The 70,348-nt window shown below is 46.3% G+C and overlaps 1 protein-coding gene, 12 non-coding genes and 1 pseudogene across 15 annotated transcripts; all 14 read left to right on the top strand.

Annotated features, from left to right (window-relative positions):
- Window positions 1–35,823: 35,823 nt before the first annotated feature.
- LOC147747900 (uncharacterized) lies at window positions 35,824–59,729 on the top strand. 3 transcript variants are annotated; one of them, XM_086956697.1, is made up of 20 exons: window positions 35,824–35,908; window positions 36,953–37,070; window positions 37,537–37,563; window positions 41,206–41,261; window positions 41,477–41,516; window positions 42,010–42,056; window positions 43,112–43,139; window positions 43,473–43,525; window positions 45,952–46,020; window positions 48,426–48,502; window positions 48,995–49,021; window positions 49,470–49,495; window positions 51,095–51,136; window positions 52,026–52,081; window positions 52,557–52,584; window positions 52,907–52,960; window positions 53,344–53,380; window positions 54,515–54,553; window positions 59,284–59,353; window positions 59,534–59,729. In XM_086956697.1, the coding sequence occupies exons 2-10, from the start codon at window positions 37,027–37,029 to the stop codon at window positions 48,467–48,469; spliced, it is 408 nt and encodes a 135-aa protein (XP_086812823.1). In that variant the 5' UTR covers window positions 35,824–35,908; window positions 36,953–37,026; the 3' UTR covers window positions 48,470–48,502; window positions 48,995–49,021; window positions 49,470–49,495; window positions 51,095–51,136; window positions 52,026–52,081; window positions 52,557–52,584; window positions 52,907–52,960; window positions 53,344–53,380; window positions 54,515–54,553; window positions 59,284–59,353; window positions 59,534–59,729. The 3 variants fall into 3 exon arrangements, 2 of the variants coding, with proteins under 2 accessions (XP_086812823.1, XP_086812812.1); XM_086956686.1 differs by having other exon boundaries at window positions 52,557–52,595; XR_015308456.1 differs by lacking the exons at window positions 35,824–35,908; window positions 36,953–37,070; window positions 37,537–37,563; ... (6 more) ...; window positions 48,426–48,502; window positions 48,995–49,021 and having other exon boundaries at window positions 49,171–49,495.
- Window positions 36,805–36,880, top strand: LOC147747913 (small nucleolar RNA SNORD79). Its single transcript, XR_015300104.1, has one exon. It is a non-coding gene; the product is annotated as a small nucleolar RNA SNORD79 (small nucleolar RNA).
- Window positions 37,378–37,462, top strand: LOC147747912 (small nucleolar RNA snR60/Z15/Z230/Z193/J17). Its single transcript, XR_015300174.1, has one exon. It is a non-coding gene; the product is annotated as a small nucleolar RNA snR60/Z15/Z230/Z193/J17 (small nucleolar RNA).
- LOC147747911 (small nucleolar RNA SNORD78) lies at window positions 40,107–40,169 on the top strand. Its single transcript, XR_015300325.1, has one exon. It is a non-coding gene; the product is annotated as a small nucleolar RNA SNORD78 (small nucleolar RNA).
- On the top strand, window positions 41,326–41,401 carry LOC147747910 (small nucleolar RNA SNORD47). Its single transcript, XR_015300379.1, has one exon. It is a non-coding gene; the product is annotated as a small nucleolar RNA SNORD47 (small nucleolar RNA).
- LOC147747909 (small nucleolar RNA SNORD74) lies at window positions 41,681–41,758 on the top strand. The gene has a single exon (XR_015300171.1). It is a non-coding gene; the product is annotated as a small nucleolar RNA SNORD74 (small nucleolar RNA).
- LOC147747908 (small nucleolar RNA SNORD75) lies at window positions 42,969–43,036 on the top strand. Its single transcript, XR_015300315.1, has one exon. It is a non-coding gene; the product is annotated as a small nucleolar RNA SNORD75 (small nucleolar RNA).
- Window positions 45,683–45,755, top strand: LOC147747907 (small nucleolar RNA SNORD47). Its single transcript, XR_015300328.1, has one exon. It is a non-coding gene; the product is annotated as a small nucleolar RNA SNORD47 (small nucleolar RNA).
- Window positions 48,274–48,349, top strand: LOC147747906 (small nucleolar RNA SNORD79). Its single transcript, XR_015300493.1, has one exon. It is a non-coding gene; the product is annotated as a small nucleolar RNA SNORD79 (small nucleolar RNA).
- Window positions 48,841–48,924, top strand: LOC147747905 (small nucleolar RNA snR60/Z15/Z230/Z193/J17). The gene has a single exon (XR_015300178.1). It is a non-coding gene; the product is annotated as a small nucleolar RNA snR60/Z15/Z230/Z193/J17 (small nucleolar RNA).
- On the top strand, window positions 50,946–51,021 carry LOC147747904 (small nucleolar RNA SNORD47). The gene has a single exon (XR_015300349.1). It is a non-coding gene; the product is annotated as a small nucleolar RNA SNORD47 (small nucleolar RNA).
- Window positions 51,279–51,359, top strand: LOC147747903 (small nucleolar RNA SNORD74). Its single transcript, XR_015300169.1, has one exon. It is a non-coding gene; the product is annotated as a small nucleolar RNA SNORD74 (small nucleolar RNA).
- LOC147747902 (small nucleolar RNA SNORD75) lies at window positions 52,413–52,480 on the top strand. Its single transcript, XR_015300314.1, has one exon. It is a non-coding gene; the product is annotated as a small nucleolar RNA SNORD75 (small nucleolar RNA).
- LOC147747901 (small nucleolar RNA snR60/Z15/Z230/Z193/J17) lies at window positions 53,012–53,087 on the top strand (annotated as a pseudogene).
- Window positions 59,730–70,348: the final 10,619 nt, after the last annotated feature.

The following is a 70,348-nucleotide window of genomic DNA, read 5'->3' as shown; positions in this document are numbered from 1 at the left end:
CAGCTCAGCCAGAGCTACAGCTACAGGTAAGAAGCATGCGCATCATGACACACCCTACCAGACACCTCCCCATTAGACACAATGCATAGGCAAACCCCAGCACAGTACTGTAACCAACATACAAGAGACAAGCATCATGGTACATGTAGTCAGCAGAAGTTAGCAAACTATGGCAGTGCAGAATCACAAGACAGGAAACAGTGGAACACAGTCTAAGGAGATGCAAGGACATGTGGAATGCTTTAATTGTACTGACTGTAATACATCAGCACTCAATTTACAAATGCTTCTTTGTACCTAGGGGCACCATCAGGCGGACAAACTATGTCAACAGAGGCAGCAGCACCATCTGACACTGCACTCGCAGGGCCGAGCACCAGCCAGGCTGCCGAGGAGGAGGAGGACGTAAACACCCTAGGGCTTGGTATGGAGGGAGACCTGGTGATAGACTTTGAAGCACTGCACTCCCCACAAATGCACAGCACACCCCCCTTGCAGTTCTCCCCAGAGAACTCCCCGACAAGGGACCCCCTTCCACCTACACCAGCTCCTGCCACAACCATGGCTTTGGCACCAGTACAACCTGTCCTGGGAGCAGGGGCTCAGGGCCCGGCCAGCACCACACCCCCACCAGTGGCACCCCAGCCCACTCAGCAGGCCGGCAGCAGCAGTACCCGGCGCCGTGCCATCACCACCACTGCTGCACCAGCACGGGAGGGCAGTGTCTTCCTGGGCCTCGAGGGAAAGATGGTCAAGATACAAAGGCAGCAGGCAAAATCCATGATGGCCTGCCAACGCCAGCTCCTGCAGCACAACCTGCAGGTGGGAGAAATGGTAAAGGGATTTCAGGCCTTCGTGGAATCAAACAAGGAGGTGGCAGCAGGTTTAGGCAGGCTAACCACTGCCATAACCCAGTTGTGTGGCAGAATGGAGGAGCAGGAGCTGGTGCGCAGGCGGGATGCCCGGGTGCAGAACCGCTGCATGAGCCGCCTTGCTGCGGCAACGGCACAACTCTGCCAGCGCAGCGCAAACATGGAGTCTAGCCTCAGTCAAAATACGGCAGAGCTCACAAGGGGAATGGCCCGCATCACGACTGCAATGGAGGCCATGATCATCTCGAACACTGCCACAAATCCTGCCCTGGACCTGGGGGATGCTGGGGACAGCAGCAGCCGCAGCAGCCCGGCCAGCGCTGCGTCTGAGCCACGCAGGAGCACCAGGCGCTCCGCAGATGCCGCTGGTCATTCAGAGGGGGCTGAGGGACACCCCAGTGGGGCTGCCAAGCGGTCAAAGAAATAGCCTTGCAAGGGCGGGTGAGGCAACCTGGACCTTGGACTTTTGTTTTCTTTTCCATTACACCATTTTTTTGTTGCACATCAGTGCAGTAACTGTGTTGCAACAGTATTAAAAATTGTTTTGTCACAACAACCATTTAGCTGTCTTTGCATCTGTACTCACTCAGAAATAGTTTTCAGTAATCTCCTCACGTCTGTATCTGCCATCACTTGGCGTACACACCCCAGCTGGCTGTGTCAGTGGCACAGCTTCGTCGTCGTCATGGTCCTCGTAGTCAGACAACTCCACCTCAGTGCCCTTCTTCACCGCAAGGTTGTGTAACATTGCACATACAGCTATGATCTTGCAGCAGGTGATGGGGGTATACTGCCTTGCACCTCCACTCTTGTGCAGGCATCTGAATCTACTTTTCCAGATGCCAAAGGTCCGTTCGACAACATTCCTTGTGCGTATGTGGGCCCGGTTATACCTCCTTTGGCTGGGTGTGGAGGGGTTGAGGTAGGGGGTGAGTATGAATGAGCGGAGGGCATATGCACTGTCGCCTGGAAGAGAAAGGGGTAACATTATACACATGCATACATGTATTCCACCTACCTACTATGTGTTATGGGGGTCTGATGATGTGTCTCACCTAGGAGGTATCCTTCACCAAATTCGCCAGCCATCAGCCGTGCATAGATGCCGCTCTGTTGGAAAATATAGGAGTCATGGGTACTCCCTGGAAATTTTGCTACCAGGTCTGTGATGGTGCACTTTGCATTGCAGATCACCTGCACGTTGATGGTGTGTGTAGACTTCCGATTGCGGTATATGTATTCTGTGTCCGCTGGTGGGCAAATCGGAATGTGCGTGCCATCTATGCAACCAATGATTTGGGGAAATTGTGCCATCTGGTAGAAGTCAGCTTTAGTTTGTAGCAGTTCTGCGTGGGTTGCAGGGAAAGAGATGTATTGGTCCATCCTGTGTATCATGGCGTCAAGGAATGTGTGGAAGAACCTTGACAGGCTGCTCTGGCTCACCCCTCCTGCCGCTGCAACTCCACTTTGATAGCTGACAGACGCTAGCAGGTGTAGGCTGCATAGCACCTGGATGTGCGCAGGGATGGCGTGTGCCCTTGGGGTGTGGTGGTCCAAGAATGGTTTGAGATCCCTGATGAGCTCAAGTATGGTGTCAGAGTCCAGCCTGTATCTCTGTAGGATCTCTGCCTCTGTGAGCATGAACAGGGTTATCCTCTGTCTGTAGACCTGTTCATTTCTTAGCCATTCCCTCTGTCCTTCCTGCTGTAGCCGTAGCAGCCTCGCAATGACATAAAAAGCTGCCATCCTGCAAGTTGCAATGCATTTTGGGGCTGTTTATATGGGTTGGAGTTGGTTACCACCTGATTGTAATCCATGGTAAATACCGAGTGAATTCTACCGATTCTGAGCCGATTTCGGTGTTTCTGTGCCTCCCTACATCTCCCCATCTGTCGGAATCGGGGAATTTCCCGATCGGTGATTCATACGAATCGGTATGTTTTCCGATTCGGCTCATGTCCGATTCGGTCTATCTACCGATTCGGTACATGGACCGAATCGGCTTCATTCCGAATCGGTGTGTCTACCGAATCGGTACATGGGCCGAATCGGATAATTTCCGAATCGGTGTCACTACCGATTCGGTACATGGACCGAATCGGTTATTTTCCGATTCGGTGTCACTACCGATTCGGTACATGGACCGAATCGGGTTTTTTCCGATTCGGTGTCACTACCGATTCGGTACATTGACCGAATCGGTGTTTGCATCCGATTCGGTGTTACCGATTCGTTACATATCCGATTTTCGGTATGTACGTATCGGATTCTTTCCCATTCGGTACTCATTCCGAATCGGTTTTCACTCCGATTATTAATTTTTTTGGTTCCCTACATCTCGATGGCTGTTTACCGATCGGTAAGGGCCAAAAATCGGTATTTTCGGCCGTTACCGATCGGTAACGGCCTACCTACATCGGGCCCTTAATTCCCCATGACTCATAACAGTCACATGATAACCATAGATACCTAGCCCTATATAATCCTGGAATAGAGTACTTTGGGCCCCTTTTAAACTGACAGTAGGAGTGTCTTATAATCACAGATAATCTGCACTCACATATATTCTGTGTGACTAATGTATGAAAAGAAGAAAGGGGAATACTAGATGTTTAAGTACTCTCATGATTAACGCAAACCTTATGTGTACTTTAGCGATGCAACTGAAAGGTCTGCCTTAACACTTTGTGAAGAGATAACAGACTAAATGTGTTTTGTTAATTTTGTTTAACATTTCAACACTAAGGGGGTCATCATGATTGCGGAATTCCCGCATCCTCCGGGCCGGCGGAAGCCACCGCCGGCCCGGAGGATGCGGGAAAACCGCAGCGGAGCCTCCACAGACCCACCGCCAAATTAGGATGGCTGGTGGGTCTGACAATCTGTCCGCAGCTTTTCCGCCGCGGTCGGAAGGCGACCGCAGCGGAAAAGCACTAACATGTCTGGCGGTGTCTATCAGACACCGCCAGGCATATTAGGATGTCTGCAGTTCTATGCTTTTCCACAGCGACTTTTCCGCCGTGAAAAAGCATACGGACCTTCACTTCAGGGGCCCGTTGCGGGCCCCCTGGGTGAAGGGGTGGTGGGGGGTGCACATGGGGGGTGCCTATGGTACCCCCCTGCATTTGCATGCACAATGCAGCAGGCACCGCGCAGTGCCTGCCGCTTTGTGCACGCAAATGCTGTGCATGCATTTGTTACATTGCGGCGGGTGCAGCTTGAAGCTGCACCCTCCGCAATGTTAGAGATAGAGGATGTGACCGGCACCCTGGCGGTCACATCCTAATCTGATCGGAGGGAACGCCTGCTGTCCCTGCGGACGTTCCCTCCTCCTCAGGGGTCGCGGACGGACTCAAGTCCGTCCGCGATCCTAATCGACCCCTAAGTGTAATAGTGTCATGAGTAAAATGTGAAACAAAATTAGCAAAACACATTTAGTCTGTTATCTCTTCACAAAGTGTTAAGGAAGACCTATCAGTTACATATCTAGAGTACACATAAGGTTTGTGGTAACAACATACGGTTTACATTATGGGTGCCCTTCTACAAGAAAATACATTCTAACAATTAATTCATGACACTATTATATTTAATGTTCCGTGAGGGCAGCACTGTCGAGGACTTTCTGACTAAATGGCTACTGGACTGGCTCCTGCCTGATACGGTCTCCTCCTGCTTTATAATCGAGAGCACACATCGGGCGCTATTGCAGAAGCCGCCGCGTGGTGCATGTCCCGATTGATTATCGCACAGCTTCTTAATTATAAAGACCGAAATACTATACCGCGACAGGCTCACTTAAAGAAGACTCTTGTGTTCTCTTCTCAGCGGATCATGATTTTCCCAGATTATACCAGAATGAGGCAGCAGCAGGCGGTCATTCACCGAGGCAAAAGTGCATCTTTGCAGGCTTGAGATCCAGTACTCTCTGCTCTTTCCTGCTCGCCTTAGAGAAATCTACTAGTCATGAACACATTTCTTTGAAACACCTGAAAAGGTATTCCGCTTGACCGACAAGACTGTCAAACCCAAGTCACACACTCCGCCTAGGTTTGACTCTGACTCTTCCTCCGGGGGCTTTGGGTGAGATTCTTTGGGGGCCGTTGAAAAGCAGCACCGCCGTTCACGCTCCAAGAAGCGCTCCAAGACTTGTAGCAAGTCTTGCCGGCGCCTGACAGAAGACCAACCGAATCCTGACTTATGCCTTGGTGTGCTCTGTCTGCAAACTGAACTCATTTTGGGATGTCACTACCAATTGGGTTACCACCTTCACGTTCACCTCTGCCATATGACACTGATATGAACAGGGGACTGTTACAGGGGATCCATTGGCTGCATGTTGCTACCACCCCCCATTGGGGGTCATCCCACTGCATGCCACAATAGATACTTCTCTGTTTATGCGGTATTGGGGTGGGGGGAGGATGGGTGGGTGGTTTCTTGGGAAGTTCATGCAGTTATTACTTTTGGTTAGTGCCTTCTTTTTTTTCTACACTCTCCACTCCCCCCTTGCCCAATTCGCCCCAGACGAGGCCCGATTATATATGACCTATGCAGTATCTTCAGTTGCACAAGTCGGAGCCGCATCTGAATCACCACTACCTTCGGGGAGGAAACAGCCTCCACCCAATCTTCGTCAACCAATTCCAAACCATCTGCACTCCACTGGGCTCTAAGTTGCCCCAGCGGGCTCTCCATATCATTTACCTGTTTCATATTTCCTATTTATCAAAGATATAGTTTTCTCTGGAATGTGCCCATCCAGCACCCAGTCAAGAGGCGACGCCTCCGGGAGCCCCGTTGTAGTAAATTGACAGCGATTGGATTAAGCATTAGCAGAAGACATCTTAGTTCTAGCCGTTAACTTGACATTTAGCTGACTCCATTTTGCATTCATGGCAGCCATTTTATCTGCTGCATGCTGCCTCGTGTCAACCATGTGCTTTGTCCTATCTTGCTCTCCACGGCGCTTGAAAATCTGCCCGGCAACAAGTTATATTTAGCATCCCTCACTTTCGCGCATTTCAAGTAGGGTCCACATCTGTTAGTGATTAGTTCCAGATAGCAATGTGTTTGCCGACCCCCAAAACTGTTAGCTCCTCCCACTGATTGATTGTGCCTCTCGATATTACCTTATATTTACATAAACTACGCTCTTGTGTTTGTACCTCCTTCTTTTGAGCCCCTGTGCGGGTATAAATAAACCATGCTTTCTTAGCTCGGTGTGCTACTTCTTGCAATGCCGAAGGGTACTGTTTGAACCGTAGCACCACCTCATGAGGTGTAATAAACGTTACTTTTTCTATTCCAGTTTCTGTGCCAACTTCTTCCTATTGGTCTGAGGACTTTGTGCAGAGAAGGGCGAACCCCTTGCACTGGTGGGTCTGGCTGAGGCCTGCTCCTACAAATTGGCGCCCGACACGTGGAGCTCATCGGCGACTCGGATGCCCGAAGGAGTGGTCGCGACGAAGGATTGGGATCTCGCCGCGGACGATCATTGCCCGAGGAGACCCAAGTCTTGGTAAACCAAGGCGTTTTTCCAATCTGACCATCCAGGTGGCGCCGGTCTTCGACTGAGATCTCTTCTGTCGATTCGCTGTGCAGTGGTCGTTTGGTCGAATTTAGAACTTGGCAGTTGGAACCTGGACACCCTATGATTGGTAAGGGCCATTTTTCGGCACGTACTATGGGTTTGGATGCCCTTGTATGGTAAGGTAGTTTTAGGAACACTTACCGTGGCATATTTGGTATTTGGTAAAGACTAGTCTTATTTGTATGAGTATTTGTATGATTTGATATATGAGTTGCAACACACATAGGCAGGCAATGTGGAGATTTTTCTTCAGTGAGTCAAATTTGACCGGCGCAACGTACTAGAAGTACCTTAAGTGCCACTTGGTGTATAATACTGCATATTTTGCATTATTTTTGGCATGCCTGTTTTCAGCGCACTTCGAAGGATGCGCTGCTTTTGTAATGGGGTCCGACTTAAAGACTTGCAACCGGCTCCCCCAGAGGGGACGCCTAATAGGGATATGTATATTAAATATGGTATTGCTTCGATAATGTACAGCACGTTGTTGAATAAATATACCAAAAAGAATCCTGAGTTATGTTGGCCTACGCATGGGTCATTTGATATACGAAAGATTGAGTATGTGGAGCGATGTGTGTTTGAGCGGACGTCTAGATGTGATATGTTTGAATGTCTGAGTATGTGGGAGAAAGAAGTGCGTGAACGAGCGAAGTGTGAGCAAGCCTTGATTGAGAAAGAGCAGCGGAAGAATGTGTATGAGAAAGCGCTGGAGTTGAGAAAGAAAGAAGTGAAAGAGTTGAAAGAGAGAGAGGAAAAAGAACACAGATTGCAGGTATCTGGCCAATACCCTGTCCGACAGCCTCTCTATCCTGTCCTTAATAATCTACAAGATGATTTTCCGTTACTAGATCAACCTCCACCTCCGTATGCCGTTCCGACCCCTCAGTTAAAAGGTGGTGAGGATTCCGACTCAGATCAACGAAAGGCGCGGGACGCCCGTTCTATGCTGTCTGTACACCGTGCAGCCGAGATCAGACAGGCTGCTCGTAAAACATTACGTAGCACTGATCCTGCTTCCGATCTTTTAGCTAGTATACAGGGGTGGACGGAAAGGGAGCAGTTGTATTTTACTGAAAGATTTGCTGCAGAAGTCGCTGAAACATTTAGAAAATTCTCTCCAGATTTAGAACCTGATGATGTAGCAAATGATTGTAAAAATATGCGTGACAGTCTTTTTGTTTTCTCTCAGGTGGCTAACACGATTAGACGGTTGGTCAAATTACAAACTGATGTGGTTCACTTGAAGGAGAAGAAAAAGCTCGCGGACCAAGCTGCGCGGAAATCTCAGACCGGAGAGTCGCAGTCGCCTATCTTCGGAACAGATAAGCAATGGCGGTCTATATGAAGCCCATGTGGGAAGCCGCGCCCTTGTCTGTTCCTCCTAAAGGAACAGGCGACAATGACGATAAAGATTCTGCTGATGCTGAGGGTTATTTTATTTATAATTGGGTGTATACTCCTTGGAATAGGGCAGATGTAATGGCGTTTAAATCAGCATTGCCCGATCCACGTAAAAAAATCCAGCCGCTTTCTATGAGGAAGTTGAAGGCGCTATAAATTCCTGTACTTTGACTTTGTGTGACATTGATTTATTTTTCGGGTTAATATTACCACCGGATATGTGGAGGACCGTTCGTAGAATTGATGATCGTGCCATTTTTGGCGCAGAATGGAAAGAGCTAGAACAATTGGATGTGGGGAGGGAACCCGCTCAAAAGCCGCATAAGTTAATCTTAGAGCTCCCTGCAGCCATATTAACTAAACTTAAAACAGTTATCCCCCTAAAAAGATTGACTGGACTGTCTTATCATCGTGCAAAGAAAAGGTAGATGAATCGGTTTCTGATTTCTTTACACGTTTCGAAGAAGCTTTTCATGATTTTAGCGGTCAGTCTTTGACCGATGATACAGGCAGACATCTGTTTGTCGACAAATATGTTACGAATTTGTTACCAGGGATAGCTAGCCATTTAAAAGCCAGTGAAAGTTCTTGGACTACATCTTCTCCAGCATCTGTTTTAACGATGGCTCAATATTACGAGCGTCAAGAACTAGAAGCGAAAGGTAATGAAGATAAGAAATCTAAAGATTTAAAAACAAAGGTTATGTTAGCTCAAGTTTATGGTCCGCCGTCTAGAGGCTATGATCGAGGCGGACGTGGTTCTTTTAATCCCCCTCATTCTTGTGCGAATTTGTCTATCAATCAATATGCGTATTGTAAGCAATTTGGCCACTGGATGGCCGATTGTCGAGTGTTGCGTGCTCAACAGGGCTCGCGAGGCCGGGGACAAATGAGGAATCGTTTTGGCTACTCAGGGCCTAAAGGGAACACAAATGATCGTGCTTGATTTGACACTAATGTACGAACACAGGATAGGTCTAACACTTTTGATAGACAAAACCAGTATCAAATGTCTGATTATGTGCAACCGGACCTTTAAGATTCAGTTCATGCATAGGATTGCCTAGGATGGGGTAAGAAATCAGTTGAAGTTCCAGTAGATCAGACGGGTCCCTATGTTACAGCACATGTTTTGGGATCTACTGATCGGTTTCTGGTTGATACAGGAGCTATTCGTAGCGCTTTGTCTAAACAATTGGTTCCAAGGGCTCCCCTGTCTGGCGTAACTATTACTTCGATAGGTTTCGATGGAACACTTTCCCTTAGCCCATTGTCACAACCACTTGCATTTCATGTTGATAAATGTAGTGCTCTATGTCCGTTTTTGCTTTCTCCAAACACACCAGACAATATTGTGGGTCTTGATTTGCTCAAGTATTTCAGAGCCAAAATACGATGCTCTCCTGAAGGAGTGCGTGTCATTTTGAATGACAATTACCTGAAAGAGCTTGTCTTGTTAAAGAGGATATTGCATTAGCTTCACTCCCTGAAACCTTGTGGGCTACCTCGGACACTGATGTGGGCCAAATGGTTATCCCACTGGTACACATTATTGTCAAGGAGGGAGCTGTGTTACCATGATTGCCTCAATACAGAATTTCACAAGAGGGTGAGGAAGCGCTCATACGAATTGTGCATGATCTCATTCAAGTTGGAGTTGTTGAGGAAGTTCCATTTAATGTCTGTAACAGCCCGATTCTCCCGAAACTGAAAAAGGACACTGATACAAGAGTTTACAGGTTCATCATAGACCTTAGAGAGGTGAACAAGATCGTAGTACCACATTACCCTGTGGTTTCTGATATTACAACACTTCTTACTTTGGTTCCTCCAACAGCGACTCTGTTTTCTGTTATAGACTTGAAGAACGTTTTCTTTTCGATCCCTATTCATCCTGATAGCCGATATTTGTTCGGTTTCACTTTGAATAATCGATCGTATAGATTTTGTAGAGTTCCTCAAGGCTATACCGAGAGTCCGAGTATTTACAGTCAAGCATTGAAAAGAGAGCTTGATTCCTTTGCTTTGCCTGAAGGCATGGCTCTCATACAATATGTCGATGACATCTTGTTGGCAGCCGATACTCCTGAACAATGTGAAAAATGCACTCTGTCTTTGCTTTCTTTTCTTGCTTCACATCATCACAAAGTGTCACGAAAGAAATTGCAATATTGTAGACCAAAGGTAACCTACTTAGGTGACCTTTTGTCTAAGGAGGGACGTGCATTGACATCAGACCGCATACAAGCAATTTTAGATACTCCAGTACCTACCACATAGAAAGGAGTGCGTGCATTTCTTGGTCTTACTTCCTTTGTAGACAATGGATTTTGGGATTTTTGTACATTGTTAAACCTTTGTTAGCACTTTTGACAAAAGACACTCCAATACCTCTTCCTTGGTCCGATGAATGTGAATCTGCTTTTCAGCAGTTACGACAAGCCCTTTGTTCAGCACCAGTGTTAGGTACACCAGACTACACAAAGCCTTTTACAATTTACGTGCATCGAAAGATGGATGCGCATTGTCAGTTTTAGTCCAGTTACATGGCGATAAGCAACGTCCCTGTGCTTATTTTTCAGCAGTCCTTGATCCTGTTGCCCGAGCGTTGCCTGGGTGTTTTAGCTTAGTAGCAGCAACAGCTGTGTCAATACGACAGAGTGAAGGGATAGTTTTGCCGCATAAGCGTTAGTGTTGGTACCTCATGCTGTTGATGCCCTTTTAAACCAGACAAAGACGCAGAACTTAACTAGTGCCAGTCTGACAGGATATGAACTGACATTGCTAGCTCCTCATATTACATTGAAGAGATGTGCAACCTTAAACCCAGCTACTTTGTTACCGTGTCCGGCAACTCAGCCTCAGTCACAAGAAACACATGATTGCATATTCCTGACTGAGGAACAGACTGAGGAACAGACAAAGGGTCGCATTGATTTGCAGGATACGCCCCATCCAGATGTGGATGGTGAATTGTGGGTTGATGGGTCCTGTTTGAAATTACCGGATGGCACGACCTCAGCCGCATATGCAATCACCACGCTTGAAACAATAGCGGAGACTGCTCGCATACCACAGAATTCGGCCCAAGCAGCTGAATTGATAGCCTTGACACGAGCATGTGAGCTTAGTAAAGATTTGTGTGTGAACATCTATACAGATAGCCACTATGCTTTTGGAGTGGCGCACAATTTTGGCCTACTCTGGAATGAAAGAGGCTTTCTTACATCTCACGGAATGCAGATAATGCACGGAGATTTAGTACATAATCTTTTGACTGCATTGACATACCCAAAGAAAATAGCTATTGTAAAGTGTAGGGCGCATAAGGAAGAGACAGACAGGATTGGACAAGGTAATGCCTTTGCAGATCAGGTGGCACGCGAAACTGCGACACAGAGAAGCACTACTTCTATGTATGTAGTGAAGTCGCAGGCTGAGCGTTGGCATGATGCTAGGCAGGAAGTACGAGAGATACAGAAATCTGCTTCTGTAAAGGAATGTTAACAAACATGGTCAGAAGAAGGAGAGTTGGATGACGAGGGTTGTTGGCGGAACAAGCAGATGGATGGGTGGAAGCTGCCTTTAGCCTTTGTACCAGCTATGGTTCAGATGGCACATGCGCTAGCACATGTTGAAGCTTCAGCAATAACGAAATTGCTTACGCAAGTTTGGGAGCATCCAGAAATTGCTAGCACAGCTAAGAGAGTAGTGCAGTCTTCTTTGATCTGTTTGCAATATAATGCTGGAAAATGGACGCGAACTCCAGCTGGAGGATTCGCTACACCAACTGCACCTTTCGAAGTCTTGCAAATGGATTATAACCAACTTGAGCATTGTAATAATTTGAAGTACGTCCTAGTGGTGGTTTGTGCTTTCAGTAAATGGATTGAAGCGTACCCCACGAAGGATAATACTGCTATTACTACGGCGAAAGTGTTGCTGAAGGAATTCTTTCCTAGATTTTGTGTTTGCAAACTCCTATGGAATGATAACGGACCTCATTTTGTTGGGGAAGTTATCAAGGATGTCCTGAAAGGATTAGGAATTAAACAGAAGTTCCATGCAGTGGTCCACCCACAATCAGCAGGATTGGTGGAAAGGTATAATGCTACTCTGAAGCTGAAAATAGCGAAGATACAGGCTTCCACATCTTTGACTTGGCCGGATGCATTGCCTCTGGCATTGTTGTCTATTAGATTAGTGCCACACTCTCGAACAGGCCTCACCCCTATGAGGTGGTGTTTGGAAGGGCAATGAATATCTTTGGAGTTCCGAAACCGAGTTCTGTGTATGATGTACCTTGTGTCTTAATGAATGACTATTTGGCAGAATTAACTGACAGCTTGGTTTCTATTCATCAACAGGTTTGAGAAGCACTTCCCGACAGATCTGCAGGTGATGGCCACAAGCTCCGACCTGGTGACCACATAATGGTCAATGTTTTTGAGAGGTCAAGCAGCTTGGAGCCGAGGTGGCGCGGACCAGAGCAAGTGCTCCTGGCTACGAGAACAGCGGTCCGAGTTACCAACAAGAAAAATTGGGTGCATAGTACTCATTGTCGCAAGGTATTGTCGACCTTGGTGGAACCTGCTGAGCTGACCGATCATCAAGAGATCCTGCCTACGGAGAAAGGCCAAGCTTTGTCACCTAATGAATCTGCTGAGTTCTTCCCGGACCAGACGACCCCTGGAGCATCGCGATACAACTTGAGGCCAAGGAAAGAAACTACAGTTTTTTCAGAGACAGGTTGAGCAACCGCCCTGGGTAGTGGAAACGGAATGCCGATATGACAAGGGGGGGATCAGCCCTGCGTAGTGTAGTGACACCCGTCTTGATCTTCGGTGAAGAAACCAACGTCTACCCACGGGAGAAGAGCTCCTACGATTATTTTTGTTTTTTGATTTTGTATTTTCTTTAGAAAGAGTTGATTTTGTTGTTAAAATGAACAAGAAGCACAGTTTTGGTGTTATAGGGTTCTTTGCTACTTTGAAAATTATAGCAGTGATCACTTGCTCTGTTGAAGTGATGATCCCTGCTTGTGAGTTGTTAGTTGTTACTACTCCAGTCCCAGAGGAGCACCAGCATTTCACTCTTACATATATTTTTTTTTATAATACGTTTGTTCAGATGTTGCACCACACACATAGTGCTACCAACACCACTATTTGTTGGATATGTGGCATGATTCCAGCACATCAAAAGAAAGGAGGAACCCCTTTTATCCCACTTCCTTTCTCGCATAATGGCTCTTGTCGAGCCTGGTACACTCTTCTATTTTTGACTAGGAAACCTACAGTAGGTGGACTTCTTTTCCGTTTGAAGAAAGAGTGTTATCAGGACAAAGATGGGTATCCTCAAGCCAATGGAACTATATGGGAATGGGAGGAAGACCGACCGGACAATTTCTCTACGCCATGTGTTTTCACCCACACAAGAGACTTTGCCAAAAATTAACCATTTGTGATTACTGTTACAAAGACTAAAGCTGACTTATGTCTACAAAGTACTGGACGAATTCCAGTTGGAGTGAGTGAATGTCTTACAGTGTTGAATATAGATGGTATAAATAATAGTTCATTTTTAGCTTCACATAACACATATCTAGTATGTGGTAGTAATGGATACCATCAATTACCAATTGGGTGGTCAGGTGTATGTTATGTATCTTTTCTATTACCACCTGTTTTCCTGGCACCTGCATCGTATCATCGAGATTTTAAACTATATCAAAATGTTTCATTGAATAGGAACAAAAGGACAATAAGCACTGATGAAGTGGATCAAACAGACACTAGTCTACAGCAATATTTTGATTTTAATTTGGGATTGTTTTCTTTTGTGGGCGCTGCAATGAATAGCAGAAAAGTAAGGCGGTTAACCAGAGTTGTGGAAGCTGTCACTAATCAGACTGCTATAGCGCTAGGAAATATCACTGAAGAACTGCAAGTTGCTAGAATTGTAGCGCTCCAGAATAGGATGGTCTTAGATGTGATGCTAGCAGATCGAGGAGGAGCATGTAAAATTATCGGTAGTACTTGTTGCGTGTATATCCCAGACAACTCGCCGTCAGTGTATGATGCAATTTTTAAACTACATAAGATAGCTACAGATATTCACACAAAGAATGGCACTTGGTCTTTTGCAGTATGGTTGGAGGCTCTAGTCACTGCTTGGGATTGGAAACTACTGACTGTTGTATTCATTGTGGCACCAATGTTATGCTCCATGTGTATTACTACCTGTATGCCAACTAAGGAGAATATTGTGAAAATGAAAGCACAACACAGTAGCTGATGTGATGCGAATAGATATACATGATGAGTATTTAGATTATCCAAGGAAAGCAAATGTCTTCAGCTAATGCTGAAAGGGTTGTCTGTAGTAAATTGACAGCGATTGGATTAAGCATTAGCAGAAGACATCTTAGTTCTAGCCGTTAACTTGACATTTAGCGGACCCCATTTTGTATTCATGGCAGCCATTTTGTCTGCTGCATGCCGCCTCGTGTCGACCATGTGCATTGTCCTATCTTGCTCTCCACAGCGCTTGAAAATCTGCCCGGCAACAAGTTATATTTAGCATCCCTCACTTTCGCGCATGTCAAGTAGTCAAGTCAAGTCAAGTCAGAGAATTTATATAGCGCACTACATACCCAGAGGGTCTCAAGGCGCTTAGGGAGGGGAGGAGGATTACTTGTCAAATATCCACGTTTTAAGTTGCTTTCTAAAAGCTAGGTGGTTCTGGGTAAGGCGAAGGTAGGTGGGGAGTGAGTTCCATGTTTTAGCTGCCAGGTATGAGAAGGATCTGCCTCCCATGGTGGTCTTGTTGATGCGGGGTACAGTGGCGAGGGCTTGGCTGGAAGAACGTAGTTGGCGGGAGGGGGTGTAGAAGGACAGTCGTGAGTTGAGGCATTCTGATCCGATGTCGAAGAGTGATTTGTGTGCGTGGGTTAGCAGTCGGAAAGTGATCCTCTTATTGACGGGTAGCCAGTGGAGGTCTTTCAGGTGGCCAGAGATGTGTTCGTTCCGCGGGATGTCTAAAATGATCCTGGCTGAGGCATTTTGGATTCGTTGGAGTTTCTTCTGAAGTTTAGCGGTAGTACCTGCGTAGAGGGTGTTTCCGTAGTCCAGTCGGCTCGTGACCAGAGCATGGGTGACTGTTTTTCTGGTTTCGGTGGGGATCCAGCGAAATGTTTTTTTGAGCATGCGAAGAATGTTGAAGCAGGATGAGGATACGGCGTTGACTTGTCTGTTCATTGAGAGTGAAGAGTCCAGGATAACGCCTAGGTTCCGTGCGTGGTCTGTCGGGATGGGTGCTTTTCCAAGGGCTTCCAGCCACCAAGAGTCGTCCCATGCAGAGGGGGATGTACCTAAGATGAGGACTTCTGTTTTATCTGAGTTCAGTTTCAGACGGCTTTGTTTCATCCATTCGGCGACTTCTTTCATTCCTTCGTGTAGGTTTGATTTGGCGGTGCTGGGGTCATTGGTGAGAGAAAGGATCAGTTGAGTGTCATCCGCGTAGGAGATGATGTTGAGGTTGTGTTGGCGAGCGATGGCCGCAAGGGGGCTCATGTATACGTTGAAGAGGGTGGGACTGAGTGAGGATCCTTGTGGTACGCCACAGATGACTTCAGTGGCCTCGGATTTGAATGGTGGAAGGCGGACTCTCTGGGTTCTTCCGGTGAGGAACGAGGTGATCCATTCAAGTGCTTTTCCTTGTATTCCGATGTTTCTGAGGCGTTGTAAAAGGGTGCTGTGGCAGACTGTGTCGAAGGCTGCAGAGAGGTCGAGGAGGATGAGGGCGACTGTGTCTCCATTGTCCAGTAGAGTTCGAATGTCGTCTGTTGCTGCGATGAGGGCGGTCTCAGTGCTGTGTTTTGCTCGGAAGCCAGATTGTGAGGAGTCGAGGGATTTGAATGTGTTTGTCGACCCCCAAAACTGTTAGCTCCTCCCACTGATCGATTGTGCCTCTCGATATTACCTTATATGTACATAAACTGCGCTCTTGTGTTTGTACCGCCTTCTTTTGAGCCCCTGTGCGGGTATAAAGAAACCATGCTTTCTTAGCTCGGTGTGCTACTTCTTGCAATGCCGAAGGGTACTGTTTGAACCGTTGCACCACCTCATGAGGTGTAATAAATGTTACTTTTTCTATTCCAGTTTCTGTGCCAACTTCTTCCTATTGGTCTGAGGACTTTGTGCAGAGAAGGGCGAACCCCTTGCACTGGTGGGTCTGGCTGAGGCCTGCTCCTACACCGTGCCCCTGGGTATGTGGGCGAGGAGGGCATGTCTCACTTGCCGGTATCGATAGTGTTCATTATCGTGTAAACTATACTGTTTTTTGAGACACTCAAATGTATGTACCATATCTTTCCCCAAACATCCTTTATCAGGGTGATTCCAATAAGATCCCACTTATCAAACCCCTTAGTTTTCCACAGGCTCCCCAACTTCTCCGAATTCAACAGGGGAGTGGCCAACGTCAACTTGCCTTCCCAACCAAGATATCTATTAGCAGCGTGCCACACCCGTACCACATACGCGGTTGGGCCAAAAAGTGCAAACTTCCCTGGTTTGGCATATAGAGCTCTATCTATCATTCCACCCGGAGCCAACCCACGGTCCATGGTGTAACCCGGATCTCCCCGAGGTCCGTAGACGATATGGTTCACAGCAGCCAGCTGCGAAGCCCAATAGTACTTCCTTAAATCCGGGAGTCCGATCCCGCCATCATACCACGGGAGAGTTAATTTAATGAACGCTATTCTGGGTGTACCGTCCCCAGGTGCTGCATCTGGAGAGTCTCAATTTCCCTGAAATAGGAGGCCGGTACGGGGTCCATCGAATTCTGCAGGGTATAGAGGAACCGGGGCAAAGCCATCATCTTAGAGAGAGCGGCACTTCCAAGTAAGGACAGTGGAAGAGCTCTCCAGCTTTCCACATCTTTCTTACATCTATTCAATGGGGAAGCCAAATTATTGGCATACCGTAACTTTGAATCAAGCGTTATATATATATGCCTAAATACTTTAATCCAACCGTCTCAACCTGAATTGGGCACGATTGCAGGATCCTCGGCGGGTCGCCCACAAGGACAAAAAGCACCGACTTTGACCAGTTTATGGCAAATCCTGAGTGCCTACCAAAAATGGCTAATACATCCAGAAAATTGCCCAAGGATTCTCTGGGATTAGAGAGGTAGAGCAAAACATCATCTGCATATAGCAAGATCTTATCTTCCCATTCATGTGTCCATCTCAAGCCTCGTATCGATCTATCCCATCTGACCCAGGCCGCCAATGGTTCCATTGCGAGTGCAAAGAGCAGCGGGGACAGCGGGCATCCCTGCCTCGTGCCCCTCTCCCACAAAAAATCATTTGATCTACAGTTATTATCAACCACCCTGGCGAAGGGGTTTGCATACAATAGTCGCACCCATCCAATAAACTCACTTCCAAAACCTAGCTTTGCCAACACTGCAAACAGATAGGTCCATTCAACCCTATCAAACGCCATGGTAGCGTCTAGGGACACCAAGACCGTCGGTTCATGTATCTTCGAAGAGCCCCCCAGGATACCATGCAATCTCCGCAAATTCAGTACCGTGTTACGACGTGCCATGAAGCCAGATTGATCCGGATGGATCAAAGTCGTCATTACCTTTATCAGCCGAGTGGCGAGCAGTTTGGCCAGAATTTTAGGCTCTGCATTAAAGAGCGAAATAGGCCTATATGAGGAACATTGAGTCTTGGGCTTACCCACTTTATGTATGACCACCATGTTCCCCACTCGCTGGTCATATGGAATCTGACCCTTCTCCTTACTCTCCAAGAACATGGCACGGACATGCGGGGCGAGTCTGTTGGCATTTAATTTGTAGAGCTCAATCAGTATACCATTAGGGCCAGTCGCCTTACCGGATTTTATCTGCCTTATGGCTTGCGCAACCTCATCTTCAGAGAAAGGAGAGTCCAGATAGTAACTATCTTCCTCAGACAACCCCGGCATAATAATATCCCCGATCATTTAGCTATTCTCAGCCTCGGTAAACCCACCACCGGCGGTATAAACCTTCCTGTAGTACTCCGAAAGTGCGTCAGCTACAGCCTGTGGATCTGTAATGTTATCTGACCCCGACCCTTCTAACTCAGGTACCAACCTAGACGCCCATTCCCCATGCTCAAGCCACGCGATCAATTTACCTGCCTTATCACCATATTCATATATCCAGCTCTGTACAGCATTGTTTTGAGTAATCGCTCTATCTCTCGCTAGGTCTTTGTACTCCTCCTGCCGGAGTCTCAGTAGGTGGAGGTCCGTCGGCGCATGTGACCTAGCCACTCTCTCCTCCAAAATTATAACTTCTGCCTCTTTCTGATTTACCTCCGCCTGACTTTTCTTCTTTCCCCCGCTACCAGAGATAGGACCTCCCCTCTTGCTAACGTTTTGTAAGCTTTCCAAAAGGGACTGCGCTAAGTCGACTATCCCTACGTTTTCCTGGAAGTAACGTTCCGACATCCGGAGTACCTCTTTTTTAATAGCCGGGTCCTTTAACTGCCAAGCACTAATAGGAGCTATCCTACCAGCTGCCGGACGTCCGAGCGTGAGTTGTAACCACAGTGGAGAATGATCAGAAATACCTCTGCCAAGATACCGCACCTCTTGGATCGGTGCCCAGACATAATATCGAGTCCAAAATATCGATTGGACATAATATCGAGTTGTAAATATAGACTGGACAAAATATCGACAGTACAGAATATAGATAACCAAAATATCGTTTTTAAGGTAAGTGAAGTAATATCGACTGTTAAAAATATAGAAAGTTAAAATATCGAAGTATATAATATAGATAGTTAAAAATATCGTTTTTTTTAATAATATCTAATTTTTTATAGTGTATTTTTATGGTATAATATGTGTGAAAAGTGTGTATTTATGTTATAATTAATTTTAATTAATGAATTTTGTTTTTATAATTATTGCGTAATTTAATTCTGTAGCGGGTTGTGGGTTTATAGGGGAATAGGGTGGGAAGTAGTTTAATTATAATTAATTAAATATGTAAATTTATTTATTGATAGTAATTTTTAATTAATTGTTAATTAATTTATATTTGTTAATTAATTTAATTTTAATTGGTAATTAATTTTTATGAATTGATTAATTGGTAATTATGTCAATTTTACTAATATAATTTCTGTAGCGGGTTGTGGGTTTATAGGGGAATTGGGTGGGAAGTAATTAAATTGTAATTAATTAAATATGTTACATTATTTATTGGTATTTATTTAGAATTAATCATTAATTAAGTATTTATGGGTAATTATAAAAATTGTATTTGCCAATTAATTTAATTTAATTGAATAATTGTTAATTATGTTAATTTTAATATTTTTTTCTGTAGCGGGTTGTGGGTTTATAGGGGAATAGGGTGGGAAGTAATTTATTAATAATTAATAAAATAATAACATTTATTACAATTTATTTAATTGGAAATAATTGTTAAATAATGTATAATTATTAAATAATTAATTGTTAATTTTTAATACATTTGTATTAATAGGTGATCAATTGAAATGATTATTGTTAATTAGTCATTTGAATATATTACTTATTATATTATATAACATTTTTAATTATTTTTAATTAATTATTAATAGATATTAATTTTTACATTTTTAAATAATATATGAAGTATTTACTTCGCCTAATGTTGTATTCTCTGGAGTGGGAATAGTAATTTTAACCCCTACACTATCCAACGCTTTCCCTACTGTTGCACCCACTGGAGTGGGAATAGTAATTTTTACCCCTACGCTATCCAACGCTTTCACTACCGTTCCACTCTTTGGCGTGGGAATAGTAATTTTAACCCCTACGCTATCCAGCGCTTTCCCTACTGTTGCACCCACTGGAGTGGGAATAGTAATTTTAACCCCTACGCTATCCAACGCTTTCCCTACTGTTGCACCCACTGGAGTGGGAATAGTAATTTTAACCCCTACGCTATCCAACGCTTTCCCTACTGTTGCACTCTTTGGGGTGGGAATAGTAATTTTAACCCCTACGCTATCCAACGCTTTCCCTACTGTTGCACTGTAAAGGGGGGTCAGGAATGGACTGGACACGTTGCCTTGGTAAAGAGGGTTTTATTTTAACATAAAGTTTCTTTTTCCGAAAAGTTAGTCTCTCCTTGGCAAACCCTGCAGGATCCGTGATGCCGACTGGATTGGGGTGTTCTTTCCGTCTATCGGTTTTAGTCAGGCGGGCGCTTCTTCCCAAAGGACCTCTCGCATCGGATATGCCGGAAACAAAAGAACAGAAAAAGGACCAATTACTGCCACGTCCTATAACTCTTTTATTCCCAGGAACCAAGGGAGTGAGGGGTCACCTATAAGTGCTGCAGTCTTTACAGAGAGCGTAAGTGATAGACGTGAGGGTCGGTATCTTTAAGGGGAAGGGTAGTGTTGGGATACTAGGGAGTTGATAGTTTTTTTTAATGCGGGTGAGTTTCCCCGTCGTCCCACCCAGTTCGAGATACGGTCCCGTACCTGTCGGAGCCACACTCCTCCCTCGGGAGCGTGGCACGGCGCTGCGCGGTCTCGTTGGCCTCCTGGCACGTCTTCTTCGGACAGGGCTTCACCTTTCCTCAGCTCGTCTGCTTCTCGTCCTCGCGTTGTGGTTTCCACGTCCCGGCGGCGTCCTTCCTCCACGCTCTCCTCCTCCTGTTCCTCTCCTCCGGTGGTGTTGTCACACGCCGACCTCCAAGGTTCCGGTCCTTTATCCAATGAAAGGAAGGCTACGTCACGAGGGGCAGACCCGGCGTCCTGTTCTGTAGGCCAGTTAAAGGAGCTGTGTTGTATTTCTTGGGACGGTGTTCCCCACGTAAAAGGCTCGTCCTGTGAAGAAGGAGCAACCATTTCTTCAGTATTAACAGACCACCAGTTACCTTCATTACTGCAGTCCTGACTATCAGTCATTGTCCCGGTCACCTGGTTACACACCTCCCCCCCTGGATTCTCCCGATCGGGGAGAAGGGGCGATCTAGACAAAAAGTCTGCATTAGCGTTGTCCTTTCCCTTGCGGTGTTTTACGACAAAGGAAAAGGGCTGAAGGAACAAGGACCACCTGAGAACCCTGGGATTGAGGGATATGTTCCTTTGCATCCACTGCAATGGGGCATGGTCTGTGTAGAGTACAAATGGACGTCCCTCCAGGTAATACCTTAGTTTATCCACAGCCCACCTAATAGCTAAGCATTCTCGTTCAATCGTAGGGTACTTCCTTTCCCTGGGGTGCAACTTACGACTTAGGAACAGAACAGGGTGTTCAATACCATCCTCCCCTACCTGCGACAACACAGCCCCAATTCCTACCTCAGAGGCATCAGTGGCCAACGAAAATGTTTTGTTGTAGTCAGGAGGTATCAACACTGGATTCGTAGTGATAGCTCTTTTCAGTGCCTCAAATGCTACCCTAGCCTCCCGGGAGGGTTGACGCAACTGAGAGGGTTTGGCAGCCTGGCTGAGGAGATCTGTCAAGGGACTGGCTGTGGCCGCAAAATTCTCTATAAAGCGTCTGTAGTATCCAATGAGGCCTAGGAATCCCCTTAAGTCTCTTTTGGTGGAAGGGAAAGGGGTCTGCATGATAGCCTTAACCTTCTCTTCTTGTGGGGCGATGACTCCCTCTCCTAGCAGAAATCCTAAATACTTTACCCTGGGAAACGCAGCTCTTGATTTTTTAGCGTTAACATGTAAACCTGCGTTGTTCAGGGCCTGTAGGACGTTCTGTACATGTCTCAAATGTTCTTCCCAGGTCTTACTGAATATCACTATGTCGTCTAGGTAGACGGAGCAAAACTGTTTCAGGTCTGATAGGACTCGGTTCATTAACCTTTGAAAGGTGGCTGGCGCCCCATGTAAGCCAAAGGGCAATACATTGAACTCGTAGAGTCCTTCCTCTGTGGAAAAGGCTGTTTTTTTCCTGTCCTCCTCTCTCAGGGGCACTTGCCAATAGCCTTTTGTAAGGTCTAGCGTTGTTATATATCTTGCCTCTCCAATCCGTTCAACTAACTCGTCCACTCGTGGTATGGGATAGGCGTCGAAGGCCGATATGGCATTCAAAGCCCTGAAATCCATACAAAAACGAGTGGAACCATCGGGTTTTGGGATCATCACTATGGGAGACGACCAGTTACTGTGAGAGGGCCTGATGACTCCCAATTTGAGCATTTCTTCCACCTCTCTTTTGACATCCCCTCTCCTAGCAGCCGGAATCCTATATGGCCGTTGTTTGATTATCTTTCCTTCCTCTGTCTGTATTTGGTGTTCTGTCAGATGAGTTAGCCCAGGGGTATCTGAGAATATGGAAGAAAAGGGACTGAGAGTCCTTAACAAACTTTCCTTCTCTTGTTCCGTTAACTCAGGGTTGACGGGTAACTGTTCTAATGTACTTAGTGAATCACAGACCGGTAAACCAAAATGGGCTGCTTTAGGAGGGGGTCCTATCCATTTTTTTAGAAGGTTTATGTGGAAGGTTTGGCTTCTGGAGGGCGATAACTGGACTCTATATGTAGTTTGGCCTATTGTTTCTATCACGGGGTAGGGACCTAACCACTCACTTTTAAACTTCTGTGTAGAAGAAGGAAGCAACACCAACACCAAATCGCCCTTGTCTAGAGTGTGCCATTTTTTCCCCTTATCGTAATAGAATTTCTGTTTGCGTTGTTGTAGTTCTGCATGGGAATATGCCAAATCCCTGAGCTTTCCCAACTTGGACTGGAGTTGTTGGGTATATTCCAAGAGAGATCTTTGTTCCTCTATGCCTTCCTGCTCCCATGCTTCCTTGGTTATCTCTAGGAGGGACCTGGGTTGCCTTCCGTACAACAACTCAAAAGAGGAACATCCCAAACTGCTCTGTACTTGAGCCCTCAACACATATAGTGCTAGGGGAAGAAGTCTGTCCCATTCCTTGCTTTCTACAGTTAGCATCTTCTTCAAGGTTGTTTTCAATGATCTGTTATACCTCTCAACGAGGCCATCCGTCTGAGGATGATATGCTGATGTTTTAATTTGATGCACATCTAACAGTTTGCACACTTCCTTCATCAACTTTGATACAAAAGGGATACCTTGATCCGTAAGGATCTCTTTAGGGAATCCTACTCTCGCGAATAGTTCAACCATTCTATCCGCTATATTCCTGGCAGTGGGAGCCTTCAAAGCAAAAGCCTCAGGGAACCTAGTGTGATAATCCACTATAACCAATGCATAAGTGTTTCCGCTGGAAGACCGGGGTAAGGGACCGATAAGGTCCATCCCTACCCTTTCAAACGGTTTACCTATGAGAGGCATAGGTTGCATAGGGACAGCTTGGGGACGTGTCAAGTTTTTCTTTTGACAGATGGCACATTTCTTGCAGTATAGTTCCGCCTCTTTGTAAAGGCCGGGCCAAAAGAAATGTCGTACAATATTCTGGGTGGTTTTCTCGGCCCCGGAATGACCTGCTGTGAGATGTGAATGGGCGTAATACAGGATTTGTTCCCTGAAAGCAGATGGTACCACTAACTGAAGGTCATCCCCTGCCTTTCCTTCTCGATACAGTAAGTCATTCTGTATCACGAATCTGGGGTATGTTGCAGGGGTAAGAGTTTGTGCCACATGAGCGGCCTCCCACGCATTCATAAGTGTCGCGTCGTTAGCCTGTGCAAACCTGAAATTCCGATCCAATACCCACGGTTCCTTTACTAGGTAAGCATTTGCTGCTTTGCCCTGAGATGACAGTTTATCCTGGAAAAGGGACATAAAGTCTGGGTTATCGATGCCCAAAATGATATCTTCCGGCAAAGTTGATATGACTCCAACTTTGATTTGTACTGGGGCTCTATCCTGAGGTTCAATGACCAATTGGGCTACCGGATACGGTCGCACGTCGCCATGGACGCACCGTATGTGTACTTGTTCATTAGGAATGATCTGTGTAGGTCTAACCAGTTTCTCCTGTACTACAGACTGTCGGCACCCTGAGTCTAACAACCCCCGTATAGTCTTATCATTAATCCGGATACGTACATAGAACGATGGACCCATTTCTGCAGAGTACATTACGGCTCGGGGAATATAGCCAACCTCCATTGGTTCTTCGGCTGGTTTTCTTTTGGGACACATCCGGGCGATGTGTCCCCACTCCCCGCAGTCAAAGCACTGGGGCCCCTTCAAAGGTACGTTATCCACTCTCCATGGTTTTTGCCTGACAGGAGGAGGTAGCTCCGGTTTCTTTTTGTCATTTCTCAACGTTACCGGAGGTTTGCTGGTTTTTTCAGAGTCCCAAGTAAAAGTTCTGGGTTGGGCTCGTGAATAGTTGGTGGCCATTTCAATGGCTTGGGCTACGGTCAAAGCAGAGTGTTGGCGTAGCCACCTTTGCGTTCCGTACGGCAAGGCCTCCATGAATTGTTCTAGCACTATACTGTCCATAACATCTTCTTTGCTTCTTTGTCCAGGCTTAAGCCATTTTTCCGCCGCCATCTTCAGTCTTAAATACAGGGTTTTGGGGTTTTCCCCAACCACTCCTCTTTCCTTTCTAAACCGGACACGGTAGGCCTCGGGGTCTAGTCCTAGATGATCTAGGATAACTTCCTTAATGGTGGCATATGGGGTATTACCGGCATGATTAGCCACCTGGTAGGCGGCTTGAGCTTCCCCGGATAACAACGGGGCTAAGAAAAAGGGCCATTTCTCTGGGGGCCAACCACACGCTTGGGCTGCTCTCTCAAAATTCGAGAGAAAAGCGTCCGGATCTTCCCCGGGCACGTACTTTTGTAAGGCTACACCGGAAGGATGGGGACTTCCGGCTCTACGGTCTGCTCCGAGTACAGGGGTTTGGGCCACTTTCTGCAGTCCCTCGATCTGGGCACTTAGAGCATTCTTAAACAGTTCACGATCAGCATCCGCTACCGTTATCTGATTTTTTATAGCCCATTCCAGCTTGTCTTGTCCGTCGATAAGGTGTTGGATTACTTGATCCATCAGTGATTGCTGGTGGGGGTCAGGCAATCCCACTTCTGACACCACTTGTAAAGGGGGGTCAGGAATGGACTGGACACGTTGCCTTGGTAAAGAGGGTTTTATTTTAACATAAAGTTTATTTTTCCGAAAAGTTAGTCTCTCCTTGGCAAACCCTGCAGGATCCGTGATGCCGACTGGATTGGGGTGTTCTTTCCGTCTATCGGTTTTAGTCAGGCGGGCGCTTCTTCCCAAAGGACCTCTCGCATCGGATATGCCGGAAACAAAAGAACAGAAAAAGGACCAATTACTGCCACGTCCTATAACTCTTTTATTCCCAGGAACCAAGGGAGTGAGGGGTCACCTATAAGTGCTGCAGTCTTTACAGAGAGCGTAAGTGATAGACGTGAGGGTCGGTATCTTTAAGGGGAAGGGTAGTGTTGGGATACTAGGGAGTTGATAGTTTTTTTAATGCGGGTGAGTTTCCCCGTCGTCCCACCCAGTTCGAGATACGGTCCCGTACCTGTCGGAGCCACACTCCTCCCTCGGGAGCGGGGCACGGCGCTGCGCGGTCTCGTTGGCCTCCTGGCACGTCTTCTTCGGACAGGGCTTCACCTTTCCTCAGCTCGTCTGCTTCTCGTCCTCGCGTTGTGGTTTCCACGTCCCGGCGGCGTCCTTCCTCCACGCTCTCCTCCTCCTGTTCCTCTCCTCCGGTGGTGTTGTCACACGCCGACCTCCAAGGTTCCGGTCCTTTATCCAATGAAAGGAAGGCTACGTCACGAGGGGCAGACCCGGCGTCCTGTTCTGTAGGCCAGTTAAAGGAGCCGTGTTGTATTTCTTGGGACGGTGTTCCCCACGTAAAAGGCTCGTCCTGTGAAGAAGGAGCAACCATTTCTTCAGTATTAACAGTCCACCAGTTACCTTCATTACTGCAGTCCTGACTATCAGTCATTGTCCCGGTCACCTGGTTACATGCACCCACTGGAGTGGGAATAGTAATTTTTACCCCTACGCTATCCAATGCTTTCCCTACTGTTGCACTCTTTGGAGTGGGAAAAGTAATTTTTACCCTTACGCTATCCAACGCTTTCCCTACTGTGCACTCCTTGGAGTGGGAATAGTAATTTTTACCCTTACGCTATCCAACGCTTTCCCTACTGTTGCACCCACTGGAGTGGGAATAGTAATTTTTACCCCTACGCTATCCAACGCTTTCCCTACTGTTGCAACCACTGGAGTGGGAATAGTAAATTTTACCTCTACGCTATCCAACGTTTTCCCTACTGTTGCACCCACTGGAGTGGGAATAGTAATTTTAACCCCTACGCTATCCAACGCTTTCCCTACTGTTGCACTCACTGGAGTGGGAATAGTAATTTTAACCCCTACGCCATCCAATGCTTTCCCTACTGTTGCACCCACTGGAGTGGGAATAGTAAATTTTACCTCTACGCTATCAAACGTTTTCCCTATTGTTGCCCCCACTGGAGTGGGAATAGTAATATAAACCCCTACGCTATCCAACCCTTTCCCTACTGTTGCACTCACTAGAGTGGGAATAGTAATTTTTACCCTTACGCTAACCAACGCTTTCCCTACTGTTGCACCCACTGGAGTGGGAATATTAATTTTTACCCCTATGCTATCCAACGCTTTCCCTACTGTTGCACCCATTGGAGTGGGAATAGTAATTTTAACCCCTACGCTATCCAACGCTTTCCCTATGCTTGCACTCTTTGGAGTGGGAATAGTAATTTTTACACTTTTGTTATTGTACGTTAATAATATTGGCTATTATTTAATTATATTTTGTTACTATATATATATGTTTTAACAAATATGAAATAAAAAATTTTTTTAACTTTCATTAATTATTTAATTATTATAAGTTAATTCAAGTATTTTTAAGTATATTTTAGTAATTAATTTTTAATATTAATTTAATTTAACATTGTTTTTAGAAAAGTCGATATTTTTAAAAACGATATATTAGTAAACGATATTTTTAACTCGATATTTTTGTACTTCCCTGTTTGTAGATAGAAACTCGATATTTTGTCTGTCGATATTTTTTCAACGATATTCTTGATGGTCAATATTCTGTCCGTCGATATTATGTCAGTGATCCCTTGGATCATGGTAGCCATCGCTGCCGGCAGCAATATGTAGTCCAACCTGGATAAACTACTGCTGATATGTGAGTGAAATGTGTCTGCGTTGGGTTACAAATCCACCAGCTATCAACTAATCCCAGCATCTCCAGGAAGTCCGAGAGCCACCTCTGCGATTGCTTACTGTGTAGTGGTGTGGTGTGGCTCACTGGTTAGAGGCGGCAGACCCGTAAGCATGGGACGGCCCGGGACCAGGGTTCGATTCCCGACGCGGCAGGGTCGTGGACCAGGGTTAGCGGGCTCGATAATTCTCGCCTCGGTGCCTACTCCAGTCAGGGACCACACTCGGCAACTCTGGGCATTAGCTTGCCTCATCTTCACAACGGCCCCCCCAGACCGCCGGGGATGCTTGGTCGCACCTTGGAGATACCCATTAGGGACCATGTCTCAGGGTGAGCCAGGACGGGTTCCCCAGCGGTCGAAGCGCGGAGATACTCCTCCGGGAGTCGATTCTAGCGCTATATAAAACCCACAATTAAGCACCCGTGGCAGGCTACGGTCCACCTCTCCATCCAGTACGGCATTAAAGTTGCCTCCCAAAACTTAACTGCCAAGGGGCAACGTAAAAATAACAGAGCCCAAGTCTCGGAAGGTATCAGACTGAAGGCCCGGAGGCACATATATAGATAGAAAGGTGACCGTCTTACCCCCCAGTAGCCCCAACACCCCCGCATATCTGCCCCTCAGGTCTAGCCACGTAGCCTGCACTGACATGGGAAAGGAATTTTTAACCAAAATCCCAACCCCCCTGGATCCGGTTGTGAACCTGGTATGCGCCACCAACTTATACCCCCCTTTATGGAGGGCCATGTATCTATTGCCCACCAGGTGCGCCTCCTGCAGCAATACCACATCTGGGAAGTGCCTCCTAATCAGCTGGCTAACTATCCCTCTCTTGATCTTGTCGCCCAAACCATTCACATTCCAACGCAGCACATTCTTCCCGGATCCTCAACTACCCTGTGCCATCCGTCCCACGCAAAAAGCATATAGCTACATTATTATCACCTGACGCAAAAAAATGAAAAAGAAAACAAGGACTATACCACAACTTTCCCATCCCTTCTCCCACCACCCTGCACCCCTGCGCGCGGCAATCGCCAACCCCAAATTTGCAGTGTGCCTGTCGCCCCATGCTCTAACTAACCAACTATCTAAAAGTAGATTCGAGGAGGATGTCAGTGCCCCGCATCCCCGCCTCCGCCCCTAGAAAAACATATTCTGCGCCAATTACAACTCACAGTCTCGAGGAGTCTTCCCATGGAATGTCTCGCAGTGGGACCCCCCCCACCAACCCAGATTTCACAAGCAACGGCAGTACTCATCACTTCTGGTCCTGAGAGCCGTCTCCATCCTCACCACTCTGCCTCCTAGGCTCCCCCCGAGGGGGATGCCTATCCAACCAGTCAGAGGCTATTTCCGGATTGTCAAAAAAGACAGACTTTGCCCTCCGCTTCCACTCGCAGCTTATCCGAAAATAACAAGGCATATTTCAGGCCATCATCTCTGAGTCTCTTCTTGACACCAAGGAAACTCTGCTGCTGCCGCTGAACAATTTGAGTAAAATCAGGAAAGAAGGAGAGAGTGGCGTTTTCGTATTTCAGGGGGTCCCCTGATCTGGATGCCTGCAGGATAGCGTCTCTGTCCCTAAAGTTGAGCACTCTCCCGATCATCGGACGAGGTGGGGCTCTCCCTCACGGTATCCTGTGTGCCCGTTCTATTGTGAAAAAGTTCCCCAACCCTTTCGGTTTCAGATGGTTGAGGATAATATCCTCCACAAAGAGGTCCGGAGTGGCCCCCACCGCTTTTTCAGGGGTGCCAATGATGCGTACATTGTTCCTGCGGACTCTTCCTTCATACTCATCCAACTTGCGACTTGTCAGGTCCCCGGTGGCTTTTAAATTCCGAACCTCCTGCTGCAGCTGTGCCACGTCATCCGTCAGGCTCGCCGTTTTGATATCCAGCGACTTCACTTTCTCACTTGTTTTGGTGAGATCCGCTCGGATTAGGTTAACCTCGATGGCCATAGTATCCAACTTGTGGTCCAATGACTCCATCTTCTGACGAGGGAAGTCTTAACCCCATCAATGGCGGCCATCACATCCTGCAGTGTGAGCTCCGAAGCAAGGCCAGCGGATTCTGCAGCTCCGTCCTGCGTCCTCCCCGACCCGGCAGGCAAGCCCTTGGGCTGCATGTATCGGTCCAGCTTATTGGATTGGACGTAGCGAGACCCTTTAGTTGTTGTGGACAGCAGTTTGTCACCCTCCGGTTTAGTCTCCATCTTTGTTCTCCGCGCAGAGTGATCTGCGCCAACCGCCACAGCAGTCACGACTGTGGCTGACAGGGTACACCTAGGCCCCAACCGATCCGGTCTGTATGTAGTAGGCCCTATGTATCCTCGAGGTCCTCCACGCCCAGCTCAGCACACTTGAGCAGATTCACTTCCAACAGCTGATCCAGACTGTCTGTCTCCTATAAGTTGAGGCCGTAGTTACGCAAGGGGCCCTCCGCTCACACCTCAAAAAACGGGGCCTCGGCAATCACAACCAGGGCCCCGAGCTGCGGGGCAAAGCTCCAGTCCCGAGCCCCCACCTCCGGGACCTCCCTTCAGACACTACACTCACTCGGCGTCGCGAGTCACCGCTACTCCCGGGTCGGAGCGATCACTCATGGCAAGCCACCCCCCACAGTCAGTTGGGCCCCAGCACAGCACTGTCTCACCAAGAAAGGATCACATCTGCCACCAATCAGGGTTGTGCCACACTGCACGCATCTTCCAGAGTCTCACCTGGACCCTCGATATGGCCCCTACTCCTCAAATCGGTCCGGGCACCACCCGGGCCCCGCAATCTGCCACAAAGTTAATTTAGGCCCAAGGGGCGTGGGGGGAGGGGGGATGCTCCTCTGCACCGCCCCCGATTCACCCCCCACGATGTCGCTGGGGTCGCATGTGGCGCCTCCATAATCCGGGCGCAACCGGCAAGTATTGGCCGCCACCCCGGGTGTTGTTGAACTCGGGGTCAGCCTGCTTCTTCACTCGAGCCCCCGGCTTCTACTCCCTCGGAGGCCCAGACTTTGAGGATGCGCCGTCGCACCCCCGGACCTCACAGCGGGACCGGAGAGGCACGGATACGCAGCGCTCCCCTTCCGCCAGCCAACGCACCCCTCACGCCTCAGGATTACAGCAGGATTATAGGGGGCGAGGCGCGAGCACTACAGAGCTACTGGCCTACGCGGCCATATCTGATGCTCGCGTAGCTCCTCCTAGTGCCTACTTTTTAATCCACATGTACCCTGCCCCGGAACGCCTACTTCTGGCGCAGGGCTTTACAATGTGACGCATCTCCCAGATGCGTCACGTTGTAAATACCCCGCACCATGCCGCCTCTTTTGCGCCGCCGCTGCGTCACAAAAGTGACACAACGGCGGCGTAAAAGAGGCGCAAGCGGCTTGTAAATCTGCCACTAAGTTTTTAGGAACCAGGTGATCAGTTAGTCTTGTATTCCCTTGAGGGGTAGGTTCAAAGCATTCCAGTCCTTGGTCTGAGAAACGTTTTCGTTGCATCAATAGATCTACTGTAGTGTTGTCTTTTTCTCATGCAGTGCTTTCTTTCCATCTCCCTCACTGGACATAGAGTACAGTTAAAATAAAGTCAGGCTGTTACTTGTGATCGTCACTCAGTGCAGAACAGGCCCTACCCCCAAGAAGCGCTGGGCAGGTCAATTCCCCTTCTCCTCTTTCTTTTCTCTCCTCCACTCTCCTCTTGTATCTCTCCACCCTCTTTCTTCACCCAGCCTATTTCTCGCTCATATAAATACACCTCACATAAAACCAATCTATACCACATTGCAACAATCCATATAAACACACTCCACACAATGCCATATAATTAAACTCCACTACATAACACTCCACAGCACAAACTACCATACCACATAATTACTATCCAAGACACACGATCCCACGCCACACAATTCCAATACACTAAATATCACATAATTACTATCCACATAATACCACTACATACTATATACATCCACTCCACAACACATAAAGAAAACAAGCATTTGCAATGCAATAGGTCTTGCATTAATTAAGTTTGAGCTATTGGCATTGCTAAATATTGCAACACCAATTGCAACAAAAGTCTATCAATTGTAGCCCCAAACATTTTTTATTTCTTTTTGTAGCAATGGTGTTATGCTGCGCTTTAGATGAATATGTTTAAAAGTAAAGTGCGCCATACTGCGATTGCTACAATAGGTAATTGTGAATGCGTTAACAATTGATGTGTGCACTGATGGCTGGTGGTGTGTGTGCCTGTATAAATTGTGCACTGATGGCTGGTGGTGTGTGTGCCTGGTGGAAATGTGCACTGCCGACTGGTGGTGTGTGTGCCTGGTGGAAGCGTGCACTGACGGCTGGTGGTGTGTGTGCCTGGTGAAAGCGTGCACGGACGGCTGGTGGTGTGTGGGTGCCTGGTGAAAGAGTGCACTGACGTCTGGTGGTGTGTGCCTGGTGGAAGCGTGCACTGACGGCTGGTGATGTTTGTGCCCGGTGAAAGCGTGCACTGATGGCTAGTGGTGTGTGTGTGTGCCTGGTGAAAGCGTGCATTGACGACTGATGGTGTCTGTGCCTGGTGAAAGTGTGCACTGACGGTGTGGTTGTGTGTGCCTGGCGAAAGCGTGCACTGACGGTTGGTGGTGTTTGTGCCTGGTGAAAGTGTGCACTGACGACTCATGGTATCTGTGCTGGTGAAAGCGTGCACTGACGGCTGGTGGTGTGTGTTCACCTGGTTAAATCGTGCACTGACGGCTCGAAGGTGTGTGCCTGGTGGAAGCGTGCACTGACGGCTGGTGTTGTGTGTGTGTGTGCCTGGTGAAAGCGTACACTGACGTCTGGTGGTGGGTGCCTGGTGGAAGTGTGCAAGGACGGCTGGTGGTGTTTGTGCCGGGTGAAAGTGTGCACTGATGGCTTGTGGTGTTTGTGCCCAGTGAAAGGGTGCACTGACGACTGATGGTGTCTGTGCCTGGTGAAAGTGTGCACTGACAGCTGGTGGTGTGCGCCTGGTGAAAGCGTGCACCGACGGCTGGTGGTGTGCGCCTGGTGAAAGCGTGCACCAATGGCTGGTGGTGTGCGCCTGGTGAAAGCGTGAATGCATTAACGTCTGGTGGTGTGCGCCTGGTGAAAGCATGCACTGACGGCTGGTGGTTTGTGTGTGCCTGGTGAAAGCGTGCACTGACGTCTGGTGGTGTGTGCCTGGTGGAAGCGTGCACTGACGTTGTGGTTGTGTGTACCTATTGAAAAAGCGTGCACTGACGGCTGGTGGTGTTTGTGCCTGGTGAAAGCGTGCACTGACGACTGATGGTGTCTGTGTCAGGTGAAAGTGTGCACTGACGGCTGGTGGTGTGTGCCTGGTGAAAGTGTGCACTGACGGCTGGTGGCGTGTGTGCCTGGTGAAAGCATGCACTGACGGCTGGTGGTGTGTGTGTGTGTGTATGTGTGCCTGGTGAAAGCGTGTACTGACGTCTGGTGGTGTGTGCCTGGTGGAAGCGTGCACTGAAGGCTGGTGTTGTTTGTGCCCAGTGAAAACTGCTATTACTACCACAGCGCTCATGTGTCGCGATGCAGCAGTAGGAACAATAAGTAAACCAGGCTCCCAGAGCAACATTTACTTCTGTGATTTTCAGCACTTGTGGCTTGTATAGCTAGTTTAGCCCTTAACCAAGAACTAATGGTCTGATAGGAAGCGAATGGTACGAGTCAACCGCGTAATGTAACCAGGGGTAGAAGAAGCATAATGACCCTTGGTTACTCTAGAAGAATTTGATAAGATATCTCCAGGACACTGTCCCTCAAGAAAGGATAGCGTTTAACTGAGCAGGTCGAATGTACTGAGCATAACTGGAGCCCGGAATGACAACAAGAGGGAGATGTGTACCGCCAGCAGTGGGTCATCAAAGGCTACTTTTGCATACCTAGCAACAATAGGCATACATTATTTATTTTTTTGCAGCTGGCCACCCTAGCACTTGCTCCACCTAAAATGCATGGAGATGAAGGTTTTAATTGTGGTCAATCACGAAAATGAATTTAATGTCAAATTCAGGACTGCACCACCTTGGGTCATGATCTGGGGTGTGGAAGGGGGTGAGTAACTGATCCCTGGCACCATGTCAAATTTCAGAAAGGTCACATGCGGGCCAGAACAGAGGCCAGATGCTCTCTACTATCTAAAATAAATGGAATGCAGTGTTATTTGCAAATGAGGAATAATGTCAGATTACAGCTGGAGACACTTTTGTGTTCACCAACTGTCACGAAGGAGGGAGGGGGGCGAAGGTGTGTTGGTGGAGAGCAGGGGGAATGGGGGGGGTCGAGCTGTTGAGGGGTGGATAGATGCGAGTAGGGTAGAATTGTCCCGTTGTCACAATCTCCAGGCTCAGATATATTATTTTGAACGTTAGACTATATGGTCATCTCTACCAACATTTAGTTTGAAGAAATGAATTGATACTTGCTGTGGGTATGTTGAAAGTGAGCCTGGAAGAAGCAGACATTTTTGCTTGCTTGCAAAGCTTTTTCTTAAATTCAGAACTCCAAGATGTTACAGAATAATGGATTAAATTTGGTTCTAAAACGTCTTCTCTGGCAATTTACATGTTTCCAAAGGAGACTTATTCAGGGTCGATAAAATACGGGGCATTTATCAGAGACAGGCAACCAGTGCAGAAGAGAACTTCACCAACACAATGCAGCCTGAAATCATACTAAATACTTTAAAAAACGTTGTTCCCATCTTGCTGCATGTTTTGAGAAAACTATGTTTTCAGTCCTGGCCGTTCTTGGACAACATAAAATCTGGGAGGTTTCATCTCATGTGCGTCTACTCGAACTGGAAACAATGCTTTATAACAGAAAACCCTAAACTAAAACCATGGAGTCCAGATAATATGAAAAGACGTAGCAACCTTAAAGTGAAGCAGTTCCCAGTGATGTGTCCTGATAAAAGATACCAAAAAGGGAGGCATGCTCGAACCAGTAAAGTAATCGCTGAAGAGCCTAGTTACTCTGATTACAGTATTAAACAAACTGAGGAACAGGGTAAGATGCTTGTCAACTGAAGTCTTCTCTGTGGTGTATTCTCATCTGAGTTTTTCATTCATCATCCGAAGTGGCTAAGTACCAAACACTAGACACATTTTAAAAATATATGCAGTGTGAGAAAAAGTGGTTGCTTTAATCAAGGTTGCTATTAAAAGTTTAATATCAAAATGGTTACCATTCCGAAGTAAAATTAAAGGATTGTAAACGTTTTAAACTCAATGTAATTTTTGCATTAGGAAAAGTCAAGTGAGAACATAGCATTTCATTATTCAATTGCAAGAGATGGTATTAAAATGTTTTGTTATGTACCGATCAGGGCACACATGGTCATATACTGGACAATAACATGTAACGTTAAAAACACACACACTTAGCCGGTTCTCAGCAAAGATATTAGTCCTGGGATGAAATAGAGGAACTTGCCGCAAGATGACCCAATGTTTTGACTGAGACTTGCTCACTACTGCAGAGTGTTTTAAATGAATTACCTAATTATTCAGCTTTGCAGAGACTGCAATTTAATTGTCTGTTATTTCAGAACACAAGGGCCAAGGAATCAAATTAAAGCATTTTAACCCCTTCGCTGCTGATGAGGAGCTGAGCTCGTCATCAGCTACAGCGCTCGTGTGCTGATGACGAGCTGAGCTCGTCATGTAAAGTGGTTCTTTAAAATCTGCAGCACACTGCGGTAAATCGTACCGCGGTTAAGGTGTTAACAGTTTACCTTATTTGGCCATATTTCTTGGGCTACTAAATCCGGCTCAGTTGAGCAAGAAAATGGTCAGTCTTTTAGATAATCCAAACTGAATATGCATGAGATTCATTTACATAAGCAAGCTGCGACGTTCCAGGTAGTAGTCGAGGAAGGCACAGGGCCGTGCGGCAGTGAAAGAGACACGTCCGTGCGGCTATGAAACTGAAAGCGCGGCTGCGAGACGCGCTATGGGGAGGGGTGAGCAATAAAAAGGCAGATGGTGGCTGTGAATGCGCTCGTTGTCTTGTCTTGCTTTGTGGGAGGGGTAGGGGGAGCAAATTCCTGTGCACGCGCCAAGCTCACATGAACTGTTCGCGATCTGCAGTGGGTAGACTTTTTAGGTCAGAAGGGGGAAAGGATCCCTGGTCCTGCTTAAACCTTGGGTTCACAAGTCAAGGACCTGGTCCTTGACTTGTGAACCCAAGGTTTAAGCAGGACCAGTGATCCTTTCCCCCTTCTGATTATAAAGTTACCTACGGAGACTGAAAGGATTCTCACTCTGCCTCCCCCACCCCCATGATTATACAGACTTTTTAGGTCTCCTTACTACAAATCTCGCCTACCATCCCTTCGGGATAGAATAGAGGCGACCTAAAAAATATTTACATTTACAAAGTCAATAGCTGTGGGAGTCTGCTGCCTTAGGTCTGGGTGGGGGCAGACCTTAAAGCAGGGGCATAAAGGGGGCGCCGCCTCTCCTTAAAAAAATCAGCATACAAGGGCCATCCAGCCCAAAAATAAATCACCCGTAATTTAAGGTTTACGCGCTCAAATGGGAAAACGTCGCGCATGTGTGCGTGAGATACCTCAATCTGGCCACACGTAGCTACATTGAGCACGACATTTGTGGGCAAATTGAGCACGACATGTGTGGGCTGCGACCGTAAAACAGAGGACGCATTACGCAATTACGTCACAAACACGGCCCATAAAAGGCGTCTCCACGCGTTCAGCAGTCTCTTTTCCGCTTTGCTGCAAGCGTGGAAGATCGCTTGTCAAGGGGTACGTCACTGTCGCCTGCTAAAGCGCGTAGTTGCTTATACTCTTAGCATTGTAAGCGCAGTTACTGAGGTGTAGATTCTACTGAACCCGGGCTAGACAAGGGCTCACGTGGTCCGGATGAATGTCGATTGTACGGTTCAATTTTCGGCCTGTCGCATCATGGCGTAGGGAGTAACCGTTGCAGTCAATAGCCGAGATCAGCGTAGAAGGAAGAACGATGTTAATGCACACTTGGATTGATTGTGATGTTCGTATCTAAAATGCTGCAGCATTACACGACTCTTAATGAAGGATTTAATTTTTGAGTTCATATATTTTTCCGTTAATATTGAACTATATTTTGGGGTATTCACCTGCACAACGATAATTCAAAGGAGTTAAATTACTGCGTTTACTGTTTTAATGTTCACTTTTTAGCTAGTCGCTCACTGCCTTTTTAAAGTTTAATTGAACGCCGACTGCTGCTGCAACTCGGGAATGTGTCGTAACAAGGTGTGGTGCTTCTTTGGCTCAAATACGTTTTGAAAATGCCTAGCTTGCTGTTTGAACCCCGGAGCTAGCAAGGGCGAATCCAGTGACACTCAAAGTTGAATATTCATGACTTCTTTAAAACTTCAGTCTCACTTGCAGTAATGTATAATTACATTTCAAATGGTTGAGTGCTCCACCTGGTATTGGAACGCTATATCTGTAACAATAGAAAGTAACTCTAAGGCCAGCGGAAGCTGTGAATAATTTAACTTTACTACGTACATTTATCCGCCCCTATTAAGGGAATCCTAGACGTGTTCAGTAGATTGCCCCTCGTCCTCTTATCTCTGTTCTTGGCGTCTTGATCGTATATTATGGAATGGTTCTAGATATTACATTCAGTTTTGTAATCTAGTCTGGCTCTGTGCTGCTTATGATGACTATTAAACAAATGGGAATCTCTCTGAAACATGATGAGGGATACACTTGTAGCTGAAAGTGCACAGGGCTGACTGGCGTGGAAATGTGCCCGTGGATAACATGCTCAATAAAATACCGCTTTCATAATTGCAGGGCCACATTTGCTGGAAATTGCACTGGGTCTGAGGTGACCGAGAACAAGCTGGTTACATTTCAGTGGGCTGCCAATGGACGTGGCGCTGGACAAACGGGACGTTCCCGGAGGAAGCGGGTACGTGTTGGTTGAAGGTGTTTAGTGTAATTCTCAGGCCAGTTTGTTTTTCTCACTAGATTGATATGGTTATTTTGTTGGTGAAAGGCATGTAATTTTACTTAATCGTTTTTAGCCAAGTCACACTATTAGAAGTACACGTTTATCACCAGAGTGTTACTTCATAAATCTTCATAATTGAAACTTCATAAATCGCTCGAGGCGCATGTGCTGCGTGCTAGCCTCTGCCCTCCGACTTCTCGGGCAGGATTTTGTTTCTTAGAGGGTATACTGCATTAGTGCAGCACGCGATGGGTCTGCGCCCGGATCGATACAATGATGATCACATAGTTCAGCAGATGGAACAGTGGTGAATAAGAGCTCTTGTCTTTCGCTCCTATCTGATGTATCGATGACCTGTGGCCAAAGCAGCAGTTGGTGTGTGTGTGCAGGAAAACTAATGCAGACCGTGTCCTTTTCTTTGCAGCTTCCAAGGAAAGATGAGTTATCAAAGGTAAGTTTCTTCTTTTTCTTGTAGGCAGCTGTGTTCTATTCAAAGTGTCTCCAGCCAGTATGTGGCGAACTACCAGTAACTCGTAAAACTTCAGAGTACCTCACGGCCACGAGTTCATGTTTACCAAGAACTGTAATGAAGGAAGTATTGCGTTTTTCCTTTTTTCCGATTTAAGGCTATGTTTAAGTTACATTATGAGAATTCAACTAGTAAAGCCTCATAAACTGTGCTCTACTAGGATTTGACCCATGTAGGTCAGTTTGAGTTATTTACCTCTTGAATAAGTCCTCCCCAACTCGATAGTGGAGCATTTGAACAAAACCCTTTAAAATAATTTACTTAACTCATCATTTTAATTTTAGTTGCAAACGGGCATCTTGCGCCTAGTAGCTGGTAAACACTTATTCATAGCTGAAACAGTCAGTCTTTTAAACCCCCCCCCCCCCCCCCAATAACTACAATTTCCCCGTTTTAAATATGGTGCCAAGTCTACAGGCCCATTGGATTAAAATGCCTACTGTTTGTAAAGACTTGCATGGGAGAGAATTAGAATTATGAGTTCTGTAATGCTTTTAAACCACTTCTGTTGAATTTTCTCATTACAAAGTATCATTCTTGCACAGCAGGAGTCTTCCCCAATGGCTAGTAGACCTGCTGCCATGTTAATAATTGACACATGGCAGCGCTATCGTATTACGGTACCCCCTATGCACAGTATTTTGTTCGAACTATAACATCAGGCTCTGGGTTTTAGGTTTAAAGTCCGTGAAGCTGGTCATGGATGTCTGGTAACGATGCAGTAGTTACTTGGCCTTCAGTAGCTCAGAATATTCTCATTGATCGGTAGTAGCTCTCTTTTTATAGGTAAGTTGGAGACCTCTGTTCTTGACTTGCCTATCTTTGTTCCTATGTTTTCACCCATGTGGAAGTCAATTAAACTGCTCCGACAGATGCGACCTTGTAAAACCACCCCTATTTTTTTTCAATCTACCTCAGGGGTCTTATACATTTTCTGTAGTGCGTTACTTCATGAGATACTGATAGCTAAGCAACTTGTGCTTTGTTACCAGATTCCCCCTCGCAAAGCTTAATTGACTTAAAGCACAATGTCCATAGAGTAAGCACAATGTCCATAGAGCCAGATACTATGGTTTGAACAAAGTACTTTGATTATGGGACCTATGACAGGGCTGCCATGTGTTAGTGAGAGCGTAGTCTTTTAGGGGTGTATGAACATGCGTATGAATGGCATATAGGCGTACAGGTGAGTTGTATGTACGGCACAGTATTTACGGTTTACCATATATGGCATACCATACATGGCATTGTTGCACATGTAGAACAAAAATGAGATTTGAAGTGCAGAAATGTCCTGCAAAGCTTTTGTGCACTTCAAATTTCTCCCTCATCAAACTTAAGTTAAATGGTTTCCGTAAAGGTCGCCACTTTATTTTTTCCATAAACTAGCATCTTGCTTTCCAGGAGCCTGTAGACATGGTGGCAGTTTTATAACTTGGAAAAAAATGTTTAAATGGGAGGAATTTAAAAGGAAACATGCTTCATAAAACACGAAGGGCCTTATCGAAGGCTGGTGGTTCATGTACTGCCAGACTCATGGGAGAGCGGCGGTATCACTTCAGCCACCGCTGCACCAGTGGTCCTAACTGTCGTATTAAGATTTGGCAGTCTACTGCCATTTGACCACAGCAGCCACCAGCGAACAGTGGTGGTTAGGGGCTCAAAATATGCTGTTCAGCACGGCATGGACTTCAGTCCTAGGGCAGCATTAAAGGCGCAATACTGCACTGGTTGACCACAAGGACGGTCAACCACTCTGCCATCCTAACAACAATTTGTATCGTAATGTGGTGGGCTGGCAGCATTCAGGTTTGGCGGCACAAGAGGAGGGCAGTTCTTACTGTCAATCAGGCCCTAAGACCTAATTTGCTTAATTGAGTGGAGAAAGGCCTGGATACTTGCCGTTTAATAAACTGTTCTCTACATTTAAATTTTCTCTAATTTAAGAATTGCTTTTTCGGTTTTGCATGTGGCACTACCCACTGGGAGCGAAAGCCTTGCTGCTTGTAAATGCCACACTTGGAAATAGGAGAAAATTAAAGTGTTGTGGTAACTTAATTTTAATTTTCTCCCCTTATAAAAGCATTTATAAACCATTTCATTCCACAAGCTCCAATATTTAGTTGACCAGGACTTTTATTTAAAAGTTACACAACTCAGTGCTTTAGTTCACTTCGGTGCCCCAGCATGCCTCATCAATCTGAATAAGCACTGATCATTTTAATGGTCTGCTCTATACAACCTGGTGTGAAGTAGAGCCAGCCCCTCTTTTCACATAAAAATGTGACCCTGTGCTTGTATATAAATAAACTCGAAGCGGTTGGCTGCTCTGAAGGTCTCTGGGAGCTACTAGTAGCTCGCGGGCGACTGGTTGGAGGACACCTGTTTGGTTATTTGACATGGCAACTATCATGAATGGTGAGTTTCTATTCCTTAAAATTCTGATCAAATAGAGCACTTCTTGGTTTAAATGATGCTGATAAATGTCTGACCTGAACATCCATGTTGATAAAATGCAGACTGATACACCTAGAGGTGCTCTTGCATGAAACATATGTACAGTGGTGTAAGTCACGGAATTGCTTATGACAAGTCGTCCACATGAGCCTGCCTGAAACTTGCAACTTGCTTTATTCATGTGACTCTTTGCTATTCCGAGAGGCTTTAATGTTTGCAATCATAGCACCGTAGCATCGCTGGGCGTCTGTCCCCTCGTGAGCAATTGCACAAAGGGTGCCTTAGCAAACAAGGGTCTACCTCTGGTATACCCATTGTATTGCTTGCCCTCATTACCTTAACACGCCGGCCCTTTCAGGAAACTCTGCACAGGGCTTCTGATAACCTGATTGAACACGAACTCTTAGAAAAGGTGTTAAACTGGCTAGCATGGTAACGGAAGTAAAAAAAAGCACAGAAGGGGTCCTGCACCGCTTGGCCTTAAGGAGTAGTTTAATGTTACATACGTCCTAGACCAACATGTAAAAAAAGATGGTTGTCATGTGACCTAGTTTGTTATCCAGATAACGATGTAGTCTTATAATTCAGGGAACTTGATTGTGTAACACATGGTTGGTACTCATTAGAAAATGGGGACACGGTGAGATAAAAGGTATGTCTTATGATCACCTAACTGTCAAGCAGGGATAGATAGTGCCTATTAGAAGTACAATGTTGAGGGAAATTGTGAATAAACTACACCCATCTTGATCACGTAATTGATCTCGCACACATGGTGTGAAAGGGCCACAGTGCTCAGGTGATTGCTTTTGGACCACGCATTGGGTGTTCAAGTATGTTTATTACAGCCCTGGTGAAGTCGGTTATACCAGTGACTTGACTGGTATGACCGACTTTACGAAAACGTGGTGGGTGTGACCTACCAGTATTTAGTTATCTCCTATTTTGCCATGTTCCCCAAGCAATGGCACTTCTAATGTGTATGCTAGCTGCCTTTGTGCCAGCATGAATAGGTGCTTCAAAGCCAGACATTTTGGCTTTTACAATGCTTATTTTAGTTTTATGGCTGTACAGCATGTGACTTACCTGGTTACATTTTTTTTCTAGACAAACGTACTTCAGTTGGAGCAACAAGTGGCGACTTCAATTGACTTATACTGCAGGTATAAAGGCAAATCTCTTGTAGCATGTGCTTGCATTTTAATGGGCACTCTTAAACTGACGTGTAACCCATGATGAAATCGATTCTGCCATATGACTTTAGCTGATTCTACCCCATACCGTTCCATTGTTATCTGAGGTTACTTTTTGTGGCATTGAAATTAAACTGGTCCGTATTGTTGCAGTTGCTAATGTTGTACATGCCTGTTTCTTGTAGGGGTTCTGCCTGACTTCGCTGCTACACTTTGGCCTTTGAGGTAAATTGCTGTTTGTTCATAGCCTCCAACACCAGTGAATTATCGTGGGTTTGACATTGGTACAAAAGTTGACTCTTAACATGGCATGTGATGCTTTGGTCTGTGAAGCGTTCTGGGTGGGAGCAATAACTTTTCTGGAAGTGTAAACTGTGTAGGTCCATAGAAAAGTCTGCAGATGATGATAAATATGTTGGTAGGGACATCTGATAAGTGTGAAGATTACCAACGTCTCTGAGCAGGTTGCACACTGGTGTGTGGTTAGTCTTGTGTTTAACGTGCTTTCTTCACTCCCCTCACTGTCAAATGTACATTAGGGGACTGCATGGACTGGGTCTTATACCACTGCAGAGTAACTTTACTAGAATTTATTCTATAGCGCTTTCAGTTTATTACTGTTTTCCCTCTTTAGAGCCAGGATGTCCGATGGTTTGCAGTGCTCTCTAATCATTTACATTACATACATTTTAATGTACACTTTTTTTGTCCCCCCCAGTCTCTGCTCCACTGGATTTAAGAGTTCATCTCGCTTGACATTTCCAGGTATTTGTTTTTATTCAGTAGGTCTTGCCATGTGGGTAAGAGCCACATTACAACATAATTTGAAATGTTTCAAGGGTGTGGGATCTTGTGCTGTTAAGCCCCTGCGTGCAGTCGAACTGCCCCATGTAACCCGGACATGAAGTCAAAAGTTGTGGATTGGGTGGGGCTGCTCTCTCCTGACCATGGCATGTAGCAGGGACTACTGGACAAACAAATGTGCTATATCTTACTGACTGGGTAGAGGGCAACGGGTAGAGTAGCACGGTTTATTGGCAAACTAGGGTTTAGTTTCTGCATTCCATTTCTCAGACCTGGTTAATCTGGCTTCAGCTGAGCGCGTTTGAACCAATAACTATTTACTGGACTGAACGGAAGTAGTTGGCTGATTAGTGGTGATGTGGGTGAGCCAAGAGCAGGAGGTTGCATGGCTCTGAGCAGAAGCAGGGAGTCTAGCCATCGATAGACTCCCACGGGGAAATGAGTGTGCTGCATCGAGTAACCGTTTCCTGTGCCGGGAGTATCCAACTCGTGGGTTGTCGTGTTCGAAAAAGATTATAGATTCACCATATATAGATTCACCATATAAACAATGTTTGAAAGTGAATCTCAATCTTTATTCAGTGTTAAATTCCCTTAAATGAGTCTACGTGCACGAGTTGTACTTGTTTCAGAATTAAGGGAAGACAGGCAGTGGTCCTAACATGGTTCTGTGCTTTTCTGTCTTGAGAGATCATATGATATCTGTTTTTTGCCTTGTAAAGATTACATGAGGGAGCTATTCCTAGTATGTTACTAGGTTCTGTTTGGGGTTGCTAGTGCCCAGGCATAGGCCGAGCAGGGCATTTGGCTCAAGCTTTGCTTTGAACTCTACTTGCATTTGTATTTTGACCTTGTCTTTTGCTCCTAATCCAAAGCCCGTGATGTCAATATTATAAGAGTAGTGGACAGAAAGGATTTCTGAAAACTCAAATACTGAGGCTTTAGGACCGGTTCTGGAGCAGCAGACAATACTTGTATCCTGAACTCTGCTTGACATGTCACTTTGGTTTTTTTAGATTCGAGCTTCAGAATGTGCCTAACACGGTAAATATTGACTGTTCTATAATAACTCGACATTGGGCATCATGGTAATTTTAATGTGTAAATGGCTTAGTCAGCCTCTAGGATGAGGGTGGGAGTGGATAGACCTCATAGTTCAACTAAAACTTAGTTTGTATAGACCTGTTGAGGTGGCTGGGGAACTTTGGCGTGCTGCTGTGATGACTGTGTATTTGCTACTCTTGACCAAGAATGATGAGCGCTAACCACACTTGATACTCTGAGCACGCTGACATCTTGCAGTGGATTTAGTTGTAAAATAATGCTTTCACCTGATAGCTTTTTTTTTTTTTTTTCTTTCTTAACCTTCACTTGTAGAGTCAATCGGCCTTCATGGAGAATCCCTTATCCAGTGAACTATGCAGGAAAAGGTGAGTTCAGAAGTAGTTAAGCTCAAGACCTTCTCCCTGCCGCACTCCGCCCAGGGTGTGCATGAGCATAGATCAGCTGATTCTCTATGAAGAGGTCTTTCGCTCCTAGCTGATGCATCCTTAACTGAAATAGTGCTGCCCCGAATAGCCCAGGTTTGACACTTGTTCACCTTAACTAAGCTTAGTGTCACTAAACGAAGTATCCTGAAGCATGCTTTCCATTGGGTGCTCCTGCTATAATAGCATTAACTGAATCCACAATCGTTAGCATGGAGAGATGTTTAAGACTGATGTGTACTATCTGCCTCTGACCAGTTTCTGCTATCCTGTGTATTTTAAGACTGCATAGTTTGCGACTTTTTCTGCCTCCTATGTATCTGGTAGGTAAGTACTAATTGTCAAGTCAAGTCATAAAATTTGTATAGCGCACTACATACCCAGAGGGTTTCAAGGCGCTTAGGAAGGGGAGGAGGATTATTTGTCAAAAATCCACGTTTTAAGCTGCTTTCTGAACGCTAGGTGATTCTGGGTGAGGCGAAGGTAAGCGGGGAGTGAGTTCCATGTTTTGGCAGCCAGGTAAGAAAAGGATCTGCCTCCCATGGTGGTCTTGTTGATGCGAGGTACATTGGCGAAGGCTTGGCTGGAAGAGCGAAGTTGGCGGGAGGGGGTGTAGAAGGACATTCGAGAGTTGAGGCAATCTGGTCCGATGTCGTAGAGTGATTTGTGTGCGTGGGTAAGCAGTCGGAAAGTGATCCTCTTATTGACGGGTAGCCAGTGGAGGTCTTTGAGGTGACCAGAGATGTGTTCGTTGCGTGGGATGTCTAATATGAGCCTGGCTGAGGCGTTTTGGATTCGTTGTAGTTTCTTCTGGAGTTTAGCGGTGGTACCTGCGTAAAGGGTGTTTCCGTAGTCCAGTCGGCTCGTGACTAGAGCGTGGGTGACTGTTTTCCTTGTTTCGGAGGGGATCCAGCAATGTTTTTCTGAGCATGCGAAGGATGTTAAAGCAGGAAGAGGATACGGCGCTGACTTGTCTGTTCATTGAGTGAAGAATCCAGGATGACGCCAAGGTTCCGTGCGTGGTCTGTCGGGATGGGTGCTTTTCCGAGGGGTTCCGGCCACCAGGAGTCGTCCCATGCAGAGGGGGGAAGTACCTAAGATGAGGACTTCTGTTTTGTCTGAGTTCAGTTTCAGACGGCTTTGTTTCATCCATTCGGCGACTTCTTTCATTCCTTCGTGTAGGTTAGTTTTGGCGGTGCTGGGGTCCTTGGTGAGAGAAAGGATCAGTTGGGTGTCGTCCGCGTAAGAGATGATGTTGAGGTTGTGTTGGCGGGCGATGGCCGCGAGAGGGCTCATGTATACGTTGAAGAGGGTGGGACTGAGTGAGGATCCTTGAGGTACGCCGCAGATGATTTCAGAGGCCTCGGACTTGAATGGTGGGAGGCGGACTCTCTGGGTTCTTCCGGTGAGGAACGAGGTGATCCATTCCAGTGCTTTTCCTTGGATTCCGATGTTTCTGAGGCGTTGTAAAAGGGTGCTGTGGCAGACTGTGTCGAAGGCTGCAGAGAGGTCGAGGAGGATGAGGGCGACTGTGTCTCCATTGTCCAGTAGAGTTCGAATGTCGTCTGTTGCTGCGATGAGGGCGGTCTCAGTGCTGTGTTTGGCTCGGAAGCCAGATTGTGAGGGGTCGAGTGATTTGTTGGCTTCGAGGAAGGCGGCGAGCTGGTTGTTGACGGCTTTCTCGATGACTTTGGCCGGAAATGGAAGAAGCGATATGGGGCGGTAGTTTTTGAGTTCGGTGGGGTCTGCTGTTGGTTTTTTCAGAAGGGCGGTGAGTTCAGCGTGTTTCCAGTCTTCTGGGAAGGTAGCGGAGTTGAAGGAGCAGTTGATGACGTCTCGGAGGTGCGGAGCTATGACGGAGTCTGCTTTGTTGAAGATGTGGGTGGGGGCATGGGTAATGTCATTTCTTGTTGGCTAGTAGCATTTGGCAAAATGTTATGGCATTTCCAACTACAAGACACCTGCGGTCTTCCTCTGCTCATCGTGTTGGTGCTCTGAGCTTGGAGGATTGATCTATTCAACACCATTATGCAAACCTTCGGATAGTAACACCCCCTCCTCCCCTTTTGAATGTTTAGCAGTCATTGGTAGTTCACAAGCAACCAGTGATGAAACCGATTCTGCCATATGAGTATTGCTGATTATACTCCTACCGTTCCATTTGTCTGAGGTTGCTTGACTCTGGGGTACCAAGTGGCCTGATGTATGTCTGTATATATAGATCAGTCAACTCCACACAAGCCTCTGTGGACCTTTACTTCAAGGTTTCTCTATCTACCTGAATAATGTGCGAAGGTGTGTAATGTGGTTAAAGTTACAACTTTTGTGCCTGAAAAATGAAAGACTTCAGTGCTTTTTTTTTTTTTTAGGTGGTAACGTCAAGTCTCGAAGACAAGATCATTGGATTTCTGAATCTTGTTGTGCAGACCCTTCAGCAGGTGAGATGAATGTTTTGTTGATGGTCATTTTCAAAACTGGATTTATGGTGATAGTAACTTGAACAATCACTGAGCACCCCTGTAATGGACCAGAACTGACTAATCCGAGTTCCTTTGACTTAACTAGTGGTCGAAAGAGCAAGCATTAAGGATCCCTCTCTTTGTTACAGGGCCTTGATCTTAAAAGCCCACAGGCAGCACATGCCTCCTAAGTAGGGGAAATATATATATTTTGCTACGATCGTTTGTACAATCTGAAGATTTTACAACTTAGTTTCTAGCTCAATGGGATCAAAAGTAACTAAATCCTCAGCACAACAATTTGTTGTGCAGCGGAACAAACGTGATTAAGCTTGTTACCGTTAGTTACCTGCACTGCCTAGGTCAGTGGCCCGGTTTATAGGGAATTCATACATGGAAGTTAACTAGAGTGCTTTGAATGGCAGCATTTTGCAGCAAGTTAACGTCTAGCTTGAGAGCAGTCCTTGTCAATTGATGTTGCAGGGGTGTATAAGTGGCAGTGAATAGGCCAATATATACATTTTCATTCTAGCTAGTAGGTGTGGGCTAGGTAGTAAAACTCAGCCAAAAAAAGCCCATTTTACAGAACCATGCCAAGTTTCCCAGGTGCATGTGATGTGCTGCTCAGTCTAGGTTTTTAGGTGTAGCCTAAAGCCGTGCATGTGCTGCTTGCTCGACTTAGTAAGTGGGTTTTCAAAGTGCTACCAGAGGCTTTTGCTGGCCTCAAGCTTGCATGCACACGCCATTATGGTGTCTGTCAAGGCTCATTAGGCCTTGCGTGCCTCAGCTGACATAGCCAAAAGTAATTTATCATTCCCCCTACCCCCCTTCACAGTGTAGTGCTTTTTGTGACTCAGCACAGTGTCCATGGGCGAAGCTCTTTCACATCTCTGAAGCACAGGATTCACAGTGGGTGCACTTCAAGCTTAGTTAATAAATGTATTAACTGTCACTGCCTGGGAGAGATTCATACTCTTGCCTTATTTTTACTGCTGCTTCTGTTGTGTTTCTCAGGAACAAGTTAGGCTGTACACTGAATGAGGTTCAAAGCTCGCGGTGCTTACCCCTCTTCTGCCCCACTCTGTCCTAAAACTGATCATCAAGTTCAAAGCTTGCCGTGCTTACCCCAGCTCTGTCCTAACACTGATCATCAGTCAAAGAATTCAAGCATTGGCACAGCCAGTAGGTCTCACTTTTGGGACCTTTATAAGTTTTTAGCCGTAAAAACAGTTGATGTTGTTGCACCAAGGATATTGTGCTGCATAACTAAATCCTTATACTGTACCAAAAGCGAGACCTATTGGCTATACCAATGCTTGTTCCCCTTTGAATTCCTTGACTTGCATGCTTATTCCCAGAATTTTGAAGGGAAAAACCTGGACCAGAGTAGCTCATCCGACATGGACCTAGGAACCCGTGCCGCAGTTTACATGCAAGCAAGTGGTAACTAAGAATTGCAGTCTATTGATTTGCACTAAAGGTTTGTTCCCACACTCCCTTCACTCGGCCTCACAAGTCTTATCTTAGACTTCAGCCACTTTCTGTAAACCTATTGAAAAACTGTCCGGGTGTTGCTGTACTCTACCTCGCCGAAGCCAAAATCTATCAGTTAATTGGATAGGATAGCGGTGACTGCAAGAGATTAAAGCATGATATTTAAAGGATTCAAAGACCATGGTTTTGTCTTTTCTGTTCAAATTCCTTCAATTTGACTGTCTTGCTAGAACGACCAGCAGATGTCAGTAAAATACAAGAATCACTTTAGAATTCTCTAGATTCCAGTCCATGGAAATAGTCTTCCACGAGCACCCGTAGACAATATTTTTTCAAATCTCGTATTTTCAGTGATATGACCACTGAAAGCCCTGATTTTATATTAAAAACAGCTATGGACTATACCATTTCCTGCTGATGCAATATTTCTGATCGTGTTGCCATACCTGGCGTGTCACGCTGTTGGTGCTTACTTTCCCTCTATTTTAGTGAAAAATGTTTCAGCACCCAGGCTAATGTGCTACATAGCTAAATACATAAAAGGTTCCAAAGGCGAGCCCGATTGCATTGCAAATGCTTGTTCTGTATTTTAGCCAATCCCACACTGCCCTGTTGAGAAGTTCTTAACACAAAGTACTGGTACAATTATAATGTGGCTCTTCAGTGTCTGTTACCCTTGTAACATTCACTGTTTTTGTTTTTCTCTTTACTGTTAAACGCATTTTCACACTCGCTCTGTGCTGCTTATGATGACTATTAAACAAATGGGAATCTCTCTGAAAAAGGATGAGGGATACACTTGTAGCTGAAAGTGCACAGGGCTGACTGGTGTGGACATGTATGTGCCCGTGGATAACGTGCTCACTAAAATACCACTTGCATTTTTGCAGGGCCACACTTGATGGTAACTGCTACAGGTGACCGAACAAGCTGATTAAAATGCCAGTGGCCTGCCTGGATGAAGCTGGTAAGTGGGTGGGAAGTGTTCTCCTTTGTATCAATTTTCTTCCAAGTTGGTGATTTAGCCTCTTTAGTTGCTGAAAGGCACGCAATTGCATTCCAGTTGTATAATTAGTGATTTTCCACCCTTTTAAAGAAGTAGATGTTTCTCGCCAACGGGGAGAGTTGCATTAAATCTTCATGAATTGATCGAGTCATGTGCTGCGTGTTGGGCCGAAGGCCTCCGGGAGGGAGGGGGGGGCGAGAAGCGCACCACGCGGTAAATGCAAGGACCGTTTATATTTAAAACGCATGTATGTTCGTGTGTACTACGTTGGTGCAGCACGCGATGGGTCTGCGCCCGGATCGATACAATGATGATCACATAGTTCAGCAGATGAACAGTGGTGAATAAGAGCTCTTGTCTTTCGCTCCTATCTGATGCATCGATCGTTTGTGGCCAAAGCTGTAATTGTTATGTGTGCAGGAAAACTAATGCAGACCATGTCCTTCTTTTCAGCCTCCAAGGAAGGATGATACGTCAAAGGTGAGTTTTTTTTTCTCTTCTACCCCATCGCCCCCCCCCCTCCCATCAGTTGGGCACTTGCAGCCTATGTTGCCTTTCCTATGGTTGTCATTCCTGGGCGGCTTTATTTGACCATGCCTGTAAAATTGTCCCTACTTTTCTCGTCCAGTCTTGCACTCAAGTTTTGGATTTTTCATATAATATTGGTTCTCTTAACTCACTGAAGTTGTGAAGCCAGCATCTTGGGGAATTAACAGCAATGGCTCGTGTTTGTAGTACAGCGGGTGGATGAGTCTGTTTAATGCTTAATTTAGTGGTTGCTTTGCCTTGCGTGATGAGACTGTCAGACTTGACTTGCACGTGGAAGTCTGTATTAGCTCTATCTGATGTGGCATTCATTGTAAAGCCACCCCCTGAGTTTTTTGCCATCATGTTTATTAAATCCTAAACTGTGCCTATTTGTTTGCAGATTAGACACCGCAGCAATTGTGAACGGTAAGTTTCTACTCCTGACCAAGTAAATTGAGAATTTCGTGGCTTGGGTGATAAATGTCTGACCTTTAAACACCCGTATGGATACACGGCAGCCTATACACCTAGAGCTGCTCTTGCACGAACTGCATGGTGTAGGTCTGCGACTTGCTTATGACCAGTCGGCCGCGTGACCCTGCCTGGCACTGGCAGCTTGCTCTTTGCATTACTACGACCCTTTGCTATTACAATTTGGCTTTATTTCCTGCTTGAACAGCACATGTAGCAGCTCTCGGTGTCTGTCCCCTCGAGCAATCGTACAACTGGTTCCTTGGCAAACCGCCTTGAGGGTAGGTTTAAGAGCCTCCCCCCCCCTCATTGTATGGGGGGGTGGCTCTTTGCGTGACCTGTGCATGAGTGCCCCATGGGAACATCCGCACTGGGCCGCTGCTAACCTGCCGGAGCACTAACGTTTTGAAATGTTAAATGGACTGGTTATATGGTAACAGAAGTAAAGGAAAAGCACAGGTGTCCTGCACCACTTAACCGTGAAGAATAGCTTCATGTTACAGACATTGTAAACAAACATGTAAAAATACGATAGCTGTCATGTGTGGCCTAGTGTGCTATGCAGGTGTTGCTTGAACATGCGATACCTTAAACGAGAGACGAATCTCCCTGGACCATTGTGGTGTGATGCACTCATTTGGACTTTCCTGTTTGTCTCTGCTGGCTACGTGCCACACTAAGTGTTACCTGGCAATCCGTTACCTCGATCCTGGGACTCCGCCTACTTCACTATCTATTTCGGAGTCTGGGTTGACTTGAGTTCTGAACTGGCTAATTTAAGAACTAAGCTTAAATACATAATACATAAGCTAGATCAGGGACAAATGTCCGTGCTGCTTCTCCTGGACTTCTTCACCTGGCTTCACACAGGTGACCTCTATGGAGACGCAAGCTCATAACGTGTGGGGGCCCTAGACAAAGTGAATTTAGTTTATCAAAGCTATGTAGGGCTAAAGATTGTCCGACAGATACTCGAGACATCCTGTCTGCCTTATTACACTTTTATTCTGTCCTAATGCACTTGTAATAAGACATGGATCCGTGGAGTACCGGTCTGCCAAAAGAATCCTGACCCTTAGTTCCTTTTTTTCCTTTTATTAATGTGTGCCTTTGTAGACTTTAATCTGGGGCAAGGGAATATTTAAGTGGTTAATTTCTCTCTAGTCCACACTTTAGCGCGTATACTGGGACTGGTTGTCCTTTTCTGCACTTAAAAATCAGGAGGTTTAGTTTCTCTTGTCTTCTACTTACTACTAGTATTTAGTTTGCGATGCCCCGCTCCCTGCATTGGCATTTCTAATGGGTCTGGAAATGTTAAACCTATTGTGCATGCTGCAGGTATTGAAGCAATTCTCTTGACGCATGTGCTTGCTTTGTAGTGGGCACTCCTCTTGAACTGACGTGTAACCCATGATGAAATCGATTCTGCCATATGAATCTTGCTGATTCTACCCCATACCGTTCCATTGTTATCTGAGGTTACTTATTGGTAGCATAAATATTAAACTGGTCCGTATTGCAGTTGCTAATGTTGTACTTGCCTGTTTCTTGTAGGAGTCCCGTCTCTGCCTTCACTGCTGCACTTAGGCCTTTGAGGTAAGTGGCAGTCTTTTCATAGCATCTAACACTAGTGAATTATCGTGGGTTTGACATTGGTACGAAAGATGACTTTATGTGATGCTTTTTATCTTTAAAGCCATCTGGGTGGGGATAATTAAGTCTGGAAGTGTAAGCTGTGGCAGTCTGCAGATGATGATAAATATGTTGGTAGGGACATCTGATAAAGTGTGAAGATTACCAACGTTTCTGAGCAGGCTGCATGCTGGTGTGGGGGTTAGTCTTGTGTTGAACGTGCTTTCTTCAACCTCCTGTCATTGTACATGGATTTTTATTACATTTTGATTAGTCAAACATCACATATTGCCATTGTAGGTACATATTTGCAAGTCGCATGCATCACAAACTTCATGGTCGTATACTCTCCAAAATTATCACAACTGTTATGTCTTAATATACATTCCTAGTACCAGGATTCGCACGTAGTATGCAGAATAATGCAAGATCACATTGACATTTGGTACAAGTATCCTGTACATATCCAATCTCTTCGATACATCTCAACATAGATGTCTGGGTTGTGTGATGTGCTCCTGCTCATCAAGTCATGTGGTCAGTCCTTCGGTTGCGTAGCTGTGAGGTACTGTACTAACAAGTCCCAAAAGTCCCTATGGCGGGAAGCTTGTGGTAGTTCCTCTGCGTGTTTCCAGTCTCTCCTTACAATGTCATGTCTGTAAGCAAGTCTTTGCATTGCTCTACACGTTTGCGTCCCCATCTCATTGCTATGCGTCTTAGCCAGCAGTAATTTTACCGCCAGGAGTTTGCGTCTTCGAATCAGTTTAATCTTATAAATGCCTAAGACGCACACTAATGGTGTTCGAAATTTAATGTACATGGATTTTAATGAGAACCTTTTTGTCCCCCCCAGTCTCTGCTCTACCAGATTTAAGAGTACTTGGAGTTCATCTCGCTTGAAACTGCCAGGTACGCTTTTTTTTTCTTTAATAGTATTTTGTTTTGTCCATGTGGGGTAAGGACCGCCAAATTCCAACAGATTGTATGTGGGCAGGTGGTCCTATGCTGTTTGCTACTGCATTGTAGGGGGCTTGTGTGCCATTGTAGGTCAAACTACTGGGCACGTGTAGCAGTGCTAGGATTTAACCAAAATATCTGGTTTTGGTTGGGGACCCTGGTTATGGATCTATTTGGGGTTGCCAGGCCCCAGGCATAGGCCGGGCAAGGCATTTGGCTCGAGCTTTGCTTGGAACACCTACGACTTTTTGAACTCTTATGTCTTTTTGCTCCTCTGGTCCAAAGCCCTTGATGTCAATATTATAAGAGTAGTGGACAGAAAGGATTTCTGAAAACTCAAATACTGAGGCTTTAGGACTAGTTGTGAAGTATTAGGCAGTATTTGTGATGCTGAACTCTGCTTGAAATGTTCTTTTTGTTTTTTTAGATTGGAGTTTCAGAACGCGCCTAGAATGGTAAATATCCTGTAAGTTTTATAAGACTTGTTTGAGATTGGTCTGATGGCAATTTTAACGTGGTGTAAATGGCTTAGCCAGCTTTTAGGATGAGGGTGGGAGGGATAGCCCTTCTAATTTAACTTAACATTAGTTTGTAGACATGTTGAGGAGGATGGGGGAGCTGGAGCGTGCTCCCGTGATGACTGGTATTTGCTACTCTTGACCAAGAGTATGATGAGAGCTAACCACACTTAATACTCTGAGGGCACGCTGACATCTTGCAGGGGCTTTGGTTGTAAAATGCTTTTACCTAATAGCTTTTGTTTCCCCTTGACCGTAGAGTCCATCTGCCTTCGAGCGAATGCCTGCGCATAAGTGAACTCTGCAGGAAAAGGTGAGTTCAGAAGTATTTCAGCTCAGACGTTCTCCCTGCAGCACTCAGCCCAGGGTGTGCATGATGAGCACATAGTTCAGCTGATTCTCTATGAAGAACAGTCTTTCGCTCCTAGCTGATGCATCCTTGACTGAAAAGTACTGCTCCTAATAGCCCAGGTTTGATACTTGTTCACCTCACACCTTAACTAAGCTTGGTGTCACTGAACCGAGCAGCCTGCCAGTCTCAAAGCCATCAATTGGTGTAGTCCTGAAGCATGCTTTCCATTAGGCGCTACTGCTAATTACATTAACCAAAATTAACTATTGTTAGGACACATCAGTCTTTAACATCTCCATGCTATCTGCTTCTGACCAGTTTTTGCTTTTTATGTATCTTTTCAGACAGCATCTTTTGCGACTGGAGAACAAGATGAGCCAGGTTAGTTAATGTACTCGGCATGGGTTTTTTTCGTTTACATGTGTGTGTGAAGCCGGGTGCCAGCATGGGCCAGTCCTGATTATTGGCTTGGTTGTTAATGACATTGTACCTTTTCAAGCTGTTGCTTATTGCCAGTTAAATGGCTTGTTTTTTTATCTGGTAGCACAGTACTAATGTGAACCGATAAGCGATGCCCTAGAGGCACCACATTCCTGTGCCCTAGGGCTGCCTTGTAATCTTGTGAACCAAAATTATTTAACAATTCACATGGATTAATTCAAATTCGTTGCCAAAAACTGATCTGTTCTCCAATGCAGTTGATTGGATGGCTCATTCGTTTGACAAATGTGATCTTCACATTCGTGTAGTCCAACAAAAGTCGGTGTTCTCGTTAACGACCGTGCACAATGAATTTAAGGTTTAGAAAACCCTTCTCGGGGGTCACTACAATAAAAATGTTTACTCGCGCAGTAAGTTCGTCAATTGACTCCTTGTGCAGGTCTACCCTAGCAATACTCAGTGAAACGGTGGGGATTTGAAATGTGAAACTGGTTGACTGTAAAGACTATCACATTTGTGAAAATAATTCGCCTTCCACAATTCGGTGGATTAAAGAACTGACTTTTTTCGCCACAAGCTTCATTTGAATTCAAAGTTAATTGTTCAAAAAATCTTCACAAAACTACAAGGCGCAGCCCTAGGGACCAGTAGTGTGCAGCGTTCATTTTAAGATTTTGATCGTTACGTACAAAAGTGTTGAATATTTTCAAATCCGATAAGTGCGTCACAAACATGTCTTCATACGGCTGTACTAATGCCATGGCATGTTGGCTGGTACCTTTTGGTGAAATGGTATGGCATTTTTAACGAGTCTAGTCCTGCAAGACTTCTTCCTCTGCCCATTGTGTGGCTGTTCTGCACTTTGAGAAGGACTGATTGGTAAAGTGATGGCCAAACCCAATGGCTTCTTTTGGAGTGCATAGTGCTTGCTTGTGATCTGTACATGATGATTAGAATCAGGTCGCCGATCCATATGAGGATAGATTTATCAAACTGATACAGATGGCCAGTCTAGTTTTGTAGAAACACAACAGCTAGTGTTCCTGCTCTGAACTGTTGTATTTTTATTCCTAGGTGCTACAAGTGTCTACTCTTTTAAATTGCTGCCTACTGGTAAGTTTACCTTGGTCATTGGGGGGGTGCGTTTTAATCTAAGAATCCTTACTTAGCAAAACAGGTTCACTCTTTAGCTTTGTGAACAGCTGCTGTGCATTCCTAGTCTGTACTACTGTTACATGGTTAAACAGTCCTCAATTTCAACACTTCCCTTATGGAAAGCCTCAAATGGTAGCTTTTTGTTCGATGGCATGTGTGGCTGTAGATGCACATGCCTGCGTTCTGCCATCTAGTGTTGGGTCTGGAGCTGTGTGTTTCTACAAATAAGTCTTTCGAGTCACAAGACGGTGACTCCTCAGTGATGTTGCGTTTTGGGAATATCCTTGTTCTCTCCACCGTCTGGTCCAGCCGTGTTTGCCTCTGCTCTTAACTCTGTTCGTTATGGTTCTTTACTGTCTGACAGGGTAAACTTTTACCAACTTTTTCCCCGCAGGGAATCCCAACGTGGTTGTTACAACTGTGTTGTGATTCTGCATACCATTACTCCGCAAGTTGGAACAACTACTTATGTGGGAGGGAGGTGTTTGATTTAAAATCAAACACCTTCCCTAGTGTCCGCACAGACTAAAATTGGAAATTGGAAAAAATTATACTATTCCAACATCCAGCGCCGCGCCCCCGTCCTGACTTGCAGAGTAATGGTATGTGGAATTACAACTCATTTGTGATAACCGCGTTGTGATTCCCTGCGGGAGAAGACTACAGGATGGCTGTACATATTCTTGACAGTATTCTGAATTGTGCTGTTCCCCTTTTGCATTGCACTCTAGTTTCTTCTGTTCGGACCTCGACTGCCTTTTGTGGGGTGCTACCCAGCTATGGCCCTCTTGCCTATGTCACCCTCCGTTGATTCGTTACTAATTAAATGTACACCATTAAGCCTTTGCCCGCATAGCCATGGAAAATACCTGTACACGGATCAACGCCATGTGTGCAACCTGTGCTTTTTTTTTTTTTTTGCCCAACCATAAAGAAGTAGGCTGCGACTCAAAATAGTTGTGGTCTAAGGAAACCCTTTAAGATTATGTTTTGGAAATGTCTCTGGGGAATGAGGGGGTGACACTCTTTATCTTTTCAGCAAAGAATATGCCCAGGATAAGCCAGCCACCAAAGCTTTCTCTAATGATGAAAAGCTGTAGAGCCTGGGTATGGAGATGCACAAACTCCCATCCGGCCAACGCGTGACTACTATGACCTCTGTCAAAGTCTGCCACAAAATATTCCCTGTTCACCAGACCACCACTACTTTCGGGCCATGGTTAAATCTGAAACTGTTCCGGATGCCCCACCCTTTAGTCTGGCACCGAAAATTTGATCCCAAGGTTGTATCAAACCAACCCAATCCACGTTTTGTGTCGAGTGGAAGAGTTCCAAATCAAACGAGAGTAGGGACTGCTTCCTATGGTCGCCCCCCACTTTTTGCTGTGATTCTCTGGTTTTTCGACTGCTGTGGTCCTGCTAATCGGACCCACAGCCCAGCTGTTCTCTCTAAATTGATACCATGTACTTAAAATACATACCAGAGCAAGAAGGAACTAGACTGATACTTGCCTCTGACACCAGAGGAAACTCACATTTCAGGATACACTAGACATTCCTGTTCCTCCTGAAAAGGATAAAGCCACCAGTCATACATACCCTACTCCACCACCAGTTGCTACCACCTCTCCTCCACCATCCCAACACATGACCTCCTTGATGCTTCACATCCAGGGTCTCCACATTCAGATTATGAGATCCTAACTCGCGTGAAATCCACATTTATATCCAGCCTGTCCCTCCCAAAGATGCTATTTCCATTCATCAGGTTCTTGCTAGGGCTACAAATTTTCAGTGACGAGCTGCACAAATAATTCCTTAAGCCAGATTTTGTATTTGACATTTCTTCCTCTCACAAGGACGCCCAGTATTTGCCAGTGCTTCTTGGCATAAGACATGCGAAGAACTCCTTAAAAGACCAGGCCATCAGCCCAAGGGTGGACAAAGTGCAAAGTGGCTCATTTTGACCCCTTTATCCAGAGACCACTTCTGCTGGACTAGATTGTTGCAACTACTGCTTGTAAGGGATCAAACAGGTTACTGAGGAATCTTCACTTCCTGAGAAGGAAAGCAGGCGCATAGATTAGGCTGGGAAGAGTCACAGCTCAAGCAGCTGATTGCTGGCATTGCCAATTCACATGCTCTTCCAGCCTGCTAGGAAGGACCCATTGGGATTAAAGGAACGAACTCTTGCAGTACCAGCCTGAGCAATACTGTCCCAAGAGGCCAACAGATAAGGGCAGGCGAATACCAACAATTTCATCCACACTGCCCTAGATACAGCAGCTGGAGGTACGAATACCAGCGTGCTTATTTAGATGCACATGGCTTCGATGGACCATCAGGCAGACTTGAATATGCCTTTTGAGTGTTGCTTTATGGATCGCAGGTAGATGCTACCCATGACAAAATAAGAACCCAACACAGCCAAGGGAGCATTGCATAATGCCACTTCCAGAGGCTTGTTGCTTTAGGCTATAGAGATGCCTATGAATCCACCCCAGACCCATCCTCTTCCCAACCAGTCCAACTACAGTAGGGGTAATTTAAGATTCTCCTTTAGAGAAGGGAACCAAGGAAAGGGGCAGGGGTACCTTTGCATGCAGATCAACACCCTCTGCTGAGCAGTGACTACCCAAACTTACCCTACAATTCCTGTTGGGGGCATGGTACATTTCTTCTACCAACTGGGACTTTCCACAGACTAGGTGGTACTAGCCATTATCCAACCTGGATTATTACCATACCGGCCAACATTCCACCTTGCTCTTGAGGAACATCTATAACACACCTCAAACTAGGCCTAAACCTTTTTCAAGGGGGCAATAGAACCGGTCCTTCAAGGCTCTGGCTTCTAGTTGGAATGCTTTGCGATTCCCAAAGACTGGTTGCCAAGATCAACTTGTCTCTGACCTCTAAACCATTGCATCCTATCAGAACACTTAATATAGACACTACAGGATGTTCTACACTTAAACAGGGAAACTATATGGCAACACTAGACCTAAAGAATGCCTATATTTACATACAAATATACCCTGCTCACTGCAGATACCTCCTATTAATTGATATTGCTTATCAAAGCCAGGTCTCAAATAATGCCATTAGCGATGCACTCTGACAGTGGAACTACTATACCAGCTAGTGTTTACTATCCAATATCCCAAGTCTTACCTTGAGTTCAGACCTACACACCGATAAGCCAATCCTGTTTGAGTTCAGAACTTTTAGCTAACTACCCCAGTTCCAACCAAAAGTTACTAGTAAGGACTGTCAAGTCTACTTGGAAATGATGGCTTCTTGCATGGTCATAGTTCCACAGTTTGCATGCAGCCTCTACAGCACTGCCTAGCTTTACCAGTGATCTCAATCACAGGGTCACCCAAAGATCTAGTGTTTGATAGACCACCAAATTCACCATTCTCTGCAATGGTGGAACACCAGTAGTCTATGGCAGCCTTTTGTGGACCCTGTTCCTGACATCACTCACCACAGGCTCATCAAACATGGGTTGGGGTCCCTATCTACAAGACTTGACATTGTTAAGGACCTTATGATGCCAAACATCAACTACCTGAGCTTTAGGCAATATAGCATTGAAGACTTTCTTTTCTCACCAGTCCCACAAGGCTGTCCTAGTATGGACTGACACTGACTGCAATGTAAGAGGGAGGGGTTGGTCTTCACAACTATCACATTTGTCTCAGGCACCTCCACCTCAATTTTCACCTGTTAACAGAACTACCCACAAATCCGTCTTGCCTATTTTCAAAGGTGGGGTCTTCCTCAGATCGACCTGTTCGCCACACCAGAAAAAGCAAAATGTCCACTCCAGGTACCCACCCCACTATCCAAGGGCCACTCGCTATGGATGAGTTTGTCAGGGATATTTGCCAATACATCTCCAATAGGCAGCATCTCGCACTATTCAAAATTCCAGTCATTAATGCGTTCATGGAAGGAATTCTGCCTCTGGCTCCTCCAGCAATCCGTTAAAACTTTTAACATAGTTCTCATTCGACTCATGGGTCCCCTCTTAAGCCTCTTCACATGTACCCCTTCGATCCACTATCATGGAAAGTGGCATTCTTAGTTGCCATAAACTCACTTAGATGTGTTAGTGAGCTCCAGGCTTCCCTAGAAGAACCAGGCTTCCCTAGAAGAACCATTCTTTCAAATGCATAGGTACAGGCTGGTTCTGCCTACCGATCTTGTATTCCTACCAATCTTAGCTCAATCCATTGAGCTCCGTCCACTGCCACTTCCCCATCTCACTTCACCAGGATTGCATTGCAGAAAACGCTTTGCTTTCAGTGAAACAAAGCAACTGTTTGTAGCGTTTTCCACCTCCATAAAGGTAGCTAAATAGTCATTGTTTTCAAATTTGCTGATACTGCATTGTGGGAATGTTGTAAGTCATGGGTAGTTCACAAGCAACCATTGATAAAACTGATTCTGCCATATGAGTAATGCTGATTACCCTAGTTAAACAACCTCCGACAAATGGAACGGTCAATAGTCAGTAGCTTGGTGTACATACCAGTCAACTCCACACTAGCCATTGTGGACTTTTTTGTTTCAAGGTTTCTATCCACCTGAATAACCTTTACGCGGAGTAATGTCATAATTAATATGCTTTGTGCCTGGAAAATGGAACTAAGTGCTTTTTTTTTTTTTTTTTTTTTTAGGTAAAAACGTAAACTCCCCTGAAACTAGACATCAGATTTCTGAAGCTTGCCTGTGTAGACCCTTCAGCAGGTGAGAAATGGTTCAGTTGGTAGTGCGTACTTTTAAAACTGGATGTATGATGAAAGTAACTTGAACTCTCTCACTGAGCACCCGATGAAACTACAAGAACTGATTCATCCAAGGTCTTTTTACAAGAGTTAACTGTGGTTGAAAGAGCAAACATTAACAAACCCTCTTGTTTTGTTGCAGGACCTTGATCTACCTGTCAAGTTTGAGGGTTTTACTGGATTCCTTTTGAATGGAGTTAACCCAGAGGTGCTCTTGCATGAGCTATACAATATTGTAACTCATGAATTTCTGACCAGTGTGCTACATGAACGTGTCTGGATTTGACAATGGCAGACTTGACTGATCTATAATCATTAAAGTATTTTGGTAAACCTGTCATGATTTTCTTGTTTTTGTTCAATGCAATGTGTTTAGTGTATGAAATGGTAGGTCTCACACAAGCCACTTCCCTCACATTCAGGTCTTCTCAGAAAGTAAGCTCTACAGAGATTTGGCCATTTTGATTTTCAAATTGGTCTACTTGGGTGATCTGGTTTTAAGTTTCAGTCCTGGATACCTAGGCTCCAGCAAAACTTGCTCATAACATTGGTTTACAAACTGGGAACATGGTCCTTGTGGACCAGCATGATCAAGGTAATGTTTGAATGGAGGGCACAGCCCTGTACATGTGGTAAATAGTCATGAATTTCATGCCTCCATGAATGGCTGAGCTTTTAATTCTGAGACTTCAAGCTGCAGTGTCTTTATCTTGAAAGTAGCTCTAAGCGTTTCACTGGATCCAGAATTTTTTTCATGAGCAGTAATCCTTCTCCCTGGTAGGTGGCAGCATTTGGCCCCATGGCACTGTCACAAGTGATGGGCACATTGCTTATTGACGTGCCACCCAGCACACTGTCCATTCTTTCCGCACCAGCCAGCGCAGAGCTGGAGATCTTGGCCTGTCATTTTTAAAACAAATTTAAACTACATTAGGGGTGGGGGGTATCTTTTTACCTATTGTAGTCCTCCGAGCACTCAATGTTATCAAAAAGAGTCTTTATGTAGTTTTAACTATTTTATTGTCCAATCTTCATTCCAATCAAAATCCAAATTTCCATCAAACGATTGCTTGCTGGCTGCAAGCAATCGTTTGATGGAAATTTGGATTTTGATTTGAATGAAGATTGGACAATAAAATAGTTAAAACTACATAAAGACTCTTTGATAACATTGAGTGCTCGGAGGACTACAATAATTGTTTGGACCTTGGTTTGTCTTGGAGACTGTGGTAACCAGTCTCCCACCTCTTCCTGAGCACCAGTCTGATGTTTTGTTACGTTTACCTTGACTTTGTGCTGTGCGCTCCTGTTAGCCGTTACCATTTGTATCTTTTTACCTATTGCATTTATACAGCGTTTACTACCCCTGGTGAGGCATCGGAGCACTTTTTGGGTGACTAGCGCACTACTCTAAACCATAAAGGATTGGTGTTAAAAAGTATAGTGAAATATGAAAGTCATTTGAGTGGTGGATGTTAGTCTGTTAATTGGATTGAAGATGGCGGGAAAGGTTGCTATTTATAGAGCTTGCTACCCCTGAAACTTAATGTGCTTTTTCGGCACATAGCACCCTGCTCTAGAAGCTACATAGGATTAGTATAGTGAAAGATGAGTGGACATGTTCGAGTTTTTTGGGGGGTGATAGGAAAGGATAGTGGAGGGATAGAGGGAGGATTTGGAATTGGTTAATTTTTTTTGATGGGGGGGGGTGGGGGAGGGTGTCCCTAGTAGGAGGCATGGGATGAAAGTGTGTGGAAGTGAAGTCGGAGGGAAGGTTTTATGAAGGATTGTTTTGGAGGATGGGTATAGTACGAGATCAATGTTATATCAACAATTTGATACATGCCCCAATAGCAAGCAATAACAAATCCAATGAGGTCCATCCTATTCCAAAAAATGATAGAATCTGACGGATGGTTTGGAGAATGGGGTACAGACTGGGGGAAAATACGAAGGGGCTTTTACCTGTAGGTGGAGGACGTCTGAGTAGCCGCACCAGTCTACTTATACTGACACTTGCAGCCTAGCTTGTGGTTCCAGTTAGTCACAAAGGTTGTTGTCCAAGAATCGCAAGCATGGCTGTTTCTAGGACTGTGTGAAAGAATGATTCTGCTAAGAGACTATTTCCTAGTTGACTGTCCACTAGGAAAGCCAGTTTCAAGCCCCACGGTGCCAGTCACTGGATGTCAGTGACAGATCTGCTTCTTGTTTGAATCTGGTGCCTGGAGTACAACTGATGGAAACACCTGTCAACTGCCGCACCATGTGGTTTCGGGAGGTACACCAACTGGATCTTTGCTGGTGGTTCCTGTCAAACTTTTGCAGCCTACCCAGAAGCAACGGAATGGCAACAGCCAGCAGTTTGCCAGTAACAGATTAAATGTTTTTATAGGTACCAATGCTTGCTGACCAGCAGGAAGAGCAGACACTGCATAATAGAAGCCTGCTTTTCTTCGATTCATTCGTTTGTGGCTTTTTATTAACTGTACAAAGTCGCCAAATCACAGCTAACCCACGGAGTCAAACGTGGCCAACCATAGTAATGCAGCATCTGCACTTGCCAAATATTCAGAAGTGTAGACAAGTGAACAACCTGATGACCAAAACTAACGTTGAAGCGGGGGAAAAGCAAAGTGGGCTCTAACCTGCTGTTGAAGCTTGTCTGGGTAAGGTCTGACTGGACTTCAAGCAGCTTAAACCTTGGCGTGGCCGTGATTGTGCGGCACTTCCGGAGAGTGGGTGGGTTTATGACGGCCCCAAGCAGTCAGCGCACGAACACTGTGATGCGTAACAGCTGGGGACCGTCATCCGCATGGAAGGGGTAAGTGAGATGGTTCAGTTGGTCTGAGAGCTGAACCAAGCATGAGATCTATGTAGTGAAACATAGCTATATTTTTCAAACAGTCCTGATCTGCACAAACTCTGTTTGTACCACCTCTACCGGCCCCAGCCCTGAAGGTGATGCAGTGCCATCGCTGACGTTAAGCCGGGGAGGTGGCTTCAGGCAGGTGCACCCTGCAACCGTACTTAAAACCTGAGCTGTATTGCTATAGACTAGGACTTAAAAAGATTGGGACGTGTCTTGAGGGGGGGGGGGACACCAGTTGGGGTTCGGGGAGTTCTGAGGTTGGGGGGCGGGCTCCAGGGTGTTCGTTCCAGGGAGGCAAGACAGGCAGGGTTCTGAGGGGGCTCCGCACAGAGGTTTGTGGCGATGGACACAAGAGCCCGAGGGCGCATAGGCAAGGTGATAGCGGGGTAGGGCCTGTTCCCCCAAATGGCGTCTGAAACTTTGCAGATCCTAACCCTAAAGATTAAAGGCCTCAACAACCCAATTAAACGGCGGGCGGTGCTCTCATACTTGGAGAATTCCGGCGCAGCAATTTGCCTCCTACAGGAGACGCATTTGCTGGCAAAGGACTGGTATCGTATGCGATCGAGGGCCTTCCCGACGCAACTCTACTCCACTATGGAGAAGAAAGCCGGGGTGGCCATTCTGTTCGCTAAGCACTTCAAGGGTCAGGTAAGAGACAAGGTGGCAGAAATCAAGGGTAGACTGCAAGCGCACACTGTTAGCATTGGTAATGTGGAGTTCACAGTAGGATCCATCTACGCGCCCAACACCAAGTTAGAATCATTTCTCACGGGGGCGCTGTCGGAGGTTCTGGGGGCAGCGACCCGGTACACTGGTGGTTGGGGACCTAAATCTGGTGATGGATAATGTGTTAGACAGGTCAGGGCACAGATTTGGCGACTCCGGTGCTCTCTCTACAGAAGGGAAGTGCTGGCTAGCCAGCAGAGGCTTCAGGGATGCATGGAGGGAGGTACATCACACAGCTCCGGGGTACACCTTCTACTCACATGTACACCAGACGTACGCCAGGATAGATCACTTCCTTAATTCGACAGATATGGCCCCTATGGTGAAAGACGTGGAGGTCACCCCTGCGGCCCTTTCCGATCATGACGCAATACTATTACACCTGCAAGTCCCCCGCATCCATCCACTCACACAAGGGTAGGTGGCGGCTCGGAGTCCCTGCTCACGCGTAAGGGAGTCGCGCAGCAACTCTCCCAGAATATATTGGACTACCTTAGCAGGAATGACACAGGAGAGGTAGCCATGACTGCAGTATGGGGGGCACTAAAAGCAGTAGTCCGGGGGAACTGATGGCGATTTCGGCTGCAGATAACAAGGAACGAACAGAAAGATGCCAGGAACTAACCGCACAGTTACTAGAACTAGAGCGAGTGCATTGTCTGACGGGGGGCCCCTAGGATATGGCGTCAACTGAAGGCTGCTAGAGCGCAACTTGCAAGTCTTGACTTAGACAGGGTAGAATATGCGGCGCTACGCCTCAAGCACACTTATTATGTGGGGGGATAGGACCGGTCGCCTGCTGGCCAGCAAACTCAGTGAAAACGATCAAGGCCAAGGTACAAGTCATTCGCGAGGAAGATGGAAGTGAGCTTGCGAAGACGAGCGCATAGCCGAGGCTTTCAGGGCATTTTATGCCAAGCTATACGAGGCCGATCCGGCCTCGGAGGAGGAGATAGGGACAGAGTATTTAAATGAAGCCAACGTAACCGCACTGAATGGTGCGAATTCCGAGGCGCTTGGCGCTCCCATTTGCTTTGAGGAGGTGGTCTCTGCTATTGCGTGCCTTAAACCACTCAAGGCGCCAGGCCCAGATGGGTTCGCTGCGGGCTTTTACAAAGCTTTTTGCCAACTTCTAGCCCCGGTGCTAACGAAACTCTTTAACTCATTCCGAGGCCCAGGCTTGATCCCACAAGAGATGCTCGAGGCAGACATAATCGTCCTGCCCAAGCCTGGAAAAGACACCTCTAAATGTGCGGCATACCGGCCTATATCGCTTCTGAATATTGATCTGAAGCTTTTTACCGGAATCTTAGCGGCAAGGCTGGGGCCGTGCCTCCCAGGCATAATTGAACCAGACCAGGTGGGATTTATACCCTCACGTCATTGCGCAGACAACACCAAACGCCTGCTGCACGTGATCGACAAGGCCCACTACAATGATTCGGATGCAGCCCTACTGTCAGTCGACGCTGAAAAAGCGTTCGACAGAGTGGACTGGTTTCACCTAGACAGGACACTGTCGAGATTCGTGCTTGGGGAGAGATTCAGAGCCTGGGTGGCAAGCTGTTACGCGACCCCCCGAGCAACTATTGGGGTGAATGGGATGGGTTCCAAGCCACTGGACATCCGATGGGGCACGCGGCAAGGCTGCCCTCTTTCGCCGATGTTATTCGCCATTTACATGGAACCGTTTGCCCAACGGGTGCGAGACAACCAGAACATCAAGGGTATCACCTTCGGAGGCGAGGAACAGACCATCAGCTTGTACGCAGATGACATTTTAGTCGCTGTTGAGATCCTGAGGGTCTCGATTCTGGCATTTCTGCAAGAAATGGAGCAGTTTGGGAAGGTTTCGGGCTTTAAGATGAATATCCAGAAATCCGTGATCCTTCCGCTGGGGTCCAATGCGCGACAGCCTCATAGAGGTTCGCTCCGGATCGGAGGGCTACAAGAACGACTGGAACTACCATATTTGGGAATAGACCTGTCTCCCTCGACGGCCCAAACGGTGGAAAGTAACTATTCCAAGGTCTTCCATCGTATTCAGGGGGATATCCTCCGATGGTGACACCAACCGTTGTCATGGCTAGGCTGTGTAGCCGCTGTCAAGATGTCAGTGCTGCCGAGGGTGCTATACCTGTATCATACCATCCCGGTCACCCCCCCCCCCACTGGGCATGATTAAAAAACTGCAAGACTCCATACAGCACTATGTCTGGGCCGGAAAACACCCTAGGATGCGGCGCGATCTCATCTCAGACGCATGCCGAAGGGGGGCTGCGGGTCCCTGACCTGCATCACTACTTCCAAGCAACCCAGCTGCGCTACCTTTTGGAATGGTCCAGACCGACCTCGGAGAAACGGTGGCTATTTCAAGATAGGGCAATGGCGGGAATGGCACTTTGGCGGGTCCCATTCCTGGCGAGACACGACAGACCGGCATATATCAGGAAATCCCCCATCACCAGAACTCTCTTACAAGTGTGGGACGCGGTAGCAAGAACTAGAGACCTCACCTCCTTTCCGTTGCCAATGACGCCCCTGTTCGATAATCCGGCGTTCGTCCCAGGGACGGCCCCTGGCTCCTTTCCTCAGTGGCGGCCCACAGAATGTAGCGCGGCAGGACACTTGTTTGACCGGCAGGGCTTTATGACGTTAGAGGCTCTCAGGGAGGGTTACGGGATAGTACGCCTGCAAAATTTCCAATATTTTCAACTGCGACACTGGCTCACTCGCAAAGATGTCGCCCCGCAGGTGGGCCGCTTCCTCTCACCCTTTGAGAAGTGGCTTTTGGCCAAATCGGACGATAAAAGTGCGATCACTGAACTCTACAAATTCTTGACACCACCAGGGCCGGTAGCCAGGTCAGCGGGGCAGAAAAGGTGGGAGAAAGAGCTCGGGTGGACACTTTCGGACAAGGAATGGCACAATATATTTTTCAGGGCACACCACACGGCTAGGAACATGGTGAGTAGGGAGGCCGCGGTCAAAGTGGCTCGTTACTGGCACCTGCCTCCAACGCCTCCACCAGAGCAATCCTAGGTGAGACCCTAAGTGCTGGAGGGGATGCTGACAGACTGGGACCATGATCCTCCTGTTGTGGGAATGCCCAGAGGTGCAAACCTACTGGGAGGAGGTACTAGGGGGTATAGATTTGCACTTTGAAATGAAGTCCCACGCTTCCCGGCGTACACGATTTTAGGTCTGCCTAACAAACTGACTTTTCCACTCAAATCGATCCGTGGGAAGCAGATGGGGTTGGCAATGGGCGCAGCAACACAACACATCCGCTCCCTGTGGGGCAACACATGCAAACCCTCTTACACGGGATGGCTCCACAAAATTTGGTTTATAATGGGGATGGAGCGTATACAGGCCTCTCTCACACAAACCACAGACACGTTCAGGGAGATATGGTCGCCCTTGATTGCACTACTCACCACCGAATTCCATGAGCTGACATGCCCCAAATATCTCAAAGTTCTCAGACTGGTAGATGAGCTCCACAAACCTCAAGAAGCTCAAGGAACGACAAAGAAACGGAAGAAACCCAGGTGAATCCCTAAAAGTCTTCGCTGAACACACTGGGGAGAGGGGGGTGGGGAGAGGGGGTGCGGGACGATGAGTACTGTTGTTGGGATGAAGGGAGTTACAAGTTGGGGAGGGGGTTCTTTGGTGCAACACGTTGCTTGAAAATGGCTTCCATTGCATACATGGACACATGACCCGAGGCCATATGGTTTGGGAGCCCCGTGCCGGGTGCCTGGGTGGGGCATGCAAGGTTTGGAAGATTGCAATTGTCCTCTCACTGCAATGTACTATGTTGATGCCAATAAAAACAAATTTGATCCAAAAAAAACTACGGTCTGCAAAATGTCATCAGCAGGCAAAGAACAAGGGAGGAAGGGTGACGAGACGCATGGGGAGCAGCAGCCTTTGATGTGCCGCCCGGGCCGGCTGGCCATGCAGTGAATAATTAGGGGAGGAGACATGCTGGCCTGAGGCCGATCGCAAAGCAACAGATTGCTGTGGGGTATGACAAAAGGAGAGCAAGCCTGTGAGCTTATGAAGCTACAAGCACTACACGATTCATAGCACTGTCCATGACTCAACACCAACCCCATTAGCTCTATGGTCTCCACCCCATCTTAATATTATGGCCAAATACCACTTATGTTGCAGTGCCATTTTATAGCCTATTTCTAATCCATATCACTTCATAGGCATATTCCCAATCTGCTAGCACAAATCGTTCCCCTGTGGTTAAATACATTTTCAAAGTCTGAAAACCGCCCTAGGGCAGAGTCCTAAACTCCGTAATCACTGCGTCTATCTCCACAGTGAACATCGGTAATCTAATGACAAATTCTGAACAAACAAGCCTCCCCGTGAGAGAATCCTGTTGGTAGATTAACAGCAATCTATTCCCAAGGTACACCCCACGGACAAAACGACAAAGTCTCAGGCGTCAGCTACGGCGAGCTCACCTCTGTTAAAGTGTTCCCTCGTGTATCCTGGTCCAGAACAGAAAAGACAGTGTTGGGAGAAGTGCCCGTTTAAATACCCTGTCTAATTAGAAAAGTCAATACACCTGTGTACCCTTAAACTTTCCATGATAAAGAGTGAGCACATATTTATGTATTAGAGAGCGAGTTTTTTTTATCCATACTGCATAAGCTGGTAGCACATGCAAATTCTGTATTTGCAATATCCGAAAGTAATTAACAAGATAAGGAAAACAGGTGGCTGACGGGCGACCGGTGCTGCTTTTGATATGCGCGCAGCCGGAACCTAACTGGACAATGGGGCTAGGTTAAGAAATGGTGGGACCCTCTGAATCACCCTCACAGTTTGAGCCCTCAGGGCTCCCTTCAAAGGAACATGAGCATTGACATGGTAAGCACTTTCAACTTTGCGCAATTATGAGTGGCAGATGACGTAAGTGCTGGGATCCTGAGGGGTTCGTACATCTGAAACAAAGAATGACAAAGAGAACAACTTTTACAGCATTTGTACGACACAAATGTGCTGCGATTGTTCCCAGGAAGTAACCGTACTGCAAAAAGTTTGACCCCAGGCACTGGTAACTACTGCACACTCAAACGCTTGTGTTGCGGTCCTTGTGAGAAACGAAAACACAAGACGATAAGCACGATAAGCACAGGCTATTGCTGTCAGACTATATGAATGGAAGCGTCTGAAAAGCCTCTAGGTGGTGCAGTCGCTTAACCCAACTGAGGAAATGTATCTATTTCTACATGCTTTGGGGGTATAACAGTGAGCAGACTAATGTACTAATCAATAAGTGAAAACGAATTTGTGCCCAAGGAGATATTAACCATATGACTACAGCAATAAATAAACTATTACATCACCGTGCAGCAAAACAAACAAGAAACTCTGAGCAGGAGACATCACAGGCACACGGAGATCTACCCAAACAGAAAAGAGAGTGGTAGAAAAGGGCAGAGACCATAGAGTCGGGGAGAGAAATAGAGGGAGAAAGGGATATGAAGGGCTAGAGTTGGTACTGCATGAAGCAGAATAAAAGACAAGTTAAAAAAATGTAACGTATTGCAGGAATAAAGTGGGAAAAGCAAAACGCCCCCTATAATGCATTTTTTTTTAAAGACAAATGTGAGTGTGCGCTTGTGAGGGCTTTGTGGCAAAAGAAAGTGAGTGAATTGTGCGATGCGTGGGCAGAGAGGAGGCAGGCGCTGTAGAGGGAGGGGGTGGGCTGCCTGCAACTCGAGCTACCATATGGAGAGGGAGGGGGGTGGGCTGCCTACTAATGCGTGTGGCAACAGAGAGAGAATGGGGCGCGCTCTGGAGAGGGAGGGGGTGGGCTGCCTGGTTAGTGCGTGTGGCAACAGATGGAGAGTGAGAGCAATTAGGGGGGAGGAGAAGTACTTGTGGTCACGTGATTCACGTGAACTGGTGGAAATCCGCTTTTTGGGAGACTTGGGTTTAAGTGTTGGTTTGATGGCATTAGACTTGTCCTATTCCATTCCTGTGGAATGGGAATAGGCCAAGACCTAAAAAGACCTGGTGGCTAGGGGCTGTAATACTGGATATGCCCATTTCCAAATGGGGAGCAAATGCTGCTTCTAGTCTCTGGTGTCTAGTGGGTCGATCCCTGTTTGGGGATTGTTCTCCTGCAGTGATCTCCAAACGGATCCACTAGGCGTGGGTTCCATTGAAAACAGTAGATCTTTCCTTTCCAATGACACCTCCCATGTGTTTCACTGCTCAGCGGGCTGAGAATGTCCCATGAGTACCGAAACAGTGAAACTTATTTTCAATGTAATTACGTCAGCGTGCAATCCTCATTACATTAGAATCAAAAATGCCCCTGGAGGTTGGGAAAGCTTTTCCCCACCTCCCGAGGCAAAACAAGGAAATCCCTCGGCTGTTAACAGCAGAGGGATTTCGTGTAAGTGACTGGTTCCTTCATGAGCACTAAAGCACAGGTGCTCATGTCGGGAACTATTCAGTCATGAGCACTGAAGGGGTTAAGAGGTGGTTGCCCAGGCCTTAACGGCTGCCTCCTCCACAGCCTCAAATCATGGCCTTTAAGGAAGGTTACACCGAAGGATCTGGTGCCACCTCCAGTGGCACCATTGTAGCACCACCACAATCCAACCACTCTGATTTCCTTGTATGCCGATGGCATCCAGAGGCTCAGTGTGGGGCAGAGCCAACTTAATGTACCCCCCCCCCCCTCCTACAACATGTGGAGGAACAAAGGCTACTTGCTGTAAGGACCGCTTTGTGAGTCCTGCAGAGAGGGAAACAACCTATATGCCCTCTACAGCAGGGCATACAGTACGAGGAGTCACCCAAGCCCTACCTGCCAACACCGAGCACAATTGGCGAGGTACTCCAATGCCCTAAACTGAGTCCCCATGCTCTGCTGGCTAATGCAGAGCCACATGGGTCGGAGAAAGTGAAAACGGCCACAACACTGTGCTAGAATGCATGAAATAACAACCCAGCCTGTTGAAGCAGGATGCCACAGGCTGGATCAGCTGCACAGAACAAAACGGTGCAAAAAGCACAAGAAATATGACTCTCAACCATAGCCCTGAAAGTAAGTGCCTGACTAACCACTAGCCCACATAGGACTCCAAGTAAACCCGGCCTGTTAGAGCAGGGCATAACCTAGAACCGCACAAAAACGCTTATCTGAAATGTGAATTAAATTTACATGAAAAGGCCAAAAGCCTGCATGAGTCTGAAAAGATAAACTGCCTCAAGTGGGCTGCCACTCCTGTTGAGCAAAAAAATGCCCCTCTAATCAGGAGCCCTGGCAGTAAAGGAGCCTCAAATCCTCGCCTGCGGCGGCACCATCAGGAAAAT

This window comes from Lissotriton vulgaris, chromosome 1_1 (assembly GCF_964263255.1).
Source record: "Lissotriton vulgaris chromosome 1_1, aLisVul1.2, whole genome shotgun sequence".
NCBI classification, from domain to species: Eukaryota; Metazoa; Chordata; class Amphibia; order Caudata; family Salamandridae; genus Lissotriton; species Lissotriton vulgaris.
Note: the sequence above shows the minus strand (reverse complement) of the source record. Positions and strands in the feature narration are given on the sequence as shown.

What these genes read in the sequence shown, in the direction of transcription:
- LOC147747900 (XM_086956697.1), top strand. Translation starts at nt 37,027, where the DNA reads ATGGACGTGGCGCTGGACAAACGGGACGTTCCCGGAGGAAGCGG. An exon ending in ATCTCGCTTGACATTTCCAG is followed by an intron (nt 42,057 to 43,111) that starts GTATTTGTTTTT and finishes TGGTTTTTTTAG; the next exon opens with ATTCGAGCTTCAGAATGTGC. An exon ending in TTCAGAATGTGCCTAACACG is followed by an intron (nt 43,140 to 43,472) that starts GTAAATATTGAC and finishes CTTCACTTGTAG; the next exon opens with AGTCAATCGGCCTTCATGGA.